This window comes from Pagrus major, chromosome 18 (assembly GCF_040436345.1).
Source record: "Pagrus major chromosome 18, Pma_NU_1.0".
NCBI classification, from domain to species: Eukaryota; Metazoa; Chordata; class Actinopteri; order Spariformes; family Sparidae; genus Pagrus; species Pagrus major.
In genome coordinates, this window is record NC_133232.1 from 2,049,947 (window position 1) to 2,122,035 (window position 72,089).

At 41.6% G+C, this 72,089-nt stretch overlaps 2 protein-coding genes and 1 long non-coding RNA gene across 5 annotated transcripts; 1 reads left to right on the plus strand and 2 right to left on the minus strand.

The window, feature by feature from the left end:
- Positions 1 to 10,643: 10,643 nt before the first annotated feature.
- On the minus strand, positions 10,644 to 26,856 carry cfap96 (cilia and flagella associated protein 96). Of its 3 annotated transcripts, none has more exons than XM_073487582.1 (10): positions 26,740 to 26,856; positions 26,478 to 26,589; positions 25,962 to 26,057; positions 17,615 to 17,723; positions 16,599 to 16,818; positions 15,836 to 15,973; positions 15,182 to 15,257; positions 14,748 to 14,933; positions 14,444 to 14,607; positions 10,644 to 11,019 (listed from the first exon to the last, which is right to left on the minus strand). In XM_073487582.1, the coding sequence occupies exons 4-10, from the start codon at positions 17,712 to 17,714 to the stop codon at positions 10,965 to 10,967; spliced, it is 939 nt and encodes a 312-aa protein (XP_073343683.1). In that variant the 5' UTR covers positions 17,715 to 17,723; positions 25,962 to 26,057; positions 26,478 to 26,589; positions 26,740 to 26,856; the 3' UTR covers positions 10,644 to 10,964. The 3 variants fall into 3 exon arrangements, with proteins under 3 accessions (XP_073343683.1, XP_073343681.1, XP_073343682.1); XM_073487580.1 differs by lacking the exon at positions 25,962 to 26,057 and adding an exon at positions 26,058 to 26,127; XM_073487581.1 differs by lacking the exon at positions 25,962 to 26,057.
- A 21,112-nt stretch (positions 26,857 to 47,968) lies between these two features.
- On the minus strand, positions 47,969 to 49,766 carry LOC141013422 (uncharacterized). Its single transcript, XR_012180435.1, has 3 exons — positions 49,646 to 49,766; positions 48,917 to 48,992; positions 47,969 to 48,558 (listed from the first exon to the last, which is right to left on the minus strand). It is a non-coding gene; the product is annotated as an uncharacterized lncRNA (long non-coding RNA).
- Positions 49,767 to 50,053: 287 nt separating this feature from the next.
- On the plus strand, positions 50,054 to 53,985 carry LOC141013641 (uncharacterized). The gene is made up of 2 exons (XM_073487429.1): positions 50,054 to 50,858; positions 53,786 to 53,985. Exons 1-2 carry the CDS (start codon positions 50,105 to 50,107, stop codon positions 53,932 to 53,934), a joined length of 903 nt encoding a protein of 300 aa, XP_073343530.1. The 5' UTR covers positions 50,054 to 50,104; the 3' UTR covers positions 53,935 to 53,985.
- Positions 53,986 to 72,089: the final 18,104 nt, after the last annotated feature.

Here is a 72,089-nt window from a genome sequence, read left to right on the forward strand (position 1 = left end):
GTGTAGAGTCCTTGATTATACCTGACTTTATATCTCACCCTGATCTGAGAAGGCCGTCAGCACCACATTGCCTTGTCCAACGAGGTCACTGAATATTTCCCCATCAACTTCTGTCCCTGCTGCATCCTTGTATATAACGTTTGCATCAGGTGGCAGGCAAAATCTCTCAATGACTGGAAAAGATAGTAAGATAAACACTAATGTGCTTTTGAAGTCAGCGCTGTTTCTTCCCTCACAGCAAATGACTGTCCATGTTAAATACATTTAGCCACCACTGTATAATCATTACATAGACCAAGAACATCCCCCCCCCCAAAACCCAAATCTCTCTTAAGGTCAAATTTGAAAGTTCATGACTGCCTTTTTTTATTGACTGTTTTGGGGTATATTATGCTTTACATTCTTAGGGGCACATATTGCAGAACTAAAATGTTTAGCAATGTACTAAAAGCATGTGAAGAAATCAGAGTCTACAACATTAATGAGCTTGCAGAATAAGGTTTTTGAAAGAATATGGGTAGGGATGCCGATAAATATTGGAGCTGATTAAGATTGTCTTTATTTATCCCATAATGGGGAAATTCACATGTTACAACAGCTCGAGGTGCAACAGTTCAAGTAAGAATCAGAAAAATATGCATAGAAATATTAAATAGAAAATAAATAGAAAAAACACAAGATATTTACAAAAAACAATAAGATATTTACAAAAGCAAACAAGTGATAACTGATATTGGCCTATCCAGCTATGTGGGTCTATATTGCCATCAGCATAGATTAGCCAATAAATATCAGCAATACTAATATCTGACTTGGCAGATTGTCAAAGCATTTCATTTGAAATCTTAGGCAAAATGCTCTATAAAAGCTAAAGTATATTTATGAAGTTTTTTGATTAACTTTACTAGAACTAAACATCTGAAGAGTCAGAACTGTTCTTTGTTTTTGTTATAATAGTGACACCAGTTAGATTTGGTTCAGTCAGTTATGAAATATTAACTCAGGCATCTTTGTTTACTACATCTAAGCCCTTCTTCCCCTCAGCTGAGCACAAACGACTGTTTATATGAAATCATTTTTAAAACACAAAAATGTGAACTTAAGGGTTATCCTCTTAGTACCGGCCATGGGAAACAAGTAATTATCAGTTATCAGTATCAGCTGAAAAAAATCCTTATCACGCATCCCTAAATATGGATGTATTTTTAAACCTTTTTTCCTAAGCCTAGCTAAAGTAAAATTAAACACCTTTTTTGTGGAATTGGAGTAAGTCAAACCATCCTTCAACTTAGTCCAACTTCACGTACTTCTGCTCTTGGTTGTACTTCACCTGGATCAGCATTTTTACTGAAACATGAAAGAAATATTTTGAATATAACTAAATGTTGTTTCTAGAGCAGCAACAGTGACTTTTACAACAACAAAGTTACTGTTACTATATAAACGCAATAATATCTCAGTGGAAACAAATCCAAAATGTCTACTAAAAAATCATATATCTGTTCTCACATCACTATCATAATACTGTATGAAGTTTAGAAAGAATGACGAACACGGACATCAGTCAGCATCAGTCATTCATCCTGTCATTTCTCTGTCCTCCTCCCTGCAGGGCTGCTTTGTCTTAGCCAGCATCTCAGTTTAAAACTATTTGACAACGTTTAAGACACGTGGCAAACTAAACTATAGAGACTACGCATAGAGTCAGCTTATTTGTAACAAATTGCTATTAGCTGAGCTAGAGTGGCGTACTCCTATAAAAAAGCGAAAATGCATGAGAGACAGCAGACAGCGCAGACTGAAATCTCGCTTTCGACATGTTTACCATATTGAACAGGTGTTTTTACTCGTGAAGGTTTCAGTTCATTTACTTACAGGAGGCAGTAGTGGTTGTCAACTCTTCCGAGTTATTTTGACTTCACCTGGATCATTTCAAAGTCTCCACCACGGCCTCTGCTCAGCTGTTCACTGACTGCATTCTGTCGAGGTGGCACATAAATACCCACACAAATGCCTGCAATACATATGAAACATATGGCAGAAGTCATATGTAACTATACACTGCGCTGTGGATTTATACATTATCCACACATCATGATGCTTTTTCATCTGTTTGGATACCTTCTTTTAACTTTTTTCGTACTTGGGTCTCTCCTGATGACTGATAGCCATGCCTGCAATACAGCCGCCGTTGTTTACGGTGTTAAACGGAGAAGGAAAAGTAGGAAGTTTAAACCCTGCATCCCTGCAGTTATTACGGGAACTGTAAGGTCCCTGGCTAATAAGATGGACGAACTGGAAGCGCTGGCCAGGACGCAGAGGGAGGACAGAGAGTCCAGTATTATGTGTTTCATTACATGAGCAGATACCGGACTCCAACATATTATTTGCCGCGGGAGTTTACTCGTGTCGTCACCCTCACTGTTTACATTCCGCCATCAGGGAAGGCAGAAGCAGCGTGTCATCCACGCTGTGACCGCGGGACTTCAGACGAAATACCCCGGAGCCTTCATCATCATCACAGGTGACTTCAACCACGTCTCTCTCATCCACACTCACTACATTTTGCCAGTTTGTCAAATGCACTACATGGGAAAATAAGACAATAGATCTGCTGTATGCAAATGTTAAAGATGCATACAGCTCCACTGCCCTCCCCCCCTGGGCAGGTCAGATCACAACCCCATCACCACCTGCTCTCTCCATCATACAAGTCTGTGGTTCAGCAGTAACCAGTGACAGTGAGGACTGTAAGGAAATGGTCTCCCGAGGCCATGGAATCACTGCAGGGTGCCCTGGAAGCCACTGACTGGGATGCCCTGTACAAACCACACGGCGAGGACATTGATGGCCTTACTGACTGTATCTCAGGATACATTGGGTTCTGCATGGACAACTCCATCCCCACTAAAGAGATCCGCTGCTACCCAACAACAAACCCTGGGTTGCCAGGGACCTAAAGGCCCTACTCGATGAGAAAAAGAGGGCCTTTAGGTCAGGGGACCAAGCAGAGCTCAAGTGTGGTCAAAGAGAACTCAAACACAGCATCAGGGAGAGCAAGGACAACTACAGGAGAAAACTGGAATACAAACTGGAGAACAACAACACCAGGGACATTTGGAGTGGGATGAGAGAGATAACTGGCTTCCAGAGGAGGAGGAGGAGCAGCTAAGGGAAATCAACAACAAGCAAATGAGTTCAACCAGTTTTTCAACAGGTTTGACTCCAGCTCCCCCACCCCCAGGAGCCCCCCTGCTGCTCCTCTGAGCAACCACTCCAGGACACAACTCATACAGCCCCCACAACCCCACACCAACCCCCACAGCAGACACCAGCTATACCTGGTCGACAGTTTTGTTAAGTGGTGTGGGGACAACCACCTGCAGCTGAACATGGCGAAGACGAAAGAGATGATGGTGGACTTCAGGAGGAACAAGCCCCGCCCTCTCCAGTCTGCATTGGTGGGACAGATGTTGACATTGTAGAATAATACAAATACCTGGGTGTTGTGCTGGACAATAAACTGAAGTGGTCTACAAACACGGAGGCAGTCTACAAGAAGGGCCTGAGCCGGCTTTACTTCCTGAGGAGGCTCAGGTCCTTTAAGTCTGCAACCAGATGCTCCAGATGTTCTATCAGTCTGTTGTTTGCGAGCACCATCTTCTTCGCTGTGGTGTCTTGGGGTGCGAGCATCGAAGCGAAGGACGCCAACAGTCTGAATAAACTCATCAAAAAGGCAGGGTCTGTTGTTGGCTCTAAGCTTGTCACCCTGGAGGAGGTGGCGGAGGACAGGATGCTGGCAAAACTGCTGGCTATCATGGACAATGCCTCTCACCCCCTCCACAAAACTCTGGACAAGCTTAAAAGCAGCTTCAGCCACAGACTCATTCAACCCCGTTGCCTAAAGGAACGGCACAGGAAATCATTCCTACCTAGTGCCATCAGACTTTATAACGCACACTCCACAACACACAAATAATTTTTGCGCTTTAAATTATTAGTACTGTCAATAAAACTGCACCTTATCCTCTTGCACCTTATGTTCCACTTACCTTTACTCCTCCATACCTCAGCATTTTATTTTATTTACCTCAGTATTTAATTTTATCTTATTTTATAACTACTTAAGCATTTTACTGTATATATTATGTTATTGTTTTTTGTATATTGTATGTAGTACATTAGTGTTTCTATATTTGCCCTTGTATTTTGATTGTATTTGTACTTGAATGTACCCACTGCTATGATAACCTAATTTCCCCTCGGTATTAATAAAGTTATCTATCTATCTATATCTATCTATCTTATGTCCTGTAAACACTTTGAAATGAACCTTTATGTTCTGTAAATACGTTTGGTTTTCTATCCATATCAAGTTTTCTGTCATTATTATATTTTTTGCAGAGATGAAGACTTTTCAGTATCAGGAGCTGAGGAATTGGACAGGTAAAGTTGTAAAGTGATCTGAAAGTTTTACTAAGCTGGAACTCCCTTCTCTTATGCCAGGTACTCCAAGGTGTACAACAAAAAGTCCAGAAAGTAGTGTTTGTACACACTACTGTCAAATGGCATTGTAAAAATAATAAAAAGTTGAAAATATGTAAATTACTTTGAAAGTGAAATTTTGCTAACCCCCAGAAAAGTAGAATTGGTAAATATGAAATAACTGTAAATTAAACTATTCTGATGTAACAGAGGCTGCTTCTAGTTGATGTGAAGAATATTTGTCACTGCATAAAACGCAACCAAAGTTGTGGTGTTATAATAAATTGAAAATAATTTCAAGGTCCTTGAAAAGCTGTATTTACTGTCAGATAAGTAACTGTGCTATTCTTTCTACAGGACAATCACTGCCAAAACAGTAGAGGATTGTGACAGCACCGACATCAACAGCCTAACCTGTTAGCCAACACTGATCTGTGGTCAAGAAACCTCTGGATGTCCTTACTGTATATAGTTGTTTATGCTAATTCTACTGTATATTGTCTAAATGATAAAAGGTATACTATTTTTGGAGTGTTATTTATTTACATGTCTTCCAAAAAATTCAATAAACAAGAGTCTTACCTAATTCAGGGTTAGTCTTCGGCTGGCCTCCCGCCCATGGTTCTCTCCCCGACATTAGCACCACCTGCCGGACCACAACAACTGCCAACTGGTAGAGGGGGAGCTTAAAGGGGGCTAAAATTCATCCAGGAGACCCCTCAGCATTATATCAGCCCTCTGCATGCCATTAACCATTTCTTCTGCTCTCTTTCCCTCTCCCTCCAATAGATGGAGCTGTCTCTTTCTTATCTCTCCACACACAATCCTCCACACACAAAATATGAAAATGCACCTTTAATGAATATTACCCAGGTAGACAGGAACAGCCTATTAGGTGTTTCCTTACCTCAACCAATTAGATAGATCGTGGAACCTTGGAGGAGGGACCTCCCGCCCTCCCCCAACGTTACATCTAGCAGCACAGGCCCACCACTCACTGCTAGTCCCTCTGAAGAAGCAGCCTTGCTACGAAACGTTAAGGGAAAAACAGGCTGAATTAGGTCAAACCTTATAGCCTTTATTTTTAATCAATTTGATTGTATTCCTCCCTGCAGGCCTACACAGCCTGCAGTGGATTGTTTTTTTAAAAAAATCCTAAACAATAAAGTCTAAATTTTAAATGTTAGTATGTCAGTGTAAGGCACCGGCCACCTTGGGCCTGCTAGCCACCACCACCAACTGAGCCTTGAGAACATTTGTTTGACATAAACCAGAGTGAAAAATGGACTATTGTTTTTTTTTACCTCAACTGCACCTTCCAGAGGACACAAAACCTTTCACATTGGAAGTACTCCAGGTTCCCCCACTCACGTCCTGGATCCGGACGGCAGGCCACAACAACATCAGCTGAGACCTTGGTTTGTGTTCTGCAGAGCCTCCAGACCCCCCCTCGGGGGGTGTCCCGAGAGTGGACCTGGGGGACAGACAGGAGTTTCCATCTTAAATTACACAACAGAAAAATTTGTCAAACCTAGATCCCTTTATCTAGGATCCAGAACACCATTAGTACATCAGATCACAAAAATGAGCAATAAATGGGGTGGGGGAGGGCCAGCGGTGGGGATAGAGCCAGCTTCACTATTGCATTCACAGTCTACTCCCAGAAGTGAAAACTGGAGTTTGGCACCACCTGCTGGGCAGACTGGGGATGGTTCCCCCTCACTGGCCCTTTCCCCCACTATTGTGGCTAGAAAAGCTATAACACCCAGTGTGGCTCCCTCTCATTCCACGGGCCCACTCTCACCTCTCCCCATCAGGTCTCAGCTCCCATCCTCAGCCTCCTCCTCCTCACCCTGGCAGACAGGGCCCAGAGTGGACAGTCCAGAAAAGGACACATAGTCCACCACCATCTTCCTCCTCTGACAGGGACTTTGTTGAGCCACAGTCAAAAGGGCTACCTACGGGGGAGAGAGGTAGAAAAAATAGGGGACGAATCAGGACAGCTACAATAGACAGAATATACAGGAGTGAGGGAAAACCGAGCCCACCACTACGTCAAGACTCAGCACAAAATAAAGTGTTGATATGATAAATGTGTAATGTGTATACTTGTACATTGCCTCATTACTGTGCACTGTTTTCACCACAAAAAAAAAAAAAAAAAAAATTCAGTCAATTTTGGTCAGTACTCACCTGCCCTCAACACTAGGTCTTGAGTTAGGAGGTCTTACCCAGCTTCATCCAGCAGGGGTCCTCCTTACACCACAAAAGAGTTTTGTGCCTCCCATCCTGCTTTTTAAAGGCCTCACAGGCCAGCCTGCAGGCCTAAAAAGAAACAGATAAAACATGTACTTAAATGTGGTGATACAGTGTTTGTGTGGGTATTTAATCCTCTTTATACACCCCCCAATGTTACTACTCTATAGGCCTTAAACTACACAGCTGCACTTGTGCACAACCTAAGGGACCTCTATTTTTCTATGGGTAGTGTGGGTACATGCAACCTTATGCAGTCCTCTGCACCAGTGCAGTGGACCCACATTGGTGGCAATTCAAGCAACAACTCTTCTAACCTAACCCTTGCCAAGTTATGGCCCTGGTCCTCTTCAAATATCTTAGTGCAGGGCCCAGGGTATTTGAAGTGGACTGGGGCAGTATCTCGGCTATGCTTGGGTTTAGGAGGCTTACAGGAAACGTTTTTGGTTGTTTCATTTGTTTTTAAAAACTTCAACTTCGAACAATCTAAGAAACTACTACATTGAATATAAATCTAATTTCTGAACACTGCAAAACCCAAACCTAAGAAACAATGTTACTAATAACAACCAATCTTTCATGACCATAAAACTTGTCAAAATTTAGCCACGGCTTGGCAATAGTCTGAATAACTTCCTCCTCCTCCTCCTCCACCCTCTTCCTCCTCCTCCTCTGAGAAGGTGTCCCCAGACTCTTGGTAGAGGATTGACTCGTCTGTGGCTGGGGAGTCATCATCCACCTCATGGGCCACCACCTCATGGAGTTTTTAGGACAATGTCTATCTGATGTCCGAGTGCATAAAGCGACCATTTTTCAACAATCCAGGGAGTGGGACTGCTTTGCATGAAAAACATTGCAAAATTGCAGAGAAGTAAGGAAGTAGAACACATATGTGGATGGTGAGGTGTGTTTAGACTTGAATAAGAAACTTACGTAGGTTGCGAGGGCCATCCTAATGAGGGTGAAGGAAATTTCCCCCTGTAGCCCCATCTCATTTCAGGCCACCGTACTGGTTAAGGCCCCTTTCCCAGCAGTGTAGAGGAGGTAGTTGTTGTAGTTGTTGATGTTGAGGGCAAGGTTTGACTGAAAATTTAAGTTTGAGAGATATGACGTGTCCATTTGGTGAAACCTGGCCCCTGTACTAAGCCATTTTAAGTGGACCACCCTGGTCCACTTCAAATACCTTTGTGCTGGGCCCAGGGTTATTGAAATGGACAGTAGGGCAAAATGTCCCAAAACATGCCAAACGAGTCCAAATGACACACTCTTTCTCATTAAACATGTCAAACATATTCCTGGGTCCTGTATTTTTTTAAAGTCACCCACATCCATGCTGCACTGGCATTTTAGGCCCAACAACTCAACGCAGCCTCGAAGGTGGCGAGGTGACGGACGAGTGACCATTTCAGGCCTCTGGGTGCTTGGGAAGAACCCCAAAAGGCCTGCCAAGAATAAGGTATTTTATAAGTGTCCAGGCTTTAGGCTGGGCCTTTTCGCATACGAGCGTTTTAGGCATGCCGGCTCAACGCCACCTCAAAGGGCGCGAGGTGACAGACAAATGACCCTATTTTCAGGCATCTGGGTGCTCAGGAATGCCCCAAAATGACTCCCAAAATGACCCATGGTAGGCAATACAATGGTATCTGAAGTGGACGAGTTGTTGCCCCCTCCTCACCCCTCAAAAGGGCCTGAGAGTTGTCGGTGCTGAGACTTTCTGGGGAAATCTGGGGCAATTTTTCCATCCTGAGGTCCTATAAGGGCAGGGCTGTAATATGTCGTTCTGCACCCCATTTAAGGCACGGCCACTTCAGTTGCAGGTCTCTACATGTTTTCCACTGTCTGGGGAAAGGTGTCCACTTCGTATGCAAATGAGTTAGAGGCTGAAATGTAGGGATAATCCAGCCTAAGGTATTTGAAGTGGACATGTCATATCTCAGCCAAAATGGCCCCCAAAGTAACCCGAGGTTGGCAATACAAAGGTATTTGAAGTGGACAAGTTGTCAAAGCCTGCAACTCCCCTTCAGTTGGTTAGAACTGAAGAAGCCTCTTGGATGAGAGGTGAAACGTCTTCAAGAAACTGAAACAAGTCCAGTTGCCTACGATATAGTGATATAGCATATAGCACAAAAAATAACAATTGGTTAAAAATAGCTGGAATGGTTTACAGTGTATGCAATTTGTATAATCTATATTGTGTAGTATATTATTTCTAACCTTGGTATAGATGATTGTAAGCAAGACATGCTTGAGATAAAGGGCTATAAGGATAGAATAACCTTGACATATTGTAAAATATTATGATGATGAATAGCCCATTTTTGTTGCTTGTTAGTTTTCACTGCCTTTTCAGTGAAATGCATCCTGAACGTGTCTGTGTCATCATCGCTGCCACTGCAGTGCTGTACAACATCACTGTCAAAAAAACAATCTTTTCCGAGGCATGGAGAAGTGGTGCTAGAGGCAGATGAGGCTTCTTTCACTGAAGATGTCGGTGGACAACTTGCCCACAATATCATCAACAATTTGCAGGGCCAAGAAATATTGTATTATCTTGTAAATATTGTAGAAGAAAATGATCAAAAAAAAAATGTAGGCTCAAAGAATATGTAAAAGATGTAAAATACTTTTAATGCTTATAATCTGTTATATATAATGAACACTACTGTTTCAAATGGTTTAATTTAACTTTCATGTTCTATACATAATGAACAGCTCGTCGACATTTTATACTATTGTGATCATATGTTTTTATTAGGTATTTTTTTGAATGAATGAAAAAAATCCATAAAATAAATGAAACATTGGTGCCTAGTTGTACTGGTAAGTAAGTTATTAAGTAAAAATATGAACAAGCAACAAAACAACAGTAATAGCAACCTCATACATATTAACGTCAATAACTTAGTTAATTCAATTCGACTCCAAATTATATAAATGATAGGCCATTAATTGGCCTATCATATTTAAATCATAATAACACATTGTCATGTTCTGAAAAGTTGAATCTGTGCTGCTGTCCCTCAAGAAGTTTAGTTTCCAGTTTTAGTTTGTCCTTTTTCAGCTTCAACTTCTCACGTTCTACCTTGAGTTTAGCAGTGTCAGTCTCCACACCAGCAATCTCTTTTTCCAAGATGACTCACTGCATCTCAGTAAATTCCTTCTGTATTCACTTTTGGCTTGTGGGTGTTGACCTATCTGGGGATCCCTCTTGTGTCATGATTTAGGTTGTGGGGCCTGCTGTGGGGCTTTCCTCTTTATTTTATCTATTAATTTTAACCTTATTTCTAGCCAGGACAGCACCATAAAAAGTTTCACAAAAAGGAAAAAACAACAACTGAAAACAAACAACATTAAAAATGTTCACATAAAAGAAACAACGATTGACTTAAAACAATCAGCAAATGATATCAAGCCAATGCATTTACCAGTGTTCAGTAACAGGACATGCGCATTCAGTGCTCAAATAGCCCTTAATCCTGTTCTTATAATCTTCCAAGCTAATCAAGTAATCGCCAGGATGATGATGAAAGATGTAAAAGCTTTAAAAGCACTTTCACCAAAAACAGTGCGGGTTCATGAAATGGAATGATTTGTCCACATGACCGAAGGTTGCAGCTGCAGATAGTTTAAGGAGTCAGTAGAGAACACAAATAAGGAGGCAGTTCATCCAGTATGGCCTTATGAAGAGAAATGTACCAATGTTCCAATCTATGATTGCACAAAAAAGACCAATCAACTTTCTCATACAGGCTGCAGTGACAGATTGCAATGCATCGTGATACACTGAATCCAATGTGTTCAAAGAAGATACATTTGCATGCATGTATAAAATGTCACAATAATTAGTTGCTGATAAAAAAAAAGAAAAAAGTTTTGTCCTTGCACTAAAAGAAAACCAGCATTTGTTTCTAAAACGTTGCCTTGAGCTTTTCTGTAAGACAACGGATGTGATCCTTAAAAGACAGGAAATAATTACTAAACACCCAAAACCATGACACATCTAGAACATTCCAATTAAAGAGAAAGGGAACCAGGAAAGTAAAAAGCAAATGTCCCTGAAGATGGCTGAAGCTGTATTGCCTTTATATTACAGTAATTTTGAAAGTATTATATCCGTAGGAATGTCATCATAACATAGAGTGAAACATATGCAGCAAAATAACTTCTCAAGTACACTAAAGGTAAAAAAGTCAGCCAGTGTGGATTCAGTGTGAGTGATGAAGTCAGAAGGTCATCACAGCTGGAAAGGTCGAGGTGTAGTTTGCAGAGTGCACACTCCTAAAACAAGAAGGAAAAACAAGATTTCAGATCAAATTTGTTCCACAGATATTTTGCACACTTCTGATTATTTATCTTGCAGAAGTTAGCAGCTGAAATTACAGTTCTTCTCAGAACAAGGCAGAACGTAAATATGATATCAAATTTAGCATGCGACTGATAGTGTCTTGGAAATGTCAAAGTTAATTCACAATTTTCTGATGTTTCACAGCTATGTGAGGGTTTAGTTAGGTTTAGGCACAAAAACAACTTAACTTGGTAAAGGTTCAGGGAAAATCGTCAGTCGTACGTACTGTGATGTGTTCACTATCATCATGTAAAGTATGCTACAAGGGAGCGAGACTGCGAGGCAATATAAGCCACTGCAATAATAAAATGCATTTGACTACCTCTGGAACCTGTACTTCTACATATTTATCTATTGTGATGTAGTACCCCAATGAATTTGGGGAAATTAAATCAGTGAAGTCCAGTGAAGTCTGCGTCTGAAGCAGACTCAGTGGAAAACTGCAGAAAGTCCACAAGTCTGTAGAGCGGGTGGAGAGGTCCAGAGGTCTAATTAAAAACACATGGTTTTTAAAAATAGAAATTGTCCTGAGGTCCTATTAAAAAGGTCCAGTGGTGTCACACTTACAAATGTTGAAACATAGACTTGAACCATGATCACTGGCTTGGCAGCCTTATCACTCTAACTTCACCACCATCCTCTCCACATCCTGACATTAAAATCAGGTAATAAACATGTAATGTCAAAGTAATATCATAGATATATATACACATAGATGCCTCATTGGCTGGTGGATCGTACGTCAATGTTGTCGCCATATTGCAAGACTCGCCTATAAACAAATACTTGTAAATGGGGGAGCTGCAGTTTTTCTGGATAAATTGCACTATAAATTGAATTTCACAAAGACGGTGGCCCAGTTCAAGTGGGCATGCCGGTGTGCACACTCGGAAATAAAGCACAACCTCACATGTGTGACTTTACAGTTATTTTTTCATTTTGACATACTGTATTACCACACTGGACCCTGGACTTTCCTGAGAATAGCCCGTTTTTACCGTTTCTTCCTGCACCAAATGCGCACCAAACGTGACAACAATATTCAGGAAAAAGCATGGTGTGAATTATTTATCATAAGTCTGGTTTTACTTGGCCTATCACCAAAATGTAAAAACTGGTATATAGTTTGAAGTCCGAGGCTGTGTCTTGCTGCTACATCATCTTAAATCGGTCATGTGATTTGGAAGCACCGGCGCGTCCGTCGACTCCAGAGGGTTAACCAGCAAGGGGCCTGTGCTATACAGGAGATGGCACAACAACACGGCAGAGGCACTCAGACAAAAACTAAACTAAAAACACAGCCTGTGAAAATAGCACTACGAAACAATGCCTAGCCCTACGCAGTGTGCACGCAGAGTCCCCATTCCCCTCTTAACAGCAGTAAAAGAGGAGCTGGATTGGATGGAAGCCAGCAGCAATATCTGAACTGAATGGTGCCTGTCCCGAAAAAGACTGGAAAAGTGCGAATCTGTGTGGACTTAAAGAGACTTAATAAAGCTGTCAAACGAGAGACTTTAATTTTGCCGATACCTGACAAGATGATAGCTCAGCTGAGCATCTCCACAGTTTTCGCATCACTTGATGCAGCTTCAGGGTTCTGGCAGATTCCTCTGGATAAGGATAGCCAGAGGTTAACCACCTTCATAACACCTTATGGAAGGTACTGCTTCAAGTGTCTCCCTTTCTCCCTTTATCCCTTTTGGGATCACCAGTGCACCTGAGATTTTCCAAAGAAAAATGGTGGTGGGGACTCTGGAAGGGCTGCGGGGAGTCGGAGTTTATCCATCGTCTGTAACCGCTTATCCTTTTGCAAGATTGCGGGGGGGGAGGCTGGAGCCGATTCCAACTGACATTGGGTGAGCGGCGGGGTACACCCTGGACAAGTCGCCAGTTCATCAGTCCGCTTAGGACGGCTTTGCTAGCTAGTGTCCTCCATTGTTGTAGCAAACAATATGATATTACTAACTGAATTGATAGGTCAAGGGTCAATACGGCATGCAGTAAATCAAGCTGATAGGGAAGTTGTAGAGCGCCCTATGCAGGATCACAAGGCAAACTACTTCAAACGTGTTGTTGCGCTTATAGACTATACACAGATCATTAGATTCGAATATGAACTTTTCCTCCCACTTTCGAAGGAATGTTCATATTTCAAATAAAACAGCCCAAGTATACAGTATACATGAATTTCCCCAATGGGCATCAATAAAGATGTATCTTATCTTACATGATCTTATGATTGTCTTTATCAGTAAAGATCTGTCTTGAGTTTGCCTGTATTCTCTCTGCTATAAAAATATAGACAGCAGACTGACTGCCACTGACTGACTGATCTGTTTAGTATTTTTTCAGTGATGGGCTGTTATTAGTAGTTACAGATGCAGTTTCTTGAATTTTGATTGAGAAGTGTTATGACCTGAAGCACAAGAAAGCTTTGATGAAAAGGACATCTACAGAAAAAAGCAATTTCCATAATGTAAAAAACGTATAGGGAGTTACGTTACGTTACGTTAGTTATTCAGTCAGTCTATTACGTTGATACACACTCCTCTTGAGCGTTTAGCAGTGATTATAGCATTTACAAGTATCAAGATTCTAAGTAACTGGAGACAAAACATTTCGTAAGCCACGAAGCTTCATCATAAAGCCTTGATTATTAAAAAAATGGACTTATAGAAGGCTGATGAGAAATGTAGACGTTATTATGCTTTTATTCATCAGGGTCGGTACCCTGCTATCAATGCAATGTATAAATACTCTATTTCCATGAGATCTTAAAATAAAGATTTAAAAACTGTATAAAAACTAAATCACATATTGCTGTAGTTGCACACCTTACATCCCACTGGCTCACCTAAATAATATTTCTGGCTAAGCTCCTGCCTCCGACGGGTAAAAGCTAGATACAACTGTGTAAAAAAATAAATACAATCTGTTAAAAAATGATCAAAATAAATTCCTCATTGTACCACTGGGATTGCAGCACAGCATTTCAGCAATACTGAACACTTGATGGTTATTATTCACCTTGATGGTGGTTTTACATTGCACATTAAAATATATTGTCCAATCAATGTGTATACATGATCTTAGTTAAAATGATGTGGTGAATTCATTCAGTCACTTGACAATATGCACTCACTGAAACCAAAGACAGACTGTGTAGCAGTTAAAAATCCTTGCTCCACCATGTCTACATCATGTGTCACATGTGTACCCCATATATTTCAACTGCTACAATTCTCAACTTTCTGCTTAGACATGTCCCTTAAAAGGATATGTCAAATTATGACCTCCAGAGGGTGATTTTTGTGAGAATAGAGGAAGGGAAAATAGATAACAGAGACCAGGATTAACCTGTTAACATTGACGGTGATGATACTCTTGACAGGTGTGCTCTTAGGACCAGGAGCAGGATGGAAGATTGGCTCTTGATTTGTTGGTTTGGAATGGCGAATGACATACAGATCAGCAGAATGTGAGGGATAGGAGTTAAACGTGCCCGCTTTCATTCCTCCAATCTAACACAAGATACATTCACAGAAACATGCAGACTGTTAAAAAATGTACAGGCAAACATATCACAAATCAATGTCACAGGATTTTTGAGTTCCATTTCCCTCTGATGTTGATGCCGAATGGCACATAGACTGATAATCACCTTTTTGCTTGGGGACGGGGGCTTGAAGGGAACTGGAGAGACTTTCTGTCCAGGTGCGAGGGGCTTGTGTGCTGGTGGGAGTGGCTTGTCACAGCGATATGGATTGGCCTGAAAAAAATCTCTGGGGTGAAGGTTGAGTTTGAAGGGGCCATCTCTGAACTTGGAGCGGTGGATTGTTGCTGCCTTCTGTACCATAGAAACATGCATACACATTAAAAAATATAAAAATCTTAAATACGCAAAGGGAAAACCATTCTATAGCTGGTTAAACAGAGGCAAAATAGTGTCAGACTGCTTCACAAGCTAGTTCTATGTAGAAACTTGGCTGTGCTTCCAGATCCTAGCAAATTCAATATTTAGGCGAGTGCCATGTTATTATAACCATCAGGAGGATGGCCAAAACTTAATAATAACACAAGACCCAAAGGTGTTACCTTCAGTGCTTCTCTGGCTCTGTCGTAGGGGTCTGAGGCATACAGCTCAACTTTGGACAGTGTAACATTGGGATAGCTGCAGGAGATAACATGGTATTTCCTTCAGCTGCACAGAATAAAAACTCACTTTGTATTATTATCATAAATTAGCCATAGTGTCCTTTGTTACAGAGTATGTTTCAATGATAAAAAATAAAATAAAGACAATCCATATATATTTAACTATTAAAAGTACTATTTGTAAGTTGATTTTTGAGTCTCATTCCGGTTGGCTGCCATCCCGGAACGTCAGTTTTTTGACGAGTTGGGAAACCCGGAGTTTCATTATTTGACGAATTGGGACTGAGACTTTTCTTACAAATGGCACCTTTAAAAAGCGGTCTGAGAGAACACTTTCGTTGTCCCTGGGACATTGGTACTTACATTCCCAAAAAAAGCATTGAGACTGGATTTCTGGATATAGAAAGTGTCCCAAAACAGGTGATAGATAATCCAACAAATGCAAAAACTTCAAATGTATGACTATTTCAAGTCATAAAATGCATACACCCTCTACAGTTGCAGTTGTTCCAGAAGTATAGGAGAAACACAAGGTTAAAAATATGACGTGTTAAGCACTCACGAACTACATTAGAAAGAGTTCTTGCCATAAACCTGTAACCACTGCCTTTCTTGGGGTTTGAGGTGACAATGTTGCGTCCAGGTGAGCGATGGGCTTTCCGGGCGACTGCTAGCGGACTCATGGCTTCGACTGGTCCTGACAGAGTCCCATAGTAACTACCTGAGCCACAGCTGGAGGGAGAGATTGCATGATAATAGTGAGAAAGGGCCATGAATACAAGAAATGAGTAAATATGAGTGTACTCATGATTTTGAAACTGTAAGGCTGTTCATATTTGGTATCAACATGCTCTTGTTAAGGGAGTCTGGTGATATTGTGCTTACTAGTTCAATAGTTGGACCAGTGGAAGCAGATAGTGTGTTCACAAACATCTGCTGCTGACATTGGCAGGTTCACAGAGACCAAACATGTCATTAACATTACAGTGAAGCACATGGAGATCAGTGTGTAATCCATTCTGCCTATTGTTGTGGCTACTTCTCCTTTGTTTTTTTGTTTTACATACACACTTTTAAAAGAACATGGTCACATGTAGTCCAGACCACCTCTGAATGTGGTCTGAGTGATCTGAAGTAACCATGGTTCTGAATCCCCTCATTCACTGTACTGAAATTCAATAAATAGCTTTAATTTACATCTATTTTTCACTTGTAATTTGACTCTTATCAAGATTTAGAAGTTTCTGAGGTTACTTTTAAGGCAGCAGCTCTCAATCTTGGAAATGGTCAGTTTCTGAATGAATGGATCAAGTAGTTATGCATGTGTCTGTGTAGGTGTCCGTGTATGTTCTCTCACGGCTTCTTGACCCCGTTACAGGGCAGGAAGGCCTTGTCCAGGTTCTTCTTGGCCTGCTGTATGCGGTTCTGGTGGGTCAGTTTCAGCGGGTCACTCAGCGCCTCATGTTCAAATATCCGTTTGAAGGACTTGTCAAAAAAGCCACTCTGCAGAGCACATCGTTGTTTAGCGACTCCCACTTGCATCTGCCGGCTACGATAGGCTGACTCATTAAATGGACCTGGAGTTGGAAGGAGGACATGACATCTTAAATATAACCTGCAACATCTTTTATAATGATCTCAAAAGAGTGGTAAATCTGTTTCACTAAAAATATGGACCTAACTTTGCTAGCATGTAGGTAATCAAGGTCACTCAGACCAGTTGATCCTGGTTGTCCCTAGGTCAAAGCTGAAGCACAGGGGAGATCGTGCTTTTGCAGCCGTGGCCCCCAAACTCTGGAATGAGCTGCCTCTAGATGTTAGGCTGCCCCCCACACTGCCTGCTTTTAAATCTCGCCTTGAAACACATTTTTATTCCTTGGGTTTTAATTCAGTATGAGAGTGGCCCCTGTCTGTCCTTGTGTCTGTCTTAACTGGTCTTTGTGTTTTTACTGTGTTAGCCATTTCAGTTTTATTGTACAGCACTTTGGTCAGCTGTTGTTGTTTTTAAATGTGCATTATAAATACATTTTGATTGATTGATTGATAATGAATAGGTAACCTGGTCAATGTTTGTGTCATCATCAAAAAGTCAGTTCACCGATATGACAAAAATCATGTTGACTGTGCTTTCTGCCACTGGAAAGGACAGTGTTCAAAAAGAGTGTACTAGTGTCTCTGGACAATTTATAGATGGTGGGGAGTTTGACAGCATTTTCTACCGAAAAAATAGTCCAAAACAAGACAGCTGATGGTTTCATCTGTATATTGCTAGATTCATGGTAGTTCTAAGTGCTGTATCTTAGGCAACTGGACGTGTTTCAGTTTCTTGAAGACTTACTTATGAAGTAATCAGGCAACATATATTATACTTACGGTTGGTGGGTGTTGTGTACTTGTCACCGACAGAGATGTAGCTCATCTCTTTAAAGACACCCAGACGCTCCATGTCACTCTTCCTATCACCTGATAGCATTGTAAGGCACTGGAAATACACAAACACACACACAGTAAATTCTTATAGCTGTCCTTAAAGATAATTAACTGGGGTGGGGGTGTCCAAGTGTAATAAAAATTAATTTGTTGACCATCAGGGTTGCGAGAAGCCTCCCCAATACTCCCTCAAAATCAGGGTTCAAATCAGGGCAGTCATACCTCCACGTCCTGTCGAGTGGTGGTAGATTTTTATAGGAAGCCACCAGTAAGAACTAATATAATATTGACACCATACCTCTGTTTGGTCCAGCAAATAATTAATTCATTAATAAGTGGATTATTGGGCAGCTGTTGTCGCCATGGAAAACCATATGCCTTAAGAGCTGATCTAGGTTGCAAGTATTAAAAAAAATGTGGAGTTCTGCAGAATTAAAGCAGCTCTAATCAGAGTGTGAATTATACAATGATAATTGGGGGGTCAACTTTTTCTCCAGGGCGTAAAGGGAACCAAGTGCAGCACAGGCGTGTGCTTCAGTGAACTTTTCACTGGGGGTCCAAGTCTTAATCAGGGGGGTCAGACCCCCTATGAAGCCTTTTCCACTGCCTTAAAGGACAAGCCCTTCACATTCTACAGGGACCCTTTCTTTGACTACCTGGGAGCTACTAAAGCCCAGAGGATGAAATCAGCACTGATGGATTTAGCCTGGAAAAAGGCTGAGGAATAGCCACTTGTCATGTTTAAGATATGTATATACGGCATTCCAGGTGTAGAGATTGCTTTCCACTACATGCTCCCTGAAACTCTTGTTTTTTGTTTGTTTGTTTGTTTGTTTGTTTGTCTGTCTGTTTCTTATTTAATTTTAACGTTGGTCTCATTTCTTGTTGTGTTTAGCTGCCCTGTTTTCACCTTGAAATGTTTCGGTGCTGTACTTGTCCATTTTTGTCTTTTATGTGATGGTTTGAAGGAGGAGTAAAGTAATCTATCTATGTCAAACTGGAACGACCAGCTTGTTAGTTTAACAAGCTGAGTGGTCTGTTTAGCACAGTCAGTTTTACCTTTATTTCTCTTAAGGAGTAAGGAGATATGGGCTATATTAATGTCTCTTGAAAAACTGCCTTGGGATCATCAAAATCCAGGAGGTATCCTGTCAAGACCTGGTGACTTGTTTCTCTGCATATGAAGTGCTGCCTTTAATTCTAGGGGTCTAGCTCTTCTCGTTTTTTAAAAATAGTGTTAAAATGTCGTCTCGTCTCAAGAAGCCAATATCACGTATCATCTCGTCTCGTGAGCTGAGTGTATCGTGACACCCCTATTTAATTGCTCTAAGGAAATGGGTAGATCCAGCTGTTCTGAATCAGCCAAAGTAAGATGTGACATGTCCAACTGCCCAATAAAATGATTAAACCTATCCTGGTCTGGCTGAATCTCTGATATAAATTGGAGTAAAATGATTGAAAGATCTCATGTATTTGTTGGGTTCGGTTGTGATGTCACCTGTTACAGATCTAATGGAGATCTCCTCCATTAGATCCGTAACAGGTGACATCTGCAAAGGGCTCACTGGCTCTAATTCTGGAAGCCAAAAGATGACTGGGTCTAGACCCCTGAAAGTAATAGTGTTGTCTAGTCCTATGCATTAAAAATTTGAAATGTTGCTTTAAGATGTCATTAATTTCCCTCTTTACTATATATTGGACTGCCTATCCCTGGAGGGAGAGTTGTATTTGGGATTTAGGGCCTTGGTCATCTCCCTTCAGAGAAATTTTATACTCACATTATTATGCTACACCCACCACAGGGTAGGCCAAATCATAATTTACTGTAGACTATAATGTTAGTTATTCTGTCAGCTATTTCTGATGTGCTTTGACACAGGGACATATTAAAGAAGGCTAAAGTCCATGGATATTTCTGTGGATAACCAGATACCATTAATGTATTTTGCATACTTAAATGGAAGAGACTCAACCTTAGCAAAACCTTCACCACAAATCTTGTCACCACTCTGTGACTTTTATCCACTCTCTCCCTGCTCATCTTCCCCTTCATGCCTAAAGTAAAAGAAGTTTCTGTACTAGAGGGGGGTCTCTGGGGATGATGAACTGGAGTTGGTGGGGTGCTCTCTGAACTCATATCTAAGAAAAATATTAGAATAATTTGTAGACATCATTCGTTTAACTTCAATATAAAAGCAAAGGCAAATGTCTGCTCATCTGTGTTTTGTACCTGAGCATGACACGTTGCTACTGTTAGCGTTAGCTGTATCTGGGGGAGACCCCAACACATCGAACACAGAGCATTCCTTCAGATTCACACCGCGTTGAATTAAATGCTTCATCATATTTACTGCAGGTGTTGCATTTTGCTGTGTCCTTATGTTTTTTAGTGTAGCTAAGCCAAACCTTCAAGCATTTGCAGCAGTCAGCAATGGGATGTAAACACAAGTGTCTCATCTTCTCATGTGCCTTGTTGATACACTGCATAATGACGTCACCTTCGGTCTGTGTAGCAGGTTCTGGCAGATAAGCACTAATTTTGGGGACTGTAAAATGCTAATTGCAGTTCACTCAGGAGCGTGACCTAAATATGCATGAGTTAGGAACTGACAAGCAGAATCGAGCGCACATGTCTTAACAAATCCACGGTTCTTTGAAATTTGGAATTGGTTCCAACTTGGAACCGGTTCTTGATACCTAACCCACTACAGCACTGCACTCAACTGTGCCTGTCTGCCAAAAAGAAGAAGATGAAGATGAAGAAAAGGCTTGGGTCTGAGCACGTGCAGTAGCCAATGTTGAGTTGTTGTGAGTGCTTAGGTCATATGTCTCATTTGAACTGTGCCTCTTCTGCCTCACACTAAAGCTCCTCCTCCTGCCACCTAGAGGCACCTCCAAAGTCAGACAGAGAAATCCCCTTTTACTTTCTTCTGAAATGGTTCTGATACAGGAAGTTTAGTAATTAAAACTGTACTGTTGGTGTGAATCACAATTTCAAAGGAGCAACATCAGTTGTTGTAAAAGGAAGAAAAATTGTGAAATGCATTGGGAAGATGTTAAATGGTTAGAGCCTGTGACCGAAAGGTTGCTGCTTCAGTTTGCCTGGTACTTGTTCCCACTGTCATGACTGATCCACTCGTTGTCTTCTTGACATTCTGATTGTATTAAGGCAGCTTGGTACAGGCAAACTTGAGCTTGAGGTAATCGCCAACATAAAAAAAAATAATAAATAAATAAAGAATTTTAAAAAGCGAGTCTGAGTCTCTGTTACCAGGGCAACAATGAAGTGGGGTGACAGACAGCTTACCTGTCACAGGTGTCATTCTCTTCTACAAATTGTCTCTTAAAAGGCCGCCTCGGGAAATTCCTTTGGTTTTATTACCACAAGGATTCGAGTTATAATCTGTGCTTTGTGGGGGTCTCTAGAATAACTAATCCTATGCCTGACCCTAACTCACATTAGGGCGTAGGTAGATAAATAAATAATAGCCAAATGGGTGCACTCGCAGGCCCAAACGCACTGAAAGAGGAGGAGCGGAAGAACTTGAAAAGCCTCCTGCATCATTTAAGTCACATGTATGGGAGCACTTTGGCTTCCCCGTAAAATATGATGGAAGATGACGATGATGGAAGAAGTCTGGTGGACAAAACTGTTATGGTGTGTAGGCACTGTGGCACATCATGTATTACCACAGCATGGTAATACATCGAGCATGGCTGTCATTTGGGCCTCCAGGGCCACTGAAAACAACGTGACTGTGACTGCCTACTACATCACTCATGTGGGAGATGAGAAGTATGGTGCTACAGACATGCCCCCTCTAAGAGAGTCACACAGGCACAAATCTGGCACAGGTACTGTTAGGAGCAGTAGCAGAGTAAAAGCTAGAGAGGGCTAAGTACAACAGCTGCTCATCAGCCCATGATCTTACCTCTGAAAACAAGGATTCTGCAATCCATGGCCCCAAGTGAGGAAGACAGCACACATCACAAGAGATGTCAAGGCTGCCATTAGAGAGTACCTGAACCCCAGATACACTGACCCCCCTAATCTACAGGACTGTCTGAATAGATCTACTGCACTGGATCCAAGGTTCAAGTCCCTGTCTCAACTAGACCCTGCCCTATGCCGGAAGACATACAGTGCCCAGACTGCCCACAGTCTCAGTGGTGAGATCAGTCTCCCCCACAAAAGAAGTCAGAAGCTGTCTTAAATTGCATTTTATCCCTTTTAAAGCCACATTTTTACGATACACTTTTTAGGTATCGGTGGTTTTTAACTTTATATTTTATAACCAGATGTAGGACTTTAGTCATCGGACGTCTGGATCTTAAGTTATCGGACAGAAGCTGAGCAACCAGCCTGTTCTTAGCCTGGTAGCTAACTAGCCAATGGAGACTAGCAGCTAACACCACCGCTGCCTCACACCGTCTCCACCAATACTACCACCATTACAATCCGGGAAGTGACCAACCCTGCTTGCCGAAGGCTGATCCACCTCAGCAGGCCCAGTGTTTGGGCCTGTGTTGCAACCACCACCCGTCTATTCACACTCCTTAACAGTAGGTGGCAATAATGCTCTGTAATGCTAATTGACACCGTCATTTCACAGCATAGAAGAAGACCCGCAAAGTTTGTTTTTGAATGCTAATTGAGCATGGCGAAATGTAAATACAACAGCAAATATATGAAATATGGATTCTCCTACATTGAGGACAAAGACCTCAGTGTGTTTTGTGCAGCGAGGTGTTGGCACAAGAAAGCATGAAGCCGTCAAAACTGAAGCGGCATTTGGAAACCAAACACCCCTCTCTCAAAGATAAACCTGTTGAGTACTTTCAAAGAGGACTTCAAGACCTGAGGACATCACAAAAGTGTCTTACTTCTTCATGCTCGAAGCAAGACTAGGCACTCCGTGCATCTTACCAGGTGGCACATCGTATTGCTAAGTAAAAGAAGCCCCATACCATTGCAGAGGACCTTATCTTACCTGCAGCCATGGACATGGTCAGAGAGTTGGATGTTGGATCAATCGGTAGCAGATAAACTGAAAACTATACCTCTGTCAAATGACACTATAAGTACGCAAATTGAAGACATGTTGGATGACATCAAACAACAGACCACAGCTCGCATTAAGGCAAGTGGTCATTTTGCATTACAAATGGACGAATCTACAGACATAACAAACAAAGCAGTTTTACTCATGTGTGGGACATGGACTTACAGGATGTGTGGGACATGTGTGGGACAGGGACTTACAGGAACAATTTCTCTGCAAAGGAGAGGTCTTACTACTACGACTGCAGAGGACATTTTCAGCCCTGTGGACTTTTATTTGAGTTAAATGGTCCTAAGCTGGGACATGTGCATTGGTATCACAACTGATGGCGCTGCCTCCATGACAGGAAAAATCTTGGGGGTTGTGAGGAGAATACTAGAGAGGGCTCCGAATGCAACTTGGAAGCATTGTTTTTTGCATCAGGAGGCCCTGGCAGCAAAGGATATGGTACCAGTGCTTCATGAAACATTAAAAGATGTCATCCAAGTGGTAAACTACATTAAAGGGAGTGCAAAGAACACCCTATGTTTTCAAAAACTGTGCCAAGATCTTGGTAGTGAGCATGTACAGGTGTTGTATCATGCCAAGGTACGGTGGCTTTCGAGGGGAAAGGTACTGTCCCGTTTTTATGAACTACGAGCTGAAAGCCTTTCTTGCCCAGAACAATTCGCCTCTTGTAAACCTGTTTAGCAACAGTGTGTGGCTCGCACACGTTGCTTACCTCGCTGATGTGTTGGAACAATTAAACACATTAAATGTGTCTATGCAGGGGAGGGGGCACAACATTTTTACAATATGACAAAATCGATGATTTAAAAAAAAAGATCTCCGTGACGGCAAGCCATGTTTCTAAAAAACGATTCAACATGTTCCCCAATGCCTGTCATGTCACTTCGCTCCACTACATCAGCTGGCCGGCTGGTACTGCCATCGCTGAGAGCAAACAAAGGTCACTCAGTGAAGTCACAACTCTTCTCTGCTCTGGCGCCTCAGTGGTGGAACAAACTCCCGACCAATGTCAGGACAGCAGAGTCACTCGCCATCTTCCGTAAAAGACTCAAGACTCACTTGTTCAGACATCACCTCGAGCCCGCATAGCATGACTCCCTCGCTGAAGACAAAACACAGAAACAGACTGGACATTGAGCATGACCTCAGAGTTGCTTTCTCTACTATAACTCCAGACTTTGAGAGACTCTTGGACCAAAAACCATCCCCTTGGACCAAAAAACATCCCCAGTTCTCCTATTAACTCCTCCAAACTCAGGTCTATGATGTCAGTGTTACACCTACTGTAAGGTTGAAGTGAGTGATGTTAGTATTACACCTAAGGTTGAAGTTAGTGATGTCAGTGTTACACCTAAGATTGAAGTGAGTGCTGCTTAATTTTCTTCAAAGCACAATGTTTTTCAGTATTTACCTACTGATAAGGTAATCAGAAGAAAAGTTAATTTTGTATACTTGAATCTTTTTGAATTGCACATTATTTTGAATTTGTGGATAAAAACTGCTACTGAAGAAACTGATTTTTTTCCATAGTGCAGTGTTGGTTGTCATAGTTGCACTTTTTTATTTATTTTTTATTGCTTGAATAAGTGACTGAATAGTTTTAATAGTACAGTTACTGAAGTGTTATGTTAAATAAATTTGAGAAGTTGAAAATGTTCCTTGATTTGGGTCGTGGCTTGTCATTAAGGGGTGATGGTGGGTCCCGAAGCCAGACCAGTTGAGAACCACTGGTCTAGAACGTGGACGAGAAGGGCCTGGTAGAATCTGGGGGTTAGTTCACCCAAAAACTAACCCCAAAACGTAATCATATATATATATATGTATATATATATATATATATATATATATATATATATATATATATATATATGTCAATGAGCGCAGAAAAGTTTCACTTTCAGCTGTTAATGGAAAGACACTTTGTAATGCCAATCTAATTTTTAGGTGGGCTACAAGAAGTTCTTTAGCTATGTCAAAAAAACACCTCATGTCCAGCAATTACTGTGACTAGTGAAATTAAAAGAAAAAAATGAATGAACCAATAGGGGCTTTTTAAGGATTGAAATGGGGTGATTTCTTTTTCTTTTTCTTCTTTCAAAAATGTGCATCCAATATAGTATCAGTATTTCCGTCGCTTAATCAGTAAATTCGCAATTGATAAATGCTGATGAACACTTTGGAGGTCTTGATTACTCATCTAAATTCTATAGACTTTTCATTTAATTTAGTATATCTGATACAGAAGTGTAGATTTTAGAGGCCTTTACACATCTGGTGCTAGAAATTACAGAGCAAATGGAAACAATAGGTTTAATTCTGGATTTGCAAATACACTTATTGGACGCTTATTGTCTCCCTATAGTCCCTCTCCTTTACAGCACTCCTTTTGGTATCTCCACACAGACACAGTCAAAGATATCAGAGCTCGTTATTCTACATTCAGATTTACTGCCATAGATATTCGTACCGTTTGGAAAGTATCAAATGGATTTGGTGCTTGAAACAGCCTCAAGTGCATTTCAGTGTCACACTGTTGCCATATTTTCATGAAATTCAGACCCATTTATTTATTTTCTATTTTTTTGGCCAATATTGGTTATTAAAAGTCTTTATCTCAAGGGCTTTGCATTTTTTGTTTTGTTAAGGTTTTGTAAATCTAGTCCCATTTGAATATATTAAAGATTCTAAATGTACTTGTTTGATGATTATCTCTGGTTAATTTTGAGGTGTGATTAATTAAATGTGAGGTGAGCATTACATTTGAACCACTCAAGATATAGTAAAGGTAATACAAATATAATGATGAGTTTGCATGTATGTGCATTTAACAAACACGCATGTGGCGCAACCACACACAAACAAACACACACACACACACTTTTAAAACTTGAGACACTTGTGGGTACTACTACTTCAAAAACCATAGTGTGTACCTTTAACGTAAGATGTTGGACATGTTTCACACATTGTAATGTAATTAACTAGTTCTGTTATTGTGTTTCTCAGGTTGCTTTACCCTTATTCACGTACCTGAGGGGGTCAGTATAACACCTTACACCACTATGGCCTCTGGAATTACCACAGATTAATAAAAAAAAAGAGACAACTAATAAACTGGTTAGGAGATATGTAACATATCTCCTAACATATGACACAAATCAATAATACACAGGCAGACTGACATGCAAGCATACATACAAATATAGGTCTAAACATACCTTGGTTGATGTGTAGCAGTTACGAACTAACTGGAAGCTGTCCTATTGGACTATACAACTCTGTACATTCTGTGTCTGTGTATACAGGTTGGTTACCTTGGAGAAGGGGAAGTAAATAAACTGTGTCAAGCTAGAAGGGTCCTTCCAGGATGTCAGGTACTGTTGCCTTCAAATTAAAAGCGGAACATTTGCTGGATTAATTAAGAATTGTGTAGTACAAACAAAAGAAGAAATTATCAATATGTCAAAGCTCATTAAACATTACACATACATTCTGCATGTGTGCAGTTTCCTACAGATGTTGGCCCCTGTTAAAAATGTTTGTCCCAGTTGAATTTCTGAAATTCTTTATTCTGTTTCTTTCATATTTTCATATGGATAGATATTTCAGTCTGGACCAGAATGGTGGACACTGGACAGACTGACTGTTTGCTACCACAGCATAAAATATGATTTTCTGTAACAACAGATGAAAATACGTATGTCTACGCAAAATGATTCAGCTAACTGTTTCACCTCATGCAGCATTAAAGGGAGTCCAAACTGTGGTGATGGTGCATCGAGCTTTACTGCTGACTTGTAACTGAGCTGCAGGGATCACATTTCAGCTGGAGTTCTTCTGAAGCTTCTGAAGAGCGGAGGGAGGGGGAGAGACAGAGAGATGCAAACAGAACTGTTAAACACTTTTCTTTGCTGTAATAAATTCTGCACATCATACACATCATGGACAGGAACAAAAAACTGCTGGACAATAAGCTTCTGTCTTTACACAACTCACATTGACAAAAAAATATTCTTTGAACCAGCATTATATTCCACTCAAACCAAAAGTTGTGTTCCAAATCTATGACTATATGTAAGTATTAATGTTGTGGTTGGACTATGTGCATGGCTTGTTTTGAGTTATGCTGTGTCTGTGTGTTTTCAGAGGCGCTGTGGAGTGCTTGGCGTGGTTTCCTGATTGGCCAGAGCTGACACTGATCCCACACCTGTAGCGTATTGAGGTGATCAACTCATGATTAAAAGCCCTGTTCTCCTCTCTTCTCACTGCCAGATTATTTTGTCCACCAGACGTGGTATTTGGCTCCTCAGTGCTACTCTAGTATCTATCAGTGTTTCTAGTGTGTTTTTGTTTGTGACCTCCGGTGAATTAATCTGTGTCTCTTTTTGCCTTCACCAGTGATCACTTCACTCCTTGCTCTGGCCTACCACAACCCAGCCTCCCATACCTCTGCCACCAGCCAGCTCCACCCTGGACTCCCAGTACCACACTCCCCCCTTGAGCCCAAGCCTTATCCTCTGTGAGCTGCACCCTCCACCCAGTGAAGCTTCCAGCCTTCACCTCAGCCCTCACTGAACATTCTACATTGTGTTAAATAAACCTTCTCCTAACTTCATTCCAGCCTCTGTTGTCCACTTGTGGGTCCCTCAACTCCATACCATCAAGTGTAACAATTTAAGTTAATAAAGTAAACTGTATGACAGAGTGATTGACATATAACAAAAGAGTATTAAAAAGAAAATGGAAACAAGAATTTAAGAGTAAAAATAGAATATAAGGATAAAAAACCACACAGCAATGAAGTGATGGTCACCAGCACTACTAACTGTCAACTGTCAAAAGCAATTGTGTGTTTGCTACATATAAATATTAACAGGAACAAATTTAACAAAATGACTGTGCGTGTAACTGACAGTCCAATGACAGAATGCAAATGAGCATTCTTTAAGATCGAATCTCACCCCGACATAGCTGGGAGGAGTTGAATAGCTGTATGGCCTGGGGGACAAAGGACTTCTTCAGTCTGTCCGCTGAGCAGGACTGAGACAGCAGTCTGCCACTGAACATTTGCTTTTGACTGGTGAGTGTGTGATGCAGAGGATGGTGGGTGTTGTCCATGACAGTTTTTTGAGAGTCACAAAAGCAGTTAGTTTTAGACTAATCAGTACAATAATTATATCTGAAATTTTCTAAAATACAAGTAGAGTCACATGAAGTAGATGTGCTCATATAAAGTAGAAGTTCAAATGTGTACTTCAGGAGAGTACTGAAATGAATTTACTTTCCACCAGCATTAAGGTTGCTCACTATGTATTGTCTAACTTCCAGCTCTAGCTCTTCCTAACAGAACATTTGTATAGTTGTCTTGCCTTGTGAAAGATTAATGTTTGTGTTGGGTTGTGTCTGCAGACATTGATGCTTTTTATCTATTTATTTTCAATTTACTCTAATAACTCCTATACTGTCAGAAGCAGGGGATATTATTATTCCCTTATAATATATTCCCTTAAAATAATAAATTGTTCCAAAGTTATATTCTTCCAATGGCCACAGGGTGGCAGGCCAGGCTTTGAAATAAGGGCAGACAATAATAAGCACTCTACTGTAAAAATGTCAGCTTGTAATTGAGAAGCACTGAGGTACATGCAGAAATAGTGATGTCTGAGAGATGGAGAAAGAGGCATAAAAAAGGGAGTTGTTGAGAAAAAGAGACATGGAGAATGTAAGACAGTGATAGACACAGGACCAGACAGATTGAGGATGACAGAAATGTTGGAAAATGAGACACAAAGAGATGTAAATGGACAAAAAGATGGAAGATGGGCATAAACGAAGAGAGAGAGGACATGTGACAACATGTACAACGTGCGAGAGGAAGAGAACCACTGAGAGTAAAGGGTTGACTCTCTGTTGGCCAAACGTCCTTGGAGAATGGGGGAGGGCAGATCATCAGCAGCTGGGTCACACTTAAACACATACACACACAAACACACACACACTGACCAATGTGCACACATGCATGCTGTTGAGGCAATAATAAAACAGGAAAACATGCATGACAGTCAACCCAGTGCACAGCATAAAACTACCACAGAAATCTGTTAATATTGAAAGATCTTGATGTACGCGTGTGTGTTTGTTGCACTGTGACCATTAGGATGTGTATTTATTTATTTATTTCAATTTGAGTTGAAATTCAGCTCTTTACATTTATTAGAAAAACATTTAACCATGTAGATTCTTTTACCGCTTTTGTGAATGTAACAATAGTTTCTTGTGATGAAGAAGCACCTGTGCAGTCTACAGTCAAAAGAGACGGTAATGTATTCAGTCTGCAAAGTAACAATATGAATGGTAAGGTGTACCATCCACACCTTATAAGTCCTGTGAAGCATCCATAACTGGTGTATAAACATGAAACAAATGATTGACAATATAAGTCAATTGTTATCTAAAATCTCTGTTGTTCTTTCCATTGTTGACATTTTCCCTCACCAGGGTTAATAAACGTGTGACAACAACTGCTTTAACAATTACACCATCTGACATTTTACTAGAAAAGGTATTAATCAGTGTTGTCAATATCTGTAGAAGTCTTTGATAATCTTTAATGGTAGGGTCTATCAAACATCCCCCACACTGACCCCAACAATTGTAGCTGATCTCCACACATTCCAAAATAATAATTAGTAATAATCTTACACTTTTCAAAGGAAAATTCTTTGACTTGATTCAAGCCAATGTAACTTGCCTTGTCTTAAGATACTGAGATGTGTGTGTTTGTTTGTCTTTTTTGAATGGACCTGGAGTCTAATAATAATAATAAAAAAAGTCTGTTGAACAGAATGCTCACTTTTACGTGTGCCCAGGGCTGGCTCTTGGCATAGGCCATATAGGTGGTCACCTAGAGTGCCCATTGGCGCTCTTCCCTCATGTTCTGCCCTGAAAGTAACAAATGAACAAAGAAAGAAAGAAAGAATAACAAACTCTGCCTCCCTGTTGCTCCTCATCATTTGACCCCGTCTGCATTTGGGGTGTTGTGTCACGTGAGCTCTGGCTGCGCTGAAAGTGGGGGGATGCATCTCAGGTTAGAGGAGAGAGAGGGCGGCAGGCCTGACTGACAGATGTCAAGAGGCATCTTATAGGTCTCTATTTTTACATTTCAAGGTCGAAGCCTTCAGGTGCGCAATTTAGAAAACGAAGAGAAGAGGAGGAGGAAAAGAAATCCCACTACAGAGGTTTGTACTATCTATCTTAAATTAAAATAGAGCAAAACAAGCTAGTAATGCTAGTAATGAAGCTATGTTAGCTGCTAAGGATGTTTATGAATCATCTGAATGTCGAGCCTGTTAACTTATTTGGCTAACTGTTGCTGCTGTCTGGTTAACTGCTGCTCAGTGTTCCTCCTCCTACCTAGAGTGTTTGACATTGTGCTGGAATTCAAAGACCAATATGGACAAACAATTACCCATATTGTTGGGCATGTGTAACTATTTAATTGAAGGTGCAACCTCTTTTATTTTACTAATGCATAATCATAAGTAGGTAATAATGTGTTATGTTGAACCACTGGTGCAAGTAGTAGTGTGCAGGCTACAACAGTTGTTTGTCCTTCTCTGTCTGCTGCAGCTACATGTTTTTGCTTGTACAGTAATAGAGTAGATTAGTCAGGCTAATCTACTCTTTAACTGTCTAGATGCACTCAGGACATTTTTTCCAAATCCTATTCTCGCCTAGGGCACCAAAATGGCTAGACCGGGCCCTGCATGTGCCCGCACCCGACTGTTTGATGACGCTGGGACTCTGTATAATTGCCTTACCAGTGTATTTTAGACTGTACAACCATATCCAGGTGTCAAGTAACCTCATATCAGGCTGTAATTAGTAATTTACTAGTAATTTTTAAGATACGTTTAAAGTCTACACTGTGCTGCAACTCTACCGTGCTGTTGCATGGACCAGACACTTTATTATTGTAACGTCTGTTACCCAGATTATAACACGCTTAGTATTTTACATAGTGACCCTAACAGTAGCTGACATCCACAGACAAGTTGTAAAGTAAGGTTTAAAGAGTGAGACATCTTGCTTCTTTTTCATCTCTGTTGAGAGTTGGACATGCACTGTACCAATCAAACAGCTGACTAGGCTTAGACCACACAGAAGCAACAAATAACAGTTAATTTTTTGTATCTTTAACTTGGCTCTCTTTTTCAAACTCAGTGCCGACTCAATGATGTTCAAGCATTGCCTGAAAGAGACAGATGGAAGCTTAGCTCCAACCATAGGTGAAGTGCTGCTGGAGCACTATGTGCTTGTCTGTCATGCAAGACAGCCAAACCCCCCCTCCCCCTCCCCCCACCAAAAAAACAAAAACAAAAAAAAAACAAAAAAACAAATGGAATGGTCCAAGATGTCATACTGACATTTATGTTGTGCTGACTGATTCATGTCAACTGTTACTTGAGTAACAAGCCAGACAATCTTCCACCTTTAAAGATGCCTGTAGTCTTTGTGATTTTTTTTTATGTGATTATTTTTGTTTCCCCCAGCTTACTAACATTAACTAGTAACAATGAAAAGACAACAAAACTTCTTCTCATATTTTGGAACAGCTAAAAAGGTAAAAGGTATGACTTAACAAGTATGCATGTAAACCGGCTGATTGTCGCTCTATATGCTCGACATGATGAAGTCAGCCGAATATTTAAATGAAATGTAATCAGTTGACCAATGTATGTAAACTTGCCACTGCAGGAACAGTGGTTTCTTGACCTTCAAAACGAACCATAACGTAACTGTAAGCCTGCTTGCGCTGCATGTGCAGACACATGCCCCTGCATGTACATCTTAGGGCGCACTCACACTAGGCAATTCGTACCGTGCCCAAGCACGATTGACCCCCAAAGTCCAGTTTGTTTAACTAGTGTGAGTGCTCCGTACCGTGCTAAAGCGCTAAAGCACGGTACACTTCCTTGGCCCTGGCACGGTTGGAAGAGGTGTGCTTCGGCACGGTACAGTTGCTCGTGCACAAGCACAAGCACGGATGCGCAACTTGGACATGAAGTTTAATCATGCTTATTAAAGTCATGTTCTCTGTGTTGTTCTCCATTGTGCTGCGGCTGTGCTATGAGGTAATGATGTATGTACAAGAGGTAACCGTGCTCAGGCTCGGTTGGGGCCGGAACAATGTGAGTGCAGGCCAGCGGGGGACTGGGGAGGAGGGACAATTGTGCTTCAGTACAGTTTACATTTACATTTAGGGCATTTAGCAGAGTACAGGTATGGAGCAACTGGGCCAAGTGTGAGTGCGTCCTTAGGTGTGCTTCGGTACTTAAGCAAATAGCACTATCCCCCTGGCTACAACACACGTCATAGCATAGAGTAAATTGTGACTGTTCACATTCACATTGCACACAAAAGCAAGATGTGAGTGGGTCTTAGTAGGTTCTTTGGCCAGTATGAAAGGGGTATAAGGGTACATTCACAATAAATCCAGTGGTGCAGCACTTCACTGCAGGCTTGTGCGGGGGTGGAGGAGTGTCACTCCATGGTCCGTGTGTGTGTTGGGAACCCCAGCTGATCAGTTTGCTGAAAGGTGTAGCTTCTGTGTTGTTATGCTTGTGGCATGCTGGTCCTACTAGTGAGTGATTGTCCTCATAAATGGATTAAAAATAACAGTAAACAACCAGGATGAGGCAGATCATTACTGTGCGTTTTAAAGTGGGGCACGAGACCAAACCGATTGATCACAAGTGAAACATTGCGCTACACAGAGTAATGTCCGTTGTGTTCCATCTGTAGCATTGAGCGATGCTAAATAACAAATAACATGCCCAGCTACTGACCTGCTCTGCTCGGTTTATCATCTGCAGTTATGTCTCTGCCATAGCAGGTTAAGCATGCCGGTCATACAGTGATAGTCTGCATCCACAGATGTGTTTTAACTGGTGCACAATGTCAAACTAAGTGAATACACAACACACTTGTTACAATCCACTGTAATTTTTATTAATGCTGCCAGTCTGATCGGCAGCTTATGTAATTGGCTACCGCAACATGACGTCAGACTGTGTTTCTCCAGTTGAGTCGGCTTCAACTTTTTACGCTGGCTGCATTTTTTTTTGGTGCTCCCTGCGGCAGGGACCACTGCTAAAAACAGGCTGCCCTCACTAAAATGAATTTAATGAATGTGGGCACTGATATGCAAAAATAAATTTAATGGATTTTATTTCTAAAAAAAATCATAAATATGGGTCATAATAAGCTACTTTCATTTTTCAACCTAAATTTTTGTTTTTCTGATGAGCATTTACATTACATTTTTCTGATGTCATTTACAGTTCACAGGTTAATCTGCCAGATGTGTTATATGTCCCTGTAATGATACTTTCCACATTCCACATTTTAGTGTTACTACGTTTCCATATTAGCAGAAATTACCCACATTCAAGTTCCAGGCAGGGTTTAAATCACTAGTGCAGATGGTGTTAAAATCACATCTCCTACAGAAATAAATACAGGCTGAATGGGGCTTCTGACATGACTGAAAGGGTGGAAGACAAAATTTCATAACTCTCTCATACACCCTTTTTTCCATAAAATAAAACTGAACTGCCCAAATATAGAGAAGAGAGGGCAGTCAAACCTGCAACAAACAGAACCATGGTGACAACTGTTTCAAATACCCTGCAGTGCCACAACAGTCTAACATTCTAAGTAACAGATGAGGTCTCTATCAACACCATAATTACTGAGCTGGTATAGCTTCACTGACCACAGGTTCACTGAAGAGAGTTGGATTTGCTATGGTCAGCACTCTGCCCCTATAATGAGTGAAGGTACTTTGCATATGATGCAATGTTAACTGGGTGGATTGAAAGGTGGCATTTAAGTTAGCCTCAGCCAGCATGATGTTTTGTTTCTTGATGGATTATTACCTCTGCCAAGTAGATGATGTCCAAGTCCATTTGTTTGTTGGTTGGTAGCAGGATTATACAAAAACTACTGATCAAATTTCCACAAAACTTGGATGGAGCATGGTTCTTGGTCGAGAATATTATTAGCCATTAACGGCATTAACTTTTGGTGTGGATTCAGATGAAGGGACAAATCCAGGAATTTTCCCCTGGAAAGTCCCCATGAATCGGGGAGCGTATTGTTATTTACTTCTGCATATTTATGTGTTAGTGGTTGGTAAGGAACTTGACAAGGATTTTGAAAGGCATATCGTAGCCAGTAGCGTTAGTGCCTTGTACTCCTCGCCATGCACTCTGCCTGACTGGGAGCTCCTAGTGAACATTACCGATTAAGTGATGAATTGGTGGGCCCAACACAGCCTGAGTGGGACCTAATGCAGGATCTGGATTCCCTGTCATCAAACTGGCTGCAGTTAGCCTCAGAGTTCATGTTTGGTCCTGACACCGGCCGTATTCACTTGGAGCCCGGCACAGTTAGCCTCTGTTAGCGGTTATTATAGCAACAAGTAAAGCATCTGTTGATCAGGAAATGTACATCACCGAGGGTTCAGGCAGAGCAGCTGAAGGACATAAAACCAGAAAACATTTAGCCTCATGCAGTAACATTCTCTTAAATTTCTCTTATATTTTCTATTACTTTGTTGTGAGAGAAGTCAACTCCAGATGCACCAAACATGCTAAATGATGAATCCCACCTGATAGAAAATTGGAGACGCTTGTTGATGGCCGATTGTTTGTAATTAGCATAGGCAATGCCCGCTAAACACCATGTAAGGGCAGGTGTTGTGCTGTGTGCAAATAGCCAACACTGGCACAGCGATTGGAGAGATGCCACCACATAAGGGTAGTAAGACGAAGGATGCTGTGAATGCTGTGTCAGCAGAGGGAGTCACAGTTACTGAGATCAAAAGAAAGTGGTTTGGCATGTCTCATTCCCATTTTGTGCTGTGTACACTATTAAGCATGCTTTCTCTGGGGTGTCTATGAGCTTTTCACTTGCAGTATCAAGGCACATCCACCTGGTCCTCAGCACTCCAATTGTGCACTCTACAACGGAGCGGGTGCTAGCATGCCGGTGGTTGTAAGAGTGCTCCTGTCTGGTCTGGGGATTTGCCAGGGAGTCATCAGCCATGGAGAGAGGGCATAACCTCGGTCACCTATGTTACATTTTAATAAAATTGAGTTGTATAAAAGTTCAACTGGATGGTGGTTAATCAGCCACCCATGTCCACCAGCTCGTTGAGCCAGGTGGACAGCTCCGCATCCCCACAGAACTATTCTGCAGCACAAAGGAGTCGTGTGCTCCCTCTGGCCAATGGGCCACAACATTCAGAAGGTGGCAGTTTGCATCTGATATTATTTGTAGGTTAAGAGAGTGATACAGCTTTCAGTTGAGGAATGGGAATGGATCTGGAGAGGGTGCTTTGCTTTGATCTGATGCAATCTACAGCACCAATGACATTTGGCGCTCCAGCAAAAAAAACGTTCTTAATCTCTACCTGCTGGTTAGCAATGTACGGGAATGATATGTACTGGGGCATGAATGATATTATTGCTTTCAGTACTCTCGGAAGCGCACAGCTCAAAGAGGACTGCGAAATGGCCAAAACTCAGAGTGCGCTGAGTGCTTGAGGTGTGGAGGCACGGGAATTGACTGGTGTGTGTTTCACTTAACCTGAGGGTCCAGGTTATTGCATAAATCCATAAGCAGTGCTCATGGCAATCTGAAACGAGTCAGCAGCCATTCATCTGTAATGAATTATTTAAAACATGTTTCCGTGCATTGGACAAACAAATTGTGGACTGTGTAAATGAGATGTTTCTCTCTTTTCTTGGTAAGAGTGTTCTCGACCACTCTCGACCAATGTTCTCTTACCAAAGAGAAGAACAAAAATAAGAACACATTGGTGAATCCAAGAAATCAATGGGTACTAACAAAGATAGAGAAAATTGTGGATACAAACAAAAAAAAAGAGAAAATTTGTTCGTATTTGATCCAGGTTCACCCAAATTAGTAAATAAAGTTATAAATGAGTGTTTATGTACAGTGATTAGTGAGGCCTGCCCACAGAAGTACTTTGCTGCCTAATTTTTTGCCGTATATTGTTGAGTAGGTGCACAACGTGACCAAGGATGTGATTTAAAATGGTTAAAAAGGCATCTTTCATTTCTCTTTTTATCAACCTGTTATTCTTCCACAACACAGTGAAGATTATGACTCCATCTGCAGTGTTTTGTTGTCCTGTGTTTGGCTGTTACACATCTACTGAGCTTAAATTATGACTGACTGAAGTAAAGGGACTGTTGGGCCTTGGCACAGGTATGCACTCTACTGAGTGCGATTCCAGTTTGTGTCATCAATCAACAGACTTTAAGCCATCAGTTCTTCTATTCATCATTATGTTTCTAGGTTACATATAACCATTTAATTCACCAATTTTGTTGGCATGAGTTGTACACAAACTTAAATCCTTTACATACATGCCATTTTATTAATTGTTGTACAAATTAACAAGTGACATTCCATCGCAGTGATGGTGGCTTGTTTACTTCTGCCCACAAGCTGGATCAGGAACTACACAGACATGAACATAAGCCCTTCCTCCATCTGACTGAATGAATGCTTCACTCCTATTGGTTTTTGGTACTCAAACTGAATACAGTGGCTGTTCTGGAAATTTTGCAAACATCTTTTTTCTTAGTCATAAGATACAGAAAGCAGACTTGTGATGAGTGTTGGTCCCTAATCTGATGAGTCAAAATGTGATACAATCTGCATGTCAAGCCTCCATTGTTCAGGATTGTGTGAAGGCCTGGGGCTGCTTCACTGACGTCAGAGCTTACTTTTTTCATTGGCAATCACAACCAACATGACAGTCACAGTGTACTTGAGAAGGATGCCACATTTGGCTACTTGGTTGAAGACTTGTGAAGAATAAAAGTGAAACAATTTCACAAACTAAGAGTGACAAATTCCAAAGCTGAGATATTGAAAGTGAAGCCACATGTCCAAATATTATTGAGTCCAGCAAATAACTGAAACGTGTGTCTGTGTTAGCCGCTGAGTGTTGAAAGTTACTTACTTTAATCAGTTATTTGAATCCCATAAATGCTGATACCCACCTTCTAATTTCCCTTCTCTCTTTCTCTAAGCTTTATTGACATCGAGCACAATGCAGCAAATCCATCCCATTACCAATCCAGGAGAGAATCATTGAAGAATTTGGACTGAATTGATTGTATTTTAGTACCAATCTGTTGGGTTTTGAATAGAGGTCTATACTATAAAGTCCAAACAGTCTCGCTCACAGCCTAAACTTGATTACAGCACAGTTACAATCATAAGAAACAGAACTGGTATTCATAGTCACAAACTGAGAACATAATGAGGTGATATGAAAATCAATGAACAATGAACTGAATTAGATACCACAATTATTAGTGTTACTGTAAACGTGTTGATTGGACCCCCTTACAGCTGTTGGTTTAGCTTTTTGACATCAGTCTGAATATAGGTTAATTTAACTCATTTTAATTGTGAGCTACAAATGATTAACAATATCTCACGTTTTAAACAAGTCTATTGCATTATTCACAGAAACCTCAAACAAAAAATAACCTTAAAAAGAGAGTGTCCACTGGATGACAAACACAAAAAGCAGGAACAACAGTCTAAATTATACTATCACAAAAAAGACCCCTCAAAAGCCCTAAACCTTCAAAGACCTAGAACAATTTTTAGGGCACCTGACTCTCCTGTATTTATTTAGTTTTTCCCACAATTCTATTCTTGCAGTCTATTCTTGCAGTCATCATCAAGTGTTGTACATCATTTGATTCAGAATGGGTGAATTAATGAAAAACCATTCAAACTTTGTTACTATTTTTTTAATGGAGAGTTTCACCTGAGGTTCAGGAGAAGGACCACACCTCAATCTCTCCTCTTTCTGCCATGTGCCTATATGAGCCTCACCACCTTTCATGCCTGTCTGTTCTCTATTTTTATGCACGGAACATCGAACCCCATCACTTGTAAGTTTAAACCATGTTGAGTTTCAATTCATATTAAATTTGGACTTGCCATGGATTGCTCCAACGCCGACCTCCTATCCCTCACCCCCTCTGATGAGGAGCTCTTCAACTTGGCCACAGACTTTTTTTCATCCCAGTCTGCAGCAAGGCCCGGGAAAAAAACGGGACCATGGTTGCTCCAGGAACCCTGCCTGCCGTGTCCACCAGCCCAGAACACGAGACTCCCGCATACCAGCATCAGACAATATGCGCCACTGAAGGAAGACCAGCCACCTCCAGAAAATCCACAACCAAGGCAGGCAACCCACCAGGGACACAAACTCACCTCCATGGGCTCAGGGCCGCTGGTCACGCTCACACACTCCAGTCAGATATCCTGATGATTCACTTCTCTCCAACCAGATGGTGGTGGGCCTCCAGAGAGCGTTAAAAGAAAGAGGGATCATCTATCACCGCCCCCGTAGTCAAACTTTTTTGAATCCTTACGAACTCCCCAACACAACAAAAAGTCATAAATCATAACAATCCTTACTCAGGTAGATGCTGCAGGAGTGTGCACTTGCATGACGTGATCACCACACTCTCTGTAGCACCTCCCGGGTTGCCAGGTCTGCTCCACATTATCCTCCATTCCCTACAACAATGTAATCCTAGTCTCACCACATCAACGTGATCAACGACACCTGGATGCCAGGTTCACACAGCACTGTCTCATCCTTCCAACAACCTCTCCCTCACTCTGCTGGCACCGGGTTGCCAGTTACTCTCCCCACTACATCCTCTTCGCAACAACCTCTATCTCTCATTATTGGCACTAGGTTGTCAGATCTCTTCCCACTACCTCTCCTTTCTTCACAACGACCTCCATGGGTGCGTTCAGTATTGCATACTTTCTTTTTAGTTTTAGAACATACTGCAGCTGCCTTTAGAAAGTACATACTATTATAAGCACTATGTATACAATTGAGACATTCTACTTTGTCATGATGGTGTGCCTTAAACCCTCGACCCTCTTGCTCCAATATCCGTTGCAGCTGTCGGAGTACAAAGAACATAGTACTTACACTTAAATGTGCTTACATCTATCATTATGTTGTCTGTCATTCTGTCAAAAGAGCTGTCATCTGTCAGTAAGCTGTCAAATGTTTGTGCTGTCTCAGCTTTGTTAATATTTGCGTGACACACCGTGATATTTGTAACATATCATCCACTGGGCAGAGGATTATGAGTCAGAATAGCCAGAAAAGCGTGCCAGCTCACATTTTGCAAAATGCAACCGGATATACTTGTGTTCTCACAACAACCTCTACTACCGTCTACTGGCATCAGGTTGCCAGTTCCTCTCCCCTCTACTTCCTCTTCGCAACAAGCTCTATATCTCTCTAATAGCACCGGGTTGCCAATTCCTCTTCCCACTACCTTGTCTTCATCGCAACAACCTCTACTTCTGTCTACTGGTATCGGATTGCCTGTTGCTCTCCTCACTATTTCTTCTTCCAAACAACCTCTCCCAGTTTATAATGGAAGTTGCCAGGTCCTCTTCTCACAACCACTACAGGTTCTATCACTATCACGTTCAGTTCTCGTGATATCACATTCAGACTCAATGTTGAATTCCCTTCACTTGCCTCTCCCCCACTACTTCATACCAGATGTTATTCCAGAAGCCACAAGCTTTGCCTCCTCCATACCCTTACCATACCATACCAGTGATGCAGTTGGGAGGTCAATCCATCTGCAATATCTTCAATGGATCAATCACTGACTAGCCATGTCTGCTTCAATGCCCATCAACAATCCCAGCACTGACACGTGCAATGAGAAATTCATTTGCATAAATCTTCCCATTACCAACTTTCTCCTAACCAGCCTGCTGCACAAAACGACAAACACTCTTCCATCTAGGTCCCCTGAACTTTGCCTTGCACATAATTCCTCAAGGTGTCCTCTGTCATACTTTCATAAGCTGTCACTTGGATCCGCCCTACGATCACTTCTGACACAGTCAGGACGACAGCTCATCCAAAGCAGCTCATCCAAAGCTGAAACGTTCCTCTGGAAACACCTTCTCGCAAGCTGGGATGGCAGCTTCACTTTCACAATTCAGCCCTTCACAAATGCTGCCCCTTCTGTGGGGACATGAATGGTCAAGAAAATCCTGCTGTTGTCGACATCATAAATAAAGGTTGAAGCAACTCCCCCAAAGTCATGCCTTTCATGCGTCACCTCACTTGGCTACATCCAGAACCTTGGTTCCTCATGCAGAGACAGATCCTACCACGGTACCTCCATTGTCTGCCACATCATTCAACATGTGAAACCCACCATCACCGAACTCATCAGCATCTCCTAGGAAACCATCCTAACAGATGAGTCCTCTTACTGGACCACTTGGTGCTCCTTTCACTTCTTCCATGAAAGGTCCAACCTCCATTTCCCATCATTCAACACAGCCACCCTATCTAGTTTCATCTCCTATGCCCATCACCCCCTGGCCTTCAAATCACCTACCAGTAAAGTGTGCCTTAGTGGCATAAATTTCTTCGCCAAAATCATTATAGGTACCCCATGTTCTCATCCCATGCTCCGCCAACTGTCATTGTTCATTAAAGGCCTCTAGCGTCAGTCAGCACACTGTCTGCAAAATTCGATCCTCATCTCCACTCCACCGTGTCTGACCTTCACTTGCATCTCAGAAGACTGCCTGGTCACACACTCAAATGAAGCAAACCAACCAAACTGGCAATCCAATTCCCTTAATGTACTTCAAACTAGTCATGCACCTAAGCCCAAACGAGCCACTCACACGTCATAAAGCAATTCAGAAAATCTCAAAATGCTTCTCCTTCCAACCCCTCGTTCATCACGGAATCTGGTAAAGTGGTTACCCAATCCTGGTTTCTTTCCCTCGTTAGAGAGGTTCTTACCTTGTCTGGGATCCCCCCAGCTTATTCTCCGGCCACTCCTTCCACATTGGAGCAGCCTTTATGGCCCCAGCCACAGGGTCCCAGAACACATGATTAAAGCCTACCAAATCTACATCCAATCCAACTTCCAAGATCTGTGCAATGCCCAATCTTATCTTCATCCTTGAGGGGGCTTTTCGGGGTCTGCCTGATGATAAACATCCTTCGCAGCTAACATAGCTTCATTATCTAGCATTATTAGCTTGTTTTGCTCTACTTTCATTTAAGCTAGATAGTACAAATGAAATGTCTTTATACAACACAGTATTGTTTTTAATGATATAAAAGACGACATATCTCTGTAGTGGGATTTCTTTTCCTCCTCCTCTTTTCTCCATTTTCTAAATTGCGCACCTGAAGGCTCGGTACTTGAAATGTAAAAATAGAAAACCCATAACCTGTCTCTTGACATCTGTCAGTCAGTCCTGCTGCTCTCTCTCCTCTGACCTGAGATGCACCCCCCCCCCCACTTTCAGCACAGTCAGTGCTCACGTGACACAGCACCCCAAATGCAGGCAGGGTCAAATGATGAGGAGCAACAGGAAGGCAGAGTTTGTTATTATTTTTTTTCTTTCTTTGTTCATTAGTTATTTTCAAGGCAGTCATTTCCAGCATGTGGCACTCTAGATGACCTCCTACATGGCCTATATTAGGGTTCTGCAACCTGCGGCTCTTGAGCCGCATGCAGCTCTTTTGCCCCTCTACAGTGGGTCCCTGGGGCTTTGACATTTTACATGGAAATGACATTTTTTTATCATCATCACTGTTTTAGGGCGACAGTGTTTATTACATTCTCTGACAGTAAAAATGCGCAGCCTACACACTTAATTGTATCTGTTCTATCAAGTTGTGATTAATTGAATGATCCTGAGCTAATATCATTGTGTTTTATGCTCAAGCCTGAGGGTTGATCGCTGTATGTGGTTGAGGATAAAAAAAAGGTATTAACTCACACTGAAATGGACTGAAATAAAATTGAAACTGTCCTGTTTTTTTTTTTGTTTTTTTTTGTTTTTGCATTTTTACTGTTTTTAAATCTTGGCTGCTGCTATCTGTTTTATTTATTAACAAATGAGGCTACTTTTAATTTTGTACATTTTCACAAACACAGGAAGTACCAAAGTAGGTCTGCATATATAGTTCTGTTTTGCTACTCTATTTTCTATTTATTGTAGGCTAGTTCTTTTGTTTCATAAATGCACCAAAACAAAACACTTGAACTTTGCATTTCCATTTTGGAAATGCAAAGTTCAAGTGTTTTGTTTTGGTGCAAAGTTTTGGTGCAATGCAAAGTTCAAGTACCTTATACTGTAAGCATAAGTAGCCCACTGCAGAGTTGCCACATCATGTGAAATATAAATTAATGCTCATTTAGGCCTATTAATAATCTTGATAGGCTAATTTAGACTTTCTAGTCTGCGTTACCTTCATTTTAAGACACAAATATGGCCTATACCAAGAGCTGGCCCTGCAGCTATTGCATGTCTGTCCATCCTCGGAGAGGGATCCCTCTTCTGTGGCTCTTCCTGAGGTTTCTTCCATCTTTTTTTCTCCCTGTTAAAAGGGTTATTTTTTTCTCAATATGGCAAATTTTTCCTCACTCGAATCGAGGGTCATTGTGATTGTGATTTTGGGCTATATGAATAAAATTGATTTGATATGAACACCACTTTTATGATTTTTGAAGCGTACCTGAAATCACTAGAAGTAAAAAAGCTACATTAAGTTATAAAGAAACAACATTGTGGTCACATGATTTCAGTGTAGAGCTGGGGGGTATGGCTTTAAAATTATGTCACAATATTTTTAGGCCATATCGTGATACATAATATACATATATCTCAGCGTAGCACCCTACCACTCTCACTGTCTAAGATGTGGGGAATTACTTTGACTACACGCGCACACACTAAAACAGAAAGAAAAAATGTTGCAGGTGTGACAGTTTAACTGGAGTTCATTTTAACTGGTGAGGGTCCCAGATGTGCTGGAGGCGTGGTCTGAGAATCCCGTCTCGAAAAGGGTCCTAGGCCCTGTCCACTAACCAGGAATAATGTTCCAATCACCAGTCATGGATATAAGGCATTTATATGTGTATTATTTTTATCGGGCCTGTACACCACTATTCCACACAGAGATGCCGTGGTCTGTGACCTGCAAACCATTTTACGAACGCTACAGAGCACACAATGACAATGTAGGTGACTGTGTCGTTGCCTGTCCAAAAAAACGCAAATGTCAATAAATCGTTCAAATGTGCATGTTGTCGGCCTTATATCTTTGTCATGAAGGTCTATACACACAAACAGCTCATGGGTGGAATAGTCTAAGGCATTTGTTTATGCAGAGCAGCGCAAACGCAGTGTGGCGATCGCTGTTAGCTGTGGCGTTGCGTGCACAGCGTCCAGGTTAACTTGTGACACAACATGTTACCATTGATTATTTATTTCATTCCACGCTCCGTTCAAACGGTTACTAAAAGTAATCGTTCCCAGCTTTATAGATAGTTACTAAGCTGGCGCCAAGTCGATGTGAAAACTGTGTACACTGTCATACAGCCTGCTTGTGAAAGAGTCTGCAGAGTATGTTGACATCCAGCCTGAACTCAGCGGGAGGTAAACTGTGGCAAAGAGTAAGAGGCCCAGACCAACTTGTGATACAAACATATGTATCAACCATCGATCATGGTTCATAGCAAACTCCAGACATGTATCTCACACATCTCAAGGTGTAAAGATGAGTATCAGAAGGGAGAGGTTGACTTCTTACCAGAAGTTAAGTTAAAATGTTAAATTTGTGTGGCCTAGGTTGGACAGTGATTAGACAGTGGTAATCCTGTGACAGTCACTCTGTCAACGCTTTACAAGAGCAGAGCTTGCATGCATGTTAAATGTAAGATAATTGTGTCCTGATTGTAGCTGCACAATATAAAGCCTAACAAAATATTCCTGAATTACTGGCTGTCTTCCCCACTTGTCATCATTTACACCCACCAAATCAAACCATGTGTAACACACCAGCCCTGTGTTACCGTAGAAAACAAATCCAACATATGTCAACATGGTGGACAATATTACATTCAAGATACAATGCATGCCCTATGTCCTCTTACACAGTAGCAAGAGTGACCCACAATTGTTACAAAAGGAAAGACAACAGTAATGTCAGTAATGTAGGACTTTATTTCAGCAGTCACAGCCTTTACAATAGTAGTCCCCCCTGTGGAGGGTCAATCAACACATATGGTGTGATACCACATGCTGCATGTGGTGCACTCAATCTGAAAGGGAAACAGAAAAACAGATGTCAGATTTTGGCGAACAGGTAAGAGAAGGATGTGTACAATAAATGAAGTAGTCTTACACTTAGTACACATCAATACTGTATATCATTACTCAAGATATTGTGACCATGTGTGCTAGATTGTGGGTTTTAATCCTAGCTTGGGTCCTGTCAGTGTGAAGTCAGTGTTCCTTCAGCTGCATCAGTGTCCTCAGGAAGTGCAAAAACGTGCAAGTAGTATAATGAAATGCATTTTCAACAGCTGTGTGATTGTGAGAGTTCACCCAGTGATGTAAAATGCACACAAGTGATCTAAAACGCACACAAGAAAGCAGGTAATCTATCCAGGGTGGATCCCAGTCAACCATCCTAATGTCCATCAACATTACAGTTCATCCACATCTGCCCCTAAGCTCTTCCACCTGGATGTTGTCCTTCTACATACTTCTACATACTGTATATACACACAGTTAATGGTGAGAACTTTCAACAATCTTATTTCATATTGTTGCAGCACCTCGGGTACCTCGCCTCCCTCCCAAACATCAGGTAGTACAGACTGTACTTTGTGGTGAGCTGCGTTTTTGTATGCAGTGCGAACATGGTGGACTGCAGGTACTGGTCCCACTGCTTGTGATGATCAGCCACCATTTTGTTCAGGGACCTAAAACCAAATTATACCTCTGTATTGTCCCATTCAACTTCTCCACAAGGCCGTTGGTCTGCAGATGGTAAGGTAAGCAAAGGCTTCTTTTGATTCCCAGCCTTTCACACAATTCATACTTGACCTTCAAATGATTAGTTGGATAAACATGAAATAAGTCAGTAGTAGCTGCATACTGGGGACATTACTATCATTATTATTACTGTACCTTATTACAGAAGTCTTTGCCCTACTCTGTCAGCAGTCTTTTAGGTGCACCAAATTTTTAAAAGAAATCAAGTATACAATTTGTCACCTCGACTGCTGTTTTGCTCTTCAGTGGGTAGGCCTCTGCCCATTTGGTGAAATAATCAACCATGACACATATGTGCTGGTTGCCACCACCTGTCAGTGTGAGTTTACCCACCAAGTCCATCCCAACCAGTTCAAGAGGCTCAGTTACCTGAGGGAAAAGATGAAATAGGACATGAGAATGTGATCAGTGATGTGTTTGAAAGCTGACTGTCTGCCATCACTGCCTCTACCTCTATGGGGTTGTATTGCCTATTTTCTTTTATATTTGCCATCTTGGACTGGCACTGAGGACACTGAACAACCTAGAAAAGACCAAATAGTCAAATTTGTGATGAATGGACCCATTAGTTCAGTGTTACATCCACAGACGCCCCTACTACATTTGCAAGAATACATATTACACTCCGCAGTGCACCAGGACAGGACTGTGGCAGGTGGATGAACCACAGGTTATCAATAATGAATTGTGTGTGAACAGAACATGTGTCAACACAAGAGTTTGAGGATACCAACTCACCCATTTGTGGATGTCTTCCAACATTCCAGGCCAATAGTACCTGCAGATAATGGCACTGTGTGTCTTCTCTACTCCACAATGTCCACCAAAATGACTGCAGTGGAACTCCTCGAAGATGGAGGTTTTTTTTGCACCTGCATATGTAGTGCAGTTCCCCATCTGATGTTTTAATGGTATAGTCTTAGTTTTGTAGGGAGTTGAACCATAGCAGATGACTATTATGTTCTAGGGTTGATAGAGCATGCATACTTACCCATTATCCTGAAGCTCTTCAGCTCTTCTCCTGATTAAGAATATCGCCTTGCCAGTCAAATCTTCAGGATATGAAGCTTGAGGTCCAGGACCTCCTGAACTATTTTGGGATCCATTTTGGAATTCCCCACCTCTCCCTCCCTACCTCCACCTGTCTCACCTGTCTCTTCCTCTCCTACTCCCCTCTCTACCTGCCTGCCCTTGCCTCTTCGCATACAAACAAAGAGGTTAATGTAAAAAAATTTACAAGTAGACAAATACACATAAAACAGACTGCCACGAACAAACAGACACAATGGACCCACACTCCCAACCTCTCTTACACACACAATTCAATTACACAAACATTATCACTCAACAGGACAACCACTTTGTCACAATAAACACTCAGTGACACACTATCACACACTATCACTCACTAACGCTCTCTATTGCTCTCTATCGCTGTTTTATCTGTCTTATCTCTCCAACCTACTCAAAAACCCACAAAGATGTGACGTGTGTGTGTGAGTTATATAGGCTACCAACCCACCCCCATATTGATTTGCGTTTCTACACCTGGGCATGGGTTGCCACTTTACAGCAGCCTGTGACTCTCCCTACTGATGTTCCTCTTTAAACCTATGAGTAACAATTAACCAATGTCCTTCCCTAATTGCACTACAGGTAACTGTTGTGTGTACTTTGGATTGCAGTGAGTTGACTTGTGTTGGATGTGGTTGAGATGTGTGAAATAAATGTCTGTGGACCTTGCAGAAGAACACAAGAAAAAACTGACTCCACACTGACAGGTCCCAAGCTAGGATTAAAACCCAGAATCTAGCACACATTGTGACAATATCTTGAGTAATGATATAAGGTATTGGTGTGTACTAAGTATTAGACTACTTCATTCATTGTACACAACCTTCTCTGACTGTGACGCTTACCTGTTTGCCACAATCTGCCAAATCTGTCTTTCTGTTTCCCTTTCACATTGAGTGCACCACATGCAGCATGTGGTATCACACAACATGTGTTGGTCGTCCCTCGACAAGAAGACATACCTGTATGTCATTGTATCTTGAATGTAAAATAGGGCTGGTGTGTTACCCATGATTTGATTTGATTGGAATGTCTTTCCTGGTTAGTGGACAGAGCTGAGGATCCTTCTCGAGACGGAGCTCTAAGACCACGCAAACTCATGGTTTAGCCAACGCAGTCCTCTCCTCTTGAAGCAGAAGTCCAACAGGTAACACTCACAGTCTGCCTGTAATGGTCCCCTCGTCACGAAGCAGAAGTCCAGCAAGCCAAACTGGCAGTCCAGCCGAAAGCAGTCCTCTCGTCCCGAAGCAGAAGTCCAGCAAGCAGGCAGACTCACAGTACAACTGAAGATATTCTTGTCATACATCACAGAAGATAACCACGTAGCAGCAGCAGAAAAACTTTATCAGAAGGTCCACACAGTCCTTCCCAGTCGGCGGCTCGGTTGGCAGACTTCAAGTTCACTTTACCTTCACGTTAATGCTACACACTAAAAACAGTTGGGTTAAAAAATAACCCAATCTTAACCCAATTGTTGGGTTGAATAAGGACCAACCCATTGTTTGGGTTATTTTAACCCAACAGGTTGGGTTATTTTTTTTAACCCAACTTTTGGGTTGAATATTTAACCCAAAAATTGGGTTAATATAACTACAATGTTGGGTTATTCCTAACCCAACTATTGGGTTACGCAATTTGGCGCCTCCACAACCCAATAGTTGGGTTAGGAATAACCCAACTATTGGGTTATATTAACCCAATTTTTGGGTTAAATATTCAACCCAAAAGTTGGGTTAAAAAAATAACTCAACCTGTTGGGTTAAAAATAACCCAAACAATGGGTTGGTCCTTATTCAACCCAACAATTGGGTTAAATTAAATAGTGTTGGGTTATTTATTTTAAATAGATACTAACTTTCCCAAACTAAGTCTGTGTATTCAGTATGCCATATTTTAGGAAATTTGTTCTATTTGGTGTTCTGTGGTTCCATGGGGAGCTTGAAACTGGTCTACCAATGACATCACTAATAGTGAATGGCAGTCATGTCACTGGCAAAGAAGTTTGGAATGATGCACCCACCCCAAATAAAAGAAAGGCATACAGAACAGACAAAGATTTTAAAAATGGTGAACCGGTCCTTTAGCTACAACTACTTATCAGAATTGTTTTCATTCCATTAAAAATATACTTGAAATCAAAAAATGAGAATGAGAATTTTAACAAGAATATATATTTATTTTATAAACAACTGTCAAACATTTGACAGAATTTAACTACTGGAAGTAAAAACACAATCTCTAAATCGAATCTCTAAAACATTAGAGAACATTCCTTAGCTCTAACTGAGTTACAACCATTGTTATAACATGTGTTTGCCAAAGTCACTCTAGTTTGCAATTTAGCAGTGCCGTTTTCAGGAATTTCACTGGCTTTGTCTCTGGTCCCTCTATTTTGTAGACTACTTGTTGGAGAAACTCCCAGCAAGGAGAACACTCCTTGGGGTAGTTGATGTCAAATATGTAGAAAGCCTCGAAACAGACATCAACTGCCCCAAGGAGTGTTGGCTGCGGGAGAGCCCTGCCAAGACGACGAAGACTGAATCACCCTCTTGCATTTAAAACATACAAATGCCATCTGCCCTGATATTGTTGATCAGCATTACGTTCCTTTAGAGCTCTAGTAGAGATGACTTACAAGTTCTTTGAAGAGCCTAAGGAACTTTAGCCTGGGGCCAATTTTGGGGATTAGATTTTTGATTGAATCTTCATCTAACAGAAGAAATGCTTCTTCGTCTATGTCTTGTTCTGGAAGACAAAAATACAACAAAAAAAAACAATACATGAGTATTACACAGTTGATACAATTATGAATCATTGGCCAATACTTTAGAATTATCACTACAACTTTTAATTACTTAATGGATTCTCTGGTCATGTTTAAAGCTTTATACTAATAACCCTTAGTCTTTGAATGGCAGAGTGTACTGTCCATATTTCCTCTACTTGAGAGAAATTACATGGATTAAAAGATTATTATATGGCCAATTTCTATTCATAACAGCTTGAGGATAAGGCACAATTTCACTAATACAGGCTGTAACTTTGATGAACCAACAAATGGGCACATTACTTTTGTCATGGTCAAAAGGGGTAAAATGCTCACCTGTAAAATTCTCAATGAGATCAGGTAACAGCCACTCTGTTAACTTTGCTGCGACGAAGCTGTCCATGCAAACGACCTGGGGGGAACAAACAGAGCAATGTAGAGCTTGTCAATAAAAGTTAACAATCGAACCCACTGCTTTACCTCTCAACACAACAGACACACAACTTGACAAGCAGGATAATTAAGCACATTGGGAACGACAGCGCCGGCACGGACACAACATTTTTTAAATGTTGTTTTTACCTGTTGGAGGGCCGCGTAGCTGCGTGTAGAGGAAATAAAATAGATTAGCCGTCTCTCTTGTACTTGTGGAGCAACTTCAATTGACTTTAATAAGCTCCATCTGCTGCGGGCGCCGCGCCCGTTTCCAGTGTACTTTCCGCGTAACTTTACTGTGTTGACTAGGCCACGTTAGCCGCGGCTAGCGACCAGCTAGTTAACTGCTAGTGGCCGCGGCTAACGCGGCCTAGTCACAACTTCGCTACTAGTCTAACTGTGGTACGGCTGGTCATTTTCGACAAGCCGAAACCAATGCGTGCTATAATAGAAGTTGAGACCAAAAGATGACAGAGAAGTGCGAAACAACACGGAAGCCCAAATGTTGTTTAACGAATTGTGATTAACTAGCAACGGGGACACATGGACACAAAAAAAGTTTACGTGATATCAATACTGTGCAAGCGTGTAATGTTATAGCTACAATCTTCACTAACAACATATCCATACCTTGAATACACGAGGCGAATCGTTTACGATGGAGTTCACAGGCACAGGAGAGTCAGGAGATACACAGGGAGCGCGAGGCGGTGATCCGAATCGAGGGAGAAGTTGAGTTCGCTGCACCCCAAGTTCCAAACTCCGCCCACTGCACTTCTTCTTATTGAGCGTAGCGTTAGTTCTGGCAGGCCACGACGTCAAGCTCTAACTGCATAGCTGTCATCACCGGCGCAGATCAGCTGATGGCTCAGCTGACTCTGCGTGCCCGCTCCCTATTGGGAAATTGCACTAAGAGCGGGGTATTTAATCTGCTCTCGCCCGACCCTCCTTCCTGCTTCCTCTGCTGCTGGCACTTTCGCAAGCTCCCGCATGAAGAACATTTTGCTCACTTTCGTATTTACCTTGTTGCTCCCGATGTCGTCGCCCCTCGTCCACGATGATGAAGACCCGTGGCAATCCGACGGCATCATGGTGGAGCCTCACCGAGTCTCTGAATCAGAGGAAGCCATCGACGAGGAGAGGGCTCCTTCTTCTCTCCGTCGAAGCTCTCGCCTAGCAGGAAAGGGTACCGGCCAAATCGCACCATCAATCGATGACTGGCCGATTCCTAAACTGTTGGAGTTCCTGTTTTGTAATGATGTTTCTGCTCCGGTCGGAGCGTCTCACCGGGAACTGTTTGCGCTGTTCCTGAACTGCGCTGGGTTTCCACCTGTAGTTCAGCGTCCTGTCTCCGCTCCTGTCTCCGTTCCTTCTGCCGCCGCTCCTCCTGTCTCCGCTCCTCGGAAAGCGCAGTCAAAGCGCAAACACTGGTCCCAGAACTCAGTAGTCGCTCCGACTCCAGCCGCTGCCCCGCCGGCCAAAAGAGCCAGAGCCCCGGCCACAGCAGTCGCCTCCTCAGCTCCGGCAAACGACGCCATCCTGGCAGCGCTGTCTTCTATTCAGTCTTCCCTTTCCAGCATGAATTCAAGGATCCAGACCTTAGAAGCCGCCGCCGTTCCATCCACCAGCTCTGCGTTCCAGGCCGCCGTGTTTACATCCCGGGAACCTGCTGCTGCTGCTGCCTCTGCCGCGACGCAGTTCAGTGACGTCACTCCGGCGCCCCTCGACGGCATCTCTATCCCGCGCAGGATTCTGGGTAGTGCAGTCCCAATCTCCACCGGTGTGCCATTCTACCCTCCTGCTGCTGCCATCTCCTTCAATCTGAGAAACCAGATCCTTGCAGGTAACGATGTCAATTTAGTGAAAATCCTGCTGTGCTCAGATCTTAGTGACAAGCGTGTGGTAGATTGTGGTGATGTGTCTGTGATGCTAAAGGATAGTGACCCTAGACTTTCAAAGACCTTGACTCTAGCAGAATTTACTGTTGCTTTTGGTGTGTTCAGAGATGTAATCTGTGAGGTCTATCCATCCCGTCGAGCAGAATTGGACACCTATCTGGCCATCATTGCAGATCTTGCCTTAACATACGGTGGAACTTTGTTCTATGAATATCATAAATCATTCTCTGCCAAGGCCGCCATGTTCATTCAGAGGTTTAACCAAAGACTGGACTGGTCTGTAGTCGACCTGGCTCTAATCAGCAGGCACTGCACTGGTCGCCAAGCTCTCTCCTGCTCCATTTGTGGCTCTTTCTCGCACTCTCCCAATATGTGTCCCAAATCCGTGGCTATAGTTCATCCGCCGGCAGTCCCGCAATCCGATGAGACTAAGGTGACACCTTTTTGGACTCCCATGTGCTATAATTCCATGAGAATGTGTGCAGGTTTGTAAATTGTAAATATATTCATGCTTGCAGCTATTGTGGGGACAGTCATCCAAAGTCTGTGTGCCCACGACGAACCCGCCTTGTGAGGAAGGAAAAGAAAAAATAAAACCGTCAACCCCAGTCAACGTGGCTGAGCTGGGCAAGGGCTCTAAAGAAGCATCCGAACCGCTGCTTTGTCAATTATTTGCTTACCGGACTGGTTCAAGGGATTCATGGCTGGGTTATTGTGGTTGCCTAAATTGTCTTTTTCTTGTAGCAATCTGCAGTCTGCTTTAAAAGAGCCTGAAGTTGTCGACACTCTGCTGGAAAAAGAAGTCAGGAAGGGTTTTATGATCGGTCCTCTGGATAAATCCCCTTTCCCCGTATCTCGCATAAACCCCATAGGTGTGGCTACCCGGAAATATTCTGGTAAAAAGCGTCTCATTATAGATTCATCAGCTCCTCATCATGATGAAGTCCAAAGTATTAACAGTCTCATTCCACTCCCGCCGTTCTCTCTGTATTATGCCTCAATTGACGATGCCATTAAGCTCATCAAACAAGCAGGTAGAAGAGCATGGTTATCAAAGGCCGACATCACAGATGCGTTTAAAGTCATGCCTTTGCACCCTTCCCAATGGCATCTGTTCGGCGTGAAATGGAGAGAGAAATTGTATTTTGCAGTTAGGCTCACTTTTGGGTGTCGCAGCAGTCCAAAAATCTTTGATACATTGTCTGAAGCTCTCTGCTGGATTCTCTTAAACAATTGCAAGCTGCCTTTCGTGCTTCACCTGTTAGACGATTTCTTGCTCGTAGATTATCCTCATGCCAAGCCAGACCACGCAATTATCACTCTTAAAGATACTTTCAAAATCCTGGGAGTCCCCTTATCTGAGGAGAAAACTTCAGGTCCACTTCAAGCCATCGAATTTCTAGGTATCAAACTAGACAGTGTCCTCATGCAAGCTTCCCTGCCTCTCGAGAAATTAAACCGCATCAGAGAAATTATGAAGGAACAGGTTTCAAAGTCCATTTCAAAAAGAGATCTGCTCTCCCTCCTAGGTCATCTCAATTTCGCCATGCGCGTGATTCCTCAGGGCCGCTCATTCATATCCAGGCTTCTCGACCTCTCAAAGTCAGTTGAAAAGCTTCATGACACAGTAACTCTGGATGAAGGGTGCAGATCAGAGCTCCGGTTTTGGTCTTTGCTGCTCGAGAAATGGAATGGCATTTTCATTTTTCTATAACGACAATACTGAATCATCTTTGGCCATTAGATTATTCACAGATGCAGCTCCTTCCGTGGGTTTTGGGGGGTTCTTTGATAATCTGTGGTTTGCTGATGTATGGCCAAAAGAATTGTCATCTCTGCCAGCTAGTGCTTCTTCCTCTGCGCTTATGGAAATATACCCAATTGTTATAGCTTGTCTTCTCTGGGGGAAATCCTGGTCCAGGAGAAAAATTATTTTCTTTTGTGACAATGAAGCAGCTGTCCACATTATCAACAAAGGGCGTTCCTCTATTCCATTTATTAACAGATTTGTAAGACGCCTTACTTGGGAATCCGTGCTGGGGAACTTCATCATCCGCGCAGCGCACATTCCAGGGTTGGATAATAATATTGCTGATGCTCTGTCTCGATTTGAATTTCAGAAATTCCACAGACTGTGTCCGGAAGCTGCGCCCTCCAGCCTGCCTTGCCCCCCCCTTTCACCATGCGGTGCTAGATTAGACAGCACCTTGCAAAAATACATGCTGTCAGCTGCTGGCTATATGCGTTCTGGTTTAGCGAAGTCTACATTAAAATCGTATGACTCTGCATGGTCCTATTTCACAGCATTTTGTTTCTCTTTCTCTGTTGCAATTCTTCCTATAAGTATTCCCATTGTATGTGCTTTTCTGGTTCACTGCTTTGAGTCCCGCAAAATGCAGCCGTCCTCCATCAAAGGCCTCCTCGCAGGTGTCCAGTTTCACCTGCGTTGCCTGGACCCGTCCTCCAACAGCTTACTAGAAAATCCATCCATTAAGCTTCTGCTAAACGGCTTTAAAAGAGAGAAACCTCAAGGCAATGACATCCGTCTCCCTTTTACTCCTCCACTTCTGCACAAGTTAATCACTCACTTAAGGAAAGGGTGCTTTGGTCCATATACAGACTCACTGTTAGAAACTGTTTTCCTCATAGCTTTTTATGGGTTCTTAAGGTGCGGAGAATTCACTACACGCTCACGATCTTTTGATCCTTCACAAGACCTCACCATAGGCGATGTATCAGTTCACAGTCACTACTTTTGTATCCTCTTAAAACATTCTAAAACTGACAGAGATAGAAGGGGAACATCAGTCATCATTTCTCAAACTAACTCTGATTTCTGTCCATTGTCTTCCATGGTCCGCTATCTGAAAAGCCGTGCCCAAGCCAGCCCTCAGGAGCCGCTGTTCGTCACGGAGAGAGGGGAGCCCCTGTCACGAGCCTGGTTCGCCTCTCGCCTCCGCCTCCTTTGCCAACTCTGCGGTCTCCCTCCGGAACGCTACACGCCTCATTCGTTCCGCATAGGAGCAGCTACGACAGCAGCAATGGTCGCTCCTGTGGCCACCCTGAAAGCGATGGGCAGGTGGTCTTCTTCTGCTTTCAATCGTTACGTGCGTCCTGGCAATAAAGCCATCCTAGATGCTCAAAAAGCCATGAGCCTCTCACTGTAATTTTTGATATAATAAATATTCATTCATAGGCATGATTGGTTACGTCTATATTATTATATTATTATTATATTGTTATTACTATATTATTGTATTATCATCGTTATTATTAAGAGGCAGCGTGTGGCTTATTCCCTATTAAATTGTATACAAATTATTTCCATCCTAGATAGCTTCCTGGCATCTCTTGTAGCAGAGGTTCCAGGATTTGCCGGTATGGTCGTTTTGGGGGTTTTCTTTTGCTGCTGCGCTCCCTGCTTATGCCGTTCATGATGGCTCGTGAAGGGCAGGAAGGTGCTCTTCCTGCCTCAGGCTTTCCACGCAAGCGCGTGGAAGAGCAGGGGGCCCCAGAACAGTATCATACCGCCAAATAAAACTGTGCAAGTAAATAAAGATTATTTTGACAAAAGTGGTCCTGACTGAAATTGAGCGTAGCGTTAGTTCTGGCAGGCCACGACGTCAAGCTCTAACTGCATAGCTGTCATCACCGGCGCAGATCAGCTGATGGCTCAGCTGACTCTGCGTGCCCGCTCCCTATTGGGAAATTGCACTAAGAGCGGGGTATTTAATCTGCTCTCGCCCGACCCTCCTTCCTGCTTCCTCTGCTGCTGGCACTTTCGCAACCCACCTCCACCCCAGCTCCTCCTGTATTCATGTTGGTTGCTCTGCTCTGTCTGGGTTTTCTTTTGCTGCTGCGCTCCCTGCTTATGCCGTTCATGATGGCTCGTGAAGGGCAGGAAGGTGCTCTTCCTGCCTCAGGCTTTCCACGCAAGCGCGTGGAAGAGCAGGGGGCCCCAGAACAGTATCATACCGCCAAATAAAACTGTGCAAGTAAATAAAGATTATTTTGACAAAAGTGGTCCTGACTGAACTTCTGATATGATTCCAGGCCAAAGTCACCGAAAGCTCCAGCATTGCCCATCGTTTCCAGAGAATTTATTTCAAACGGCAGACAGCCATTGAGCCAATTTCACCACATTGAATCATAATTTATTATTATTATTATTATTATTATTATTATTATTATTATTATTATTATTACTACCACCACCACCAACGACTGTGTATGGTCACAGCATGCTATTTACCTCGAAAAGGCAAAGAACGCGTTTTATGTAGGAAGATGTGTCATTATAAAGTATGTTAATGAGATTACTCCATAAAATACGCCCTGTCAAGAAAAGAAAAAAAAAAAAAACCACACAAGTCTCTAACCCAAAAATTGGGTTACTCTCTGAAAAACAACCCAAAATTGGTGCATAACCTTGAAAACCCATAAATTGGGTTAAAATAGTAGCCCTATAACCCAATAAATGGGTTACTCTCTATAAAAATAACCCAAAAATTTAACCCAACAAAATAACCCATAAATTGGGTTACCAAAATAACCCAACAGTTTTTAGTGTGTACTGACACACGCACACTTGCCTCACTAAACTTCACATTAATAAGGAAACATGCAGTAGCTCAATAACTACAGTTTCTTCTAGTTACTCAAGCATTAAATAGACCTACACAAGGCTAATGCTGCTAGCAATCAACGTGTGCTCTCTGCTGCTGTCTTCCCTCGCATACTTTTTCTCTCCATCTCCCCCACTTCTCAATCATCACAGCTAGGCTGAGCAGATCACCTCTGACCAATCAAATAACCAAAAACAAAACAACCGCAATCTTGCGTGTCTACTCTATTGACACTTCACTAGGTTACTTTCATTAACCCCTTCACTGCTATCTGTTTTTACATTACACTTTTATTATTTGTTTTACACTGAAATATCCTAGGTATCCCTCATATAATTACTTTTGTCTCTTATTAGGTAATTTTTATCAAACTTATTTTTACTTTCATTTCTTATGTTTTGTTTATTCTTGTTTTTGTAAGACATTATACCAATTTAACCTTCTATTTCTCACCGGGCTACATCAGTATTTTGAAATATCCTCAAAAGCACTTTAAATGCAAGGACTGGACAACATTAAATAGCACAATATTTTTGATGAAATACCTCATTATTGGTATGTAAACAAAATATTAATACAATGAGTTTTTTGGTCAATAATCATCGGTAAATCAGACAACTTTATTAATACCCAGAGAGGGCAGTTCATTTGTCCTGTCCAAAATCACCCAAGCAACATCCAATAAGTTACATGTCAAAAACACAGATCAACAAACAAACAGTGGTTGGTGAATGACAGCAAGATAAAGAGCTATGGTAAAATAAATAGCAATAAAATAATAAATAAATAGACATTTGATACAGGCATAAAAAATATAATTTAAAATGACTACTGTCAGAATTTAGTTACCTGATAGCAGAAGGAATTAAAGATTTGTATTATCTATATAGTTCTTCTTGAAGTTACATGATAGCAGCGGCCTGAAGGCATCAGGTTGGCTGATAATATTATTTGCCTTCTTTTTCACCTGATTCTCCCAGAGGGAACATAAGTCTCTTTGCCTGACTCCAATGATCTTGGAGCAGACCTTACTATGCTATGCTATCAAATGCTATACAGATTATTCTTTTCCTTAATGGATTGTCCATTAAACCAACAGATAATAGAGAATGTTAAAAGACTTTTGATAAATGAACAATAAAAGTTACCTAAAATCCTATCACTGACTTTTAGAGAGTTCAGCTTCCTCATCAAGTGGATTCTCTGTTGTCCACGCTTGGCAATAGACTCAGTGTTAATATTGAACTTGAGTTGGCAGTCAAACAATGTTCCAAGGTTTTTATAAGACTCCACAGTCTGAATGTCTTTGCTGTGTATGACACTAGCTTTATGTTCAATGTCGTGTCTGAAGTCAATCATCATTTCCTTTGTTTTTGTAACATAGAGGTCAAGATAATTATCATCGCACCCTATAACGAACCCAGGTAATGCAGAACCATGATCAGATTCTGAACCTTGAAGTAGAGATAAGAGGACAGTGTCATCAGAAAACTTAACAAGGAACATGCTCTCCTTAGAAGACCTGCAGCTGTCAGTATACATGATAAATAGTAGGGGGTGACTACACACAGCGCTGAGGTGAACCTGTGTTTGACACAGTTGTGTTGGACATCTGCCCATTAACAAAGACCTGCTGGATCCTCTCAGTGAGGAAGCTTAAAATCAGCATAAGAAGCTGGTCTGGGAGATTAAAATAAGAGGCAAGTCTCTCACTCAGAATATAAGGCTGCATTTTGTTAAAAGCTGAAGAAAAATCAGCAAATAAAAGTCTTGCATGAGATCTGGGTTTTTCTAGCTGCTTGTGTTGCATCCTTCACACCTTTATCTGGCTGGTAAGCAATTGCAAAGGATCAAGTTTTTCATCTATCAAAGATGCAATAATATTTCTTAAAATCTTCTCAAAGTTGCAAAGTTCTCAAAGTGAAGTGAATGCAGCAGGTCTGAACTCATTTAATTCTTTTCAATTTTTTTGATTTGGGAAAAGGTATGATGGTTGACATTTTCCAGATTGTAGGTAATTGGCCAAGGTCAGCACACATCTGAAAGAGTCTGGCGAAGACTCCGCTGAGCTTGTCAGCAAAATTATGTAAAGTGCGCCCACAGATGACATCACGACCAGCAGCTATCCTTATTTCATTCCGTACTTCTCTAGAAACAGCCTTTTTCTCTAGTCACCTGAAGGAGGGGGTGTACAGGGGCATCAGATACACTCTTGTGATATGATGATCCAAGAGAAGGCAGTGACATCGATCTATAAGCACCCCTAACAGAGCCATAACACAGATCTATGGTAGAGGTTCTCAGTGGGGTGGCACAAGTCACATACTGACATCATATGTCCTCAAAGTCTTGTCTAGTTGACAGTGGTTTAAATAACCAGAGCATCTGGGCATATTGGGTCAAGTGTGTGTGTTTCATCAGCAACCAGCTAAGAGGCGGCAGACGCATTAGTGCGTGGATGTATGTAAACAATCATGAAAAACAACTGTTGAAATTCACTATGCAACTAAAAGGGCCAGAGTGTGACTGTAATCAGTTTTTTGTTGGGAGTACAAATCCTCTTCCGTACCACAACATTGTTAAAGTACCTCTGGTTGACGTAGAAACACATACCGGCTCCCCGTGGCTTGTTGGTGATCTCCGGTGACAGGTCCAGTTGTAATAGGATGCCGAATCCTCTCAGTGACAGGTCCTCGTCCCAGAGCCATGTTTCAGTGAAGGCCAGTAGACAGGTGTCCTTCACTTCATGTTTGAATGTGGCCCAAGCCTCTAGCTCATCTAACTTGTTGCAGATAGACTGTACGTTAGAGAGCAGGACTGTAGGAAGAGCCGGCAGCTTACGGCGATCTTTGAGGCCCATGTTCTTGAGTTTCAGACCTATTCCACCTCTTCTCTCTCTTTTCCGACGTGTAGACTTTGTATCCGCTCTGCAAAGCTCCGGTGGGATATTCACCGGCACAACACCGTCATTTGTGGACCGGAGTGACAGGAGATTCTCCCGGGAAAGGCGCCATCGTGTGAGCCCACTTCATGTCCAATCTCTTGACTTGTGTAAAGACCAAGACACAATACCCACAGAACGACCCCATTGTCGGTATACTGAGTGACTGACACACAACACATTCATGTAGAAAAACACTCTCAAACAACAAATGCTGGTGGCTACTCAAATCGCATGCTGCAGAGCGCCCCGGAAGCGGAATCAATGTGGACATAATGACTGAGTGGGTATAGTGCAAGTATTAGTAGTCAAGTAGTAACCTTAACAGTCTGGTAATTTCGGAGAATTATATTATTTTACTGAAATGGAGCCCTTAAAACCAGGAAAAGACAACACTTATGTTATGCAGTGATATTCAATATCTAAGATGATATCTCATATCAGGATAACAATATAAATTGTAAGTATTTGTCACAAGTAGGGAGTTTTGATTTTATGGTCACATATTTCAGTTGATATGTTTTATTAAGTTTTATATTAAATTATATATATTAAGTTTTATTTATGTGAATTATTGAATATATTTATGATTTAGTTTGATGATTGCTGTGTTTTTATTGCTCATGTTTTTATGCATGCTTTTAGACCATATGTATGAGTGTATTTTACTTCCTGTCTCGAGATTGTGACAATTTAAACCCAAATTACCTGCACCCCTGGGGCTCTGCTTTTATTGATAGACATTGTTGCCAGCCAGAGAGGAGAGCGCAGCCACCGTAGACCAACTGGCAGATGAGGGGAGGCCCAAAAGAGCCAAAAACACAGGACAAAAGACACCTTGTACAGGTGAAAAAGCAAAGAGGAGACTGATGCCGAGACAGTAACGAGAGGAGAACTGAGGAAAAGAAATGGCACGCCAAGCCAAGAGAGAACAGAAAGCAACAGGAGACGGGATTGGGAGCCATGGGTGAGCGTTCAAAGAGAGTGGCAGCGCAACTTAAGACCCCAGCCAGCAACAAGGAAAAACCTTGTTGTGTTGCAACGCGATATACATGCAGTGGCAGAGTGAGGCCAGGTGGTGTGAGTATCCTTTGGGGCAATTGATAACAGTCTGGTTCATGAAGAAGCAGTGTTAACTGTAGCAGTGTGTGTATGATACTGGCGCTCAAGGGCAGCACAGAAGGGTTGGACATAAGCAGTGGTGGGGGCCCTCTGGACAACAGCGACTTGTCCGTCTGAGACTGGAAGACATCGAGATGCACCCTCCTAAAACTACTGAGATGTGTATGAGGCAAGTACTGAACTTGAGGAAAAGGGTGATCAAGAGGAATGGAAGACAAGACTGTGTGGAGGTAGTGGCGGTAGGGGGTGGCCTTGCCTTCCCCAGCTGTTCAGCGTGTGTGAGCATCTTTGCCCTTCTAATACAGCAATCCACAAACCACAACTTGAATATATGCTCTGCAAGTTACAAGCGCTATATTCTCAAAAATAAAATAAAAAATGTAAATTGAAAATACATGAATAAATATTGTAATAAAGCTGGTTTAAGACCGTGTCACATGGGGTACCATTTGTTGGGTACACTGGTAGGGCAGGTTTGGTAACTAGCATTGAATAACTTCTAGTAGTAATTATTAAAAAAATATATTAATTCTCATTCATATAAATAAATAATTATGGGGGACCACCCTGGAGTCAGGGACCAATAACCAAATGGGAAAACAGTCTCAAAAAGGTTGTTCACTTTAAAATGTAAATATTCATAAAATATTTAACACTAAAGTGTCATAGTTTGAGTTTGTGGTTCTGTTATCACCTATTTTATTTTGAAGTTCTGCCCTCATGTGTCATGTTTTAATTTTCATTTCCTCCCTTTGTGTGATTTCCCGCCCCTTTTCTTTAGACTTTAGACTTTTATTCATCCCACATCGGGGAAATTCACTTGTGACAGTTGCAGGTAGACAGACATACAATAAGTACAAGGGACATTAAACAAGTAGACTTAAAAATACTAAAAAGGATTTAAATACGAGAAAGAAAATATAAATATAAATATAAATATGTAAAAAAAATAAAAATGGTATTATTGCACAGAATAATTGCACAAGATGACGGAGGTAGAAGTGGTAAGTAGTGCAAGATAAGTAGGTGCTTATGGTGCTACATTAAGGGTATATATTATATATATAATATATATTATATATTTTCTGGGTTCACCTGTGTCCTATTAGTTAGCCCTTGTGCATATAGTCTCTGTGCTCCCTTCTGTCCTTGTCAGTTCATCTGTTTTGTTCCCCTCAGCCTGTTCCTGTGTCGTTGTGTCCCTTCTCCCATGGCTTGTTTCTCCTCCATCAGACTGCCAGTCAGCAGCCTGACTGACATCAGACTCTGTTATTTTCTGCCTTTTATTCCTTGTGTTTTTCCTTTTAATTTGTACTTTGCTTTTCTTGGTTTGAACTTGGTTTAGCTTTTGTGTTTCGTCTTAGTATGTTATATTTTTCAGACCTTGGTTTACAGCTTTGGTTATTAAAAGCTCACTTTTTGTTCTTTACACTGCCTGCCCCCTGAGTGTCTTGTGTTTGGGTTCTCACTATTTTGCTACACGTAACATAAAGGAACAGTGAAAGTAAATAATCTGAGCACTGACCGTCACAACCAGCTGTTATCACAAAACAACTACTTTGTTGTGGCATGTGTGTGTGAGAAAGAAGGAGAGAGCTCAAGATGGCAGACGTGGGTGTAACAGGTTGAGGAAGTAAAAAAGATAATGTTAAAAAAAATGGATGAGGTTAAAAAGACTATACATTCATAAATCGGCATCGCCAACTCCCAGTGAACATGCACCCCCCAGCCAGTGCTCAGCCGCAGCCAAGCCCATACTGGTGCAAAGATTCCAAAATTTCTGGTCAAATAGGAAAACCAGGCCAGAAAGATAAACTGACATTTTCCAGCCTTGCTCATCAGATTGAGAATGGACTAAACAGAGATTATCCTGAGATGGAGAAAGTAGATGCTGTAATCCGGGCTATCTCTCCAGGCTCACAGCTATGCAGCTACTTGAAAACCCCACCTAACCCTTCCCACACTCATGCATGCATCCTGCGTTCTCATTTCCAAATAAAGAGCGCCACAGAGCTTTACAAGCAGCTAACTTCTCAAGTACAGCATAGCAAAATAACTCCTCAATGTTTCCTAATGCAAGTTTTGACCTTAGACAGAAAGTACTATTTGTGTCCCGAAAGTCAGAATCAGGGCTTAAGTATGACCCAGTGCTTGTTCAGCACGTGTTTGCACACAGTGCTTACTGGTCTCCAGAATGACAGCATTAGAATAGACATGCAGCCTCTTCTGCTAGATACTGAGACTTCCGATGAGCTTGAGAGAGGTTAAAAATTGCTTGTGCCAATGAGACAGAAAGACGTCACAAGAAGAAGCCTAGCGCCCTGCAGCCAGTTACAAGTGTAAGTGCAGTCCAGTCTGAAGATCTGCCTGCAAAGTGCCCTGTGAAGGAAGTCAAAACAAACGTACCCCCTGAACTGTTAACAGAGTTAGTAGAATTTAAGATAGGTGTAGCTTCTCTCAAGGGTCTCAGTGCAGAAATAGCTGAGATTAAAAGACATAACAGCAACCTATGTTTCAAGCACAAGTCAAAACGGCAGTTGCAGTGAATCACACAAGCATCCAAACCCCAAGTAATGCTAGTGAACGGTGGGACCCACCTGTAGATTTAAGTCAACTGGCAGGGGATCAGAGACAGGTAGTTAAGCAGATGCTTAGTGAAGAGTGTCACTCCTTCTCAAGATTGACAATGATATTGGCTGCTTTGAAAGACTGCAAATGACCATCTCCCGCAGAGACACCGAAGTCAAACGCACATACATGTCAGTCCCATGGCCCCTGTACCAGTAGATGAAGGGTTACCTCCATGACCTTATAGCACAGGGCTGGGTGAGGAAGTCAAACTCGTCATACTCTTCACCAGTCGTGTGTGTCAGAAAAAAGGATGGCACCCTCCGTTTCTGCATAGATTACAGAGACCTGAACAGGAAGACCCACCCGGACCATCAGCCTATCCCTTGGGTCCAAGACATCATGGACAGTCTAGGTGGTAATTTCTTGTTCTCCCTCCTAGACCAGGGAAAAGCTTACCACCAGGGATTCATCTCTGAGGAAAGCAGGCCACTGGCAGCTTTTGTTACCGTGGGGACTCATGAACGCTCTGGCGACGTTCCAACGCTGTATGGAAGAATGTTTGAAGGGACTCTGAGATATCATCTGCATTCCATATCTGGACGACACACTGGTTTTCAGTAAAACCTTCGACAATCATGTGGATGACATATGACGAGTGTTAAGATGACTCAGAGAATATGGCATCAAACTCAAGCCAAGTAAATGTGACCTTTTTTTAACCTGAGGTCCGTTATTTGGGAAGGATAGTCCCTGCAGAGGGCAGTAGAGTTGACCCAGGCCAACAACCAGCTTAGAGTCATTGCATATGGTTCCCGCACGCTCACAGCTGCTGAGAAGAACCATCACTACAATGCAGCTAACTAGAATTCCTAGCTTTAAGAAGGGCAATCACAGACAAGATTTGTGATTATTTATACTATGCTCCAACCTTCACTGTGTATAGCGATAACAACCCGCTCACCTACATTCTGTGACAAATGCAACCACTTCCAGGTGGGTTGCAGAGTTAGCCAATTTCCACTTTACAATCAAGTACAGGCCAGAGGATGGTACTAGATAGAGGGTCACTGATGATATTATTGATGACAGATGACAATATTCTGAGGAGTTGCCACCTGACGCCATTTCTGCCACAATCCAAGCAGTTGAGGCACAAGAGCCCCTTGCAAACCTGCCATTTTCAGCTGTGTCTATGTCAGTCTTAGTTTCAGCTGAGTTGGCCAATGCATCAGTAAATCCCATTTCAAAAGATCAGTTGAGAAAGGCACAAGAATCTGATCCATTCATGTGCTAGACTGCAAATTGTTAGGTTCCAAACCACCAGCTAGAGAGCTTGAGGCACTCAGCCCAAAGACAAAATGCCTATTCAGAGAATGGGACAAACTCATAATAGACAGTGATGGTATCCTGTACAGATCAAGCACGGCCTGGACACAGGTAGTCCTACAAGAGCAATACAAAGGAAAAGTACTGAGAGAGCTATACAATAACATGGGACACCAAGGTGTTGACAGCACAGTATCCCTAGTACGTAACCACTGCTTCTGGCCACATATGCAGTCTGACATCGAGCACTATATGACCGAAACCTGTGCCTGTCTGAAGCAGAAAAAGCCTTGTCATGAAATGAGAGCTCCCCTGATCACAACACAGCCTTTTGAACTGGTATTTTCTCCATCTTGACCAATGCAGAGGAGGATATGAGTACATCCTTGTCATCGTGGATCATTTCACATGCTTTGTTCAAGCTTACGCAACAAGGACGGAGTCCGGAAAGACTTTGCCCTGAAGTTAGGTTTCCCCTCCCACATCTACCATGACCAAGGGGGAGCATTCGAAAACCAGTTGTTCACTCAGTTAAAGAACTTGTGAAGTGACAGGTTATTCACCATCTACTCTTTGGGAGATCACTGAGACTTCCAGTTGATATGCTCTTTGGACTGTACACAGAGTCAGGCTTCAGTGACCAGAGAGACTAAGTGGAGAAATGGAAAAAAAGGTATGGAGGAAGCATATGTCTTGCAAATGAGAATGCCCAGAAAGCCACTGACAGGAGTAAAAAAACACTACGACATGAAAGTCAGGAGTTCAGTCCTACAGCCTGGTGAATGAGTTCTGATCAAAAACCTGACGCCAAGAGGAGGACCAGGTAAATTCCGTAACTACTGGGAAGACACAGTCCACACAGTAGTGAGACAAATGGAATCTGACCTACCGATTTATGAAGTGAGACCAGAGAGAGGTAAGGGTCCTACACAGAAACCTGCTCATGTCCAGTGATCACTTTAACTTTTGAGACACAACCAGAAAAAGTTGACTGTGAAAATGTGTTGGCTGAACTTGAACTGTGACCTTGATGGATGAGGGTCTCTTGTGTCAAGTCACAAAGACTGTAAGAAAAAAATGTTGTGAATGTCGGGACAACATTTATTTTGTAGGGGAGAGTGTAACAGGTTGAAAAGGTAATGCACTATCATTCTGTTATAGGTTGAAAAAGCAGTGTTCTGAATTCATGATCTGTGATAATGCTAAAAAAAGATGAGGTTAAAAAGACTATACATTCATAAATAACATTTGTAAGAGGTGACTAAAACCATAAAAGGGTTAAAAACAGTTAATTACATGATTTAAAAATGGCTAAAACGTTTAAAGTGTTTACTTCATATTGTTTACTTTTTTACATGTTGTAAAAGCTAAGTAATAGAGGCAGTATTACTCTGTAATCTACCCAGTAGTCTTGATCTGAGAGTCTGAGATAGTTTGCTTTTGTCTCCTCCCACATACTTGGGGAATTTCACTCCTGTGATTATTTCTCCCCCATTTTCAGGTATGTTGTGGATACAATGTTTGTAGTAATTGGTTAAGTGTTTTAGAGTGCCAAGACATTGTCTTTATAATATTTTGAGTAAGTTTTACCAAATGAAGTAAAATGTGTGTTCGTGGGCGAGTTTCCGCTTGTTAACCGAGTAAGCTTTAGATGTGCCGAGGGTAGCCGCCATTTTGTGTCAAGTGTAAACAGTTTTTCCCAATCTGAATTCATAGTTGCACATATTGTGTTATATTTTGCACAGTTAACTGTCATATTGTGTTATACTTGCATTGACATTAAATTAGACTCAAGCTGTCGCTGAGGTAACATCACCATATCACTGTTGTGATTATTTCTCCCCCATTATTAGGGGCATAACATGGGCACATCAGTGTATAAGTCACACTACGAGCTGGTCAGTATGTGACTCTGTGACATGAACAACACAATGGTTGAACCGCAGCTGCCAACCTACCACATGCCTTTAAATCACAGGCATGTGGTAGTTGTGCACGGAGGCATACAACTGCAAGGAGCTAGTTTTCATCTTCAACATTGTAGTTTCAGTCCCAACAGACGTGAAAAATATTGAGAAATGCGCACAGCCCATACTTAGAAACTGTGCCTTTCAAATGAGCCATCAGGACTTCTGTAATGTTGTGATGTCACAACTATACAGCCACTGCCCTCAGCCACGCCCCAGTATAACTTGCCAAAACACCGGCAGAGCTGATGCAGAAACACAGTGGGAGGTACCTGCTCAGGCCTGTTAGAGCTGACCAATCACCGCAGACAAGGCTTTTCATTTGGGGGGCCTTAAAGAGACAGGAGCTTAAACAGAGCATTCAGACAGAGGGTGAATAGAGGTGCTGCAGCAATGGGCAGTAAAATAATAATGTGTTTTTTTAACATTAAAGCAAGTAAACATTTCTAGTAGACACCTTGAATGAAAATATGAAACTGAAAATTTACATAAAATTGGACCTTTAAGAAACAGTACTGTGGGTATAAACAGTGAGATGTTATGTACTACTTTTATTATTGATTTTGAAATGATTCAATAACGTAACATGTTCAAGGTGAAAAAACATTATTTGGAAGATACAATAAAGAGACCAAAAGGACTGTATTAGAGAGAGCAAGGGTCCAAAGGCTGATTCAAACACAGGACAATGTGGTAACAGGGTGCATCTTATCCACAGGAATGCTCCAGTCCCTCTTGTTTTATTCAACTACCTCCTTCCCTTTACTCATTCATTTTATCTACCCTCTGTCTCTTTCAAAATCCATTAAGCAGTCGCACTCTAAGCAGTGTGTAGTGATGAGGAGACATGGCGGCCTCTTTCTTTCCTCCACTCTAAACCATCTTTTTACTTGCCAATAAATCACTGAGAGATTTTCTCACTTTCTCCACGCGCTGTAGTAAAACTGAGGCAAACACTTCATTTTTTACGATTAATACTGTATGTTCCCGGTGATGTGCTTCATGTTCAGATGTTCCACAGCAACAGTGGACAGGATTAGATTTACAGCATAATGAAGGTAATAAAATATCAGATATGCTCCTCCAGCTATTTGAATATGAGTAAAGTAGTTTTTAGCCAGCAGAGAATTACAGATGCAATTACATTACTGGATGTAACAGACTTAATGTAGACAATAACTTAAAATATACAGTTTTTTTCCCCACAAATTTGTCCTGGTTAGCCTACAGATTGTTATTATTACAATGGTGATAGAAGCGTGTAGGTCATGGAAGTGAACGTTGTTTTGTTGCACTCTATTTGTTTACTAATTCTATTTTATTGTAAGGTTAGGTTTGTCTTTTGTTTCTGAGACTGAGATGTGAAAACATTTATATCAATCTAATGTTTTTTGCATTAGGTACTGAGCTGTGGCCAGATGTATAATCATAGCAGACATGCAAAAATATACATAATTCCACACTTCAACTGGTATTTATAAACAAGGGGAAAAATAATTGCATTTTCGGACCCTGCATACACAGAGCCAGCCCTGTACGATAAGGTGGAGATGAAAAGTAAGGTGAAAACAGAATCTAATCTAATACACACACTGTTTTCTGAAAAAAGACAACATTTGATTCACGGTAAACATTTCCCCAGAGTCCCCAGATTCCCTTTAAAAAAACCTATTTAGGCTTTCTTGTTAATTTGGCAAACATTATACATAAATTTCTTTCTTTCTTTGCGTAAAAATATCTTATCTGTCTGCCCCAGTGATGCACGTGTTTATTTACATGATGAGCAGGGAAGTGAGATCTGATCACAAGTAGTCACATGAGACATACTCTATGTCAGTGCCAGGTGTGAACTGAGGGGTTCAGAGCTGTCCACTTGTGATCTGATCCTCTATTGTGAAATGTGCTTTAAACTTAATAATCAATGTATTAATTACTGATGATTGACACGTCATAGCTGATAAATAAGTACAGTGAATATAAAAAGTATTCACCCCCTCGGATGTTTTCCCCTGTTATTCCTTTATAAATGAAATCATGGTTAATATCATTTGGCTATTTTGACAAGAATTTACAAAAAAAACTCTTTATGTCAAAGAGAAAACAGATTTCTACAAAGTAATGTCAATTAATTAAAAATATAAATTATATATTTTTTACTTATGTAAACTAAGTGATTGCATAAGTATTCACCCCCTTAAAGTCAGTATCTAGTAGATGCACCTTTGGCCTCAATCACAGCACTGAGTCTTTGTGGATAGGTCTCAATCAGGCTTGCACATCTGGACACTGCAATTTTACTCCATTCTTCTTTGCAAAACTGCTCCAGGGATGCACAGGGATTGGGCGTGAACAGCCCTTTTCAAGTCCAGCCACAAATTCTCTATTGGATTGAAGGTCTGGGCTTTGACTCGGCCACTCCAGAACATTCACCTTGTTGTCTTTAAACCATTTCTGTGTAGCTTTCGCTGTATGCTTTGGGTCATTGTCTTGCTGGAAAATAAATCTTCTCCCAAGTCGTAGTTCTCTTGCAGACTGAATCAGGTTGTCCTCCAGGATTTCCCTATATTTTGCTGCATTCATTTTACCCTTTACTGTTACAAGCCTTCCAGGGCCTGCTGCTGAGAAGCATCCCCATAGCATGACGCTGCCACCACCATGCTTCACATTGGGGATGGTGTGTTTGTGGTGATGTGCAGTGTAAGGTGTCCACCTGTAGGAACTTGTGCCATCGCCTCTGCATTAAATTGGGGCCCTGTTTTTCTTGTTAACCCTTTTCATCTGGATGAAGAAGATTTACAGGAAGGAGGCGTCTTCCAGGCTGACCATCTTATCTCCTGGCAGAGAGGATAGTGTTCTCCTGGACCATAAAGACTTCAAATGAGGACAGTTGTAATTAATTTACAACCCAAAGCCTTTGGATGAACTTACTCTCCCATTTCTGAACTCTCTCTCCCCTTTTGAACAGATAAAACTCTTCCCACAGGTCATGTGAGTCCTGTGACAGTTCACCAGGAGGGACGAACGAATGTCATCAGAATGTGTTAATACAATGTCTTTACATTTGCAGATTAAGTAACACGCCTGATCACTTTCTACCTATTTCTCTCTCTGTCTCTATGACTTCTGATCCACAAACATTCACAGAGTGGACATCGGACACCTTCTGACGTGTTTTTCTATGCTGTTACTCTGTCTTTTTTAATTTACGACTTATGCCTGGTACCTTATCTGCTCACATTCCATTCAAATGGCCTCTGTATTCTTCCAGATTTCAGACCATGTCTAATTAACCATTAAGTCAGTATCTCACAATCTTATTTCTAACATATTAAGAAACAGTAAGAGAAGCTCATAAAACTGATCTTTCTCCCGTTTCTCTACGATTAAGATTGACTGAGATCAAATTTTAATGTTTAATCTGTACTGTGTTCGGTGGAACCACAGCACCTCCTGATGGTGAGTCCTGATACAGTTGGACGAGAAATATTCTGTTTAATATGTTCACGGTTATAACCAGTAAATGACTCTGATATGTCTTTGTTTTAACAAGTATTAAGCTGAATATGTATAATTAATGTTTAATCACGTCATAATCATTTTCATGATAGACAACGTACATCTATTAAGCCATGGTGAGAATCTGTGAGAAGGTGAAGCACTGTTTTGTAACGTTTAAATCTTGGAGACAAAAGCCGGTAAGCCCCGCCTAGACACGCCTCGATTTGCAAATAATAAAACGGAGAGATCACGTCTCTCGAGTCAGTTTTTTAAAAGTTTTGTTTACAGTTCAGTTTTTAGTTTTTAGTTCAGTTTTAATTTTTGTTTAAGTTTTTCTTTTGTAACTTATTTTGAAGCTCTTTACTTTACTTTGAAACACGCTCCAAGACAGCGATCTCATCAGAAGTGCTCACGCGTTGATTTTTCTCATTTTATATTTTTCGCAGTATTGATTAGCTTCTTTTATTAAGTTTGTACCAGAACAAAGTTCTGTTTTAATTTGTTTTATACCGTTAAGTATCGTAACCTGCTTTTGAAGAAGTGAACTTAATTTAGATTACCTTGCATTAACTAACAACGGAAGATCCGCCTGATCAACGTATCATCCTCAGTTATTTTATTCAAGAAGTTAAATCTAGTTTACAAAGTCAGAGCCTGAAAACCACTCGAAGAAACGAAGAAGAACATCTTTATCACAATCATCATCACGACTACAGCAACTTGCTGTGTCCGAGACCGTGCAAGCGGTTTCCAACGAAAGACAGACTCTTTGACAAGCCCCCAGCGCTCGCTAGCGGTACCATCCCGCTGGGCATTGAGCCAAGATCTGCACCGGATCGGTACGGGACCAGCTGCCCTCTTCCTAAGACAAAGGACCGAGGTGCCCAACCGACTGATACCGGACGAGCTGACCCCCGGCCATCGGACCGCCAGCTAGAGTCGCAAATCACCCGAGGGAATCCGCTGCCGCGGCCCCGCAACTCGGCTGAGAAAGTAGGCTCTCCATCACTCACAACAGCTGGATTCACACATGATACATGAGATGGTCTATGGCTCTGATTCATATCTTTTAGCTTAAGAGAAATTCGGTTAGGGTCTCGTTAGGATTAAAAATTACTCCCGTAATCTTTAAATGCTTCAACCTAACCCATGATCTCACCATCAGCCTATATTCCACTAATAACCCATTACTTAGTTATTTCACATTTCCTGTTACCTGTGTTATTCATTTAAATTGCCATTTCATTTATTTAACCTGAATTATTTAGTCAATAAACATATTTAACCGTATGTCGTTGTCTGTGCAGGTTTGTTTTTAATGTGGAGAACCGATGGATATGTGTAGAATTCACTTCTTCATATATGAGATGAATAAATTGATCTGAAATTGATTAGAATTGATACAAGTTAAACTTGTCCAGTCGAATTTGATTAATTACCTCCGGATTATTCAAATAGACAAAATAACGGAGGTGGTGCCCCATTAACGAGTGTTTATTATTAGTGTATCTCCTACACACCAAACATAGCGTCTAGTCTGATGGCCAAAAAGCTCCATTTTGGTGTCATCAGACCAAAGAACCTTCTTCCAGTTGACCTTGGAGTCTCCCACATGCCTTTGAGTGAACTCTAGTAGAGATTTAATGAGCTTTCTTCAACAGCGGCTTTTTCACTTTGCCGCTCTCCCATAAAGCTTTGACTGGTGAAGAACCCGGGCAACAGTTGTTGTATGCAGAGTCTCTCCCATCTCAGCTGCTGAAACTTTTAACTCCTTCAGAGTAGTCATAGGTGTCTTGGTGCCCTCCCTTACTAGTCTCCTTCTTGCACGGTCACTCAGTTTGTGAGGACGGCCTGCTCTAGACAGATTTACACCTGTGCTATATCTCTTCCACTTCTTAATGATGGATTTAACTGAACTCTGGGGGATGTTCAGTGACTTGGAAATATTTTTGTATCCATCCCCTGACTTGTACTTTTCAATAACCTTTTCACTTAGATGCTTGGATTGTTCCTTTGTCTTCATGGTGTAATTGTAGCCAGGGATACTGATTAACGAGTGACTGGACCTTCAGACACAGGTGTCTTTATACTACAATCACTTGAGACACATTCACTGCACTCAGGTGATCTCCATTTCACTATTTGTGAGACTACTAGCACCAACTGGCTGGACCTCTGTTGAATTAGGTCAGTCACTTTAAATGGGATGAATACTTATGCAGTCATTTAATTTACATTACTTTGTAGCAATCTGTTTTCACTTTGACATTAAAGTTTTCTTTTTTGTAAATTCAATTATAAGGGGAAAACATCCAAGGAGGTGAACACTTTTTAAAGGCATATGTGACAAGGAAATAGTACAGGTGCTTTAAACAGCCACAGTCATGTGGGCATTTTAGGTGAATCCCACTGGTGAGGCACAGTTGGTACTCATTTCAATGTTCACATTTAAAATCACGTTCCACAATGATTGAGATTTATAAAAAGGGGCCATGAATACACGTTCCACAGACATGCGGGTTGGGTTAATTAATGACTCTAAATTGCAAGTAGCTGTGAATGTGAGCATGACTGGTTGTTTGTCTCTATGTGTCAGCCCTGTGATGAACTGGTGAGCCACCCAGGGTGAACCCCACTGCTCACCCATTGGCAGCTGGGTTTGGCTCCAGCCCTCTGTGACCCTGTACAGGATCAGCGGTAATCGAGAATGGATGGACCATGTACACAGAATTGTTTGCATCTGATCCCTGGAGTTAGGACGTGGTTAGCTAGCTAGTCATGTTTTTTGTGGTTTCTTGACAAACAACAACCTGATCCATGGACTGTGAGCAGCTTTGACTTTGTTGACACAGTGAAGTTGCCAGGTTTGGTACAATTATGCCTGTAAGGAGACCAAAACCAAAAGCAAAAGGAGCAGCTGATTAATTTCATAGCCAAAGGAATACAGCTCAACTATGGTAAAGCAAGGAACAAATAGTCGGTGTATTTGGGGCTGGGCAACCTTTCTAGCTAAAAATAAATAAATAAATAAATAAACTAGTCAAAGCCAAAATAATTGGTACTATTTGTGCACTTTTCAGATGGTGATCAACCCTTAAAGGCAACCGTTACATCCAGTCAGTTTGG

Bases quoted from the DNA above. Each gene is read 5' to 3' on its own strand.
- cfap96 (XM_073487580.1), bottom strand. The intron at 14,934-15,181 runs GTAACACCTTTG...TCTATGGTACAG, and splicing joins GAGCCAGAGAAGCACTGAAG to AAGGCAGCAACAATCCACCG. The intron at 11,020-14,443 runs GTTAATCCTGGT...TTCTTGTTTTAG, and splicing joins ATCACCGTCAATGTTAACAG to GAGTGTGCACTCTGCAAACT.
- LOC141013641 (XM_073487429.1), top strand. From the start codon at position 50,105: ATGGTGGAGCCTCACCGAGTCTCTGAATCAGAGGAAGCCATCGACGAG. The intron at 50,859-53,785 runs GTAACGATGTCA...CTATCTGAAAAG, and splicing joins GAGAAACCAGATCCTTGCAG to CCGTGCCCAAGCCAGCCCTC.